Source organism: Lates calcarifer, linkage group LG17 (assembly GCF_001640805.2).
Source record: "Lates calcarifer isolate ASB-BC8 linkage group LG17, TLL_Latcal_v3, whole genome shotgun sequence".
NCBI classification, from domain to species: Eukaryota; Metazoa; Chordata; class Actinopteri; family Centropomidae; genus Lates; species Lates calcarifer.
The window spans coordinates 26,124,555-26,196,643 of record NC_066849.1 but is presented as its reverse complement, the minus strand read 5'-3'; the positions used below and the strand labels follow the sequence as shown (position 1 = coordinate 26,196,643).

The following is a 72,089-nucleotide window of genomic DNA, read 5'->3' as shown; positions in this document are numbered from 1 at the left end:
GGAAATACATCAAGGCCGCCCCCTCCTCCTCTGCTCCAGCCCTCTCTCAGACCAGCTACTGGGCTTTCACACTGATAACAACACACCAGCAAAGCAATGCAAGACGCTGTGTCTGTGTGTCTGTGTGGCTGTGTTGTGTGCAGGACATGTAGAGAGAATTAAATATAAAGTCTTATGAAAAACCTCATGACACTACATGGCTGTTTTTGTTTGTAGTGGGAATAGTTCATCAGAGAAGCAGTAATCATTCATTTCTATGGTCATAAGGTTAGCAGCTAATTAGCAGAATGCTACATGATACATTATCACAAGCCTTGGAGTCTCAAGACACTGAAAAATGTTTAGTTAAATGTTGCCATATTATTATATTATGTACTTGATGGTCCCATACCATTAGCTGGCATTGCTAAGCCCAACCTCTATGAACATAAAGGCTCTCTCTGTTCTCAGTTATGATGCTGAACACCAGACTACTGCTGAACCAGACCAGATTTTAGCACCTTCCCCTACTGACACCCAGGGTGATTGCCACTCGAGCCCAAAGCTCTGTGAGGAGCCAGGAGTGTGCTGCGATTTTATTACTGTAGTATCGTTAAAACACATCATTTTGATGGTGATGGGATTAGATCCCAGAAAAGCCACTGAAACGTTCCTTTGGTGAAACGTGACACTTTATGTGGTCTGTTATATGATGTTAGTGTGGGGTGCACGGTACATTATTTTTCATCACTTTTTTCAAGTCTGTCTTAGTACAGTACTCACATGTATATAAATAAAGCATTAAATCAAAAGGCTTTGTCTTTAGCAGTGTGGGATGATGTCGTGCTCGGACTGCTGAAGCCTAAGGAGCTTTGTAATGAAACACTAGGATTGTAGGTTTTGACCTTCATCTTTTACAGTGTAGTCTCTATTAAGAAATCAATTCATGGCCAGTATGAAGAGGAGCAATGATGACAGTAATCAATAACTGTTTAAATGCATATGTCTGGCATTGTATTCACATAGACTTGAATGCATTCTTTAAGTACATCTGTAAGTGCAAAGCAAAGGTAGCTGGACTTGCTTGAGGTTCTTAGAGATGAAAGGTTTCTTCAGAACTGAAGAATTAATTATGATTTTTTCAAGTCTATGTGAATGCCATACTGGACGCACAGTATATACATTTAAACCATTATTGATTACTGCAATCATTCCTCCTCTTCATACTGGCCATGAAATGATTCTTTATGGAAACAACACTTCTCTTTACATCTGAAGAAGCCTTTGGGTTGAGAGGTAAAACGTCTTAAAGAACTTCAACCAAGCCCAGCTGCCTTCGTTTAGCACTTGTATGACTGAGAATCTTCACACATGTGCTTCAGGAGCAGCACTTGACTAAATATTCTCATGCTACTGTATATACTTGTTATTTTCCACCACTATCCACACTCGCACACAACCTGGCCTCCATCATCACTTCAAACCTTTAGCTTCATCTCTTTATCCTCCACCTCCATCCTCTTCTTTTCATATTATTCACACATTGTTTTCTCTGCAGAGTACAGTTAAAGTGAGAGGGATTGGGGGAGTGGGGGGGGTGGAGTTGATTCTAGACTTCCTCTTCATGCATTTGGGATCCCTTCCAGGCATTTGTATGACGGGGGGGGGTTGAAAGTAAATTAGGCTCTTTTTAGGCTCCATCGGGCACAAGCCTGTGTACTCCAAGGTCACATCTAATTTGATATGGAAGTGGCTTTAAATATTCATCCATGACCCCAGGTGCTCCCCTATGTACAGGCAGCAAATGCGCGGAGCTGCAGCTTGTTAGCTGCTGTCACTGAAAACACAGTGTTCCCAACACTCGCTCCAGGCAGAGAAGTGGAGGAGTAAACGTAACGTTTGACTTGAATTGCGTTGGGGGAAAATCCCTGCTGCATCCGCACAGGTGACATTACTCATCCCAGTGAACATTTTTTTTTCTCCCAACAAAGCAGTCATTTGCATGTAAATTTGGGGAGTTGCTTCACAGCCAATTAAAAACTCGCCCAAGGAGTGTGTTCTTTTATTAATAGTTTCACTGTAGGCAGGAGGGTTTTACAAGTTCTAGCAGGCACTTGGCACATGGATAAGAACCACAAAGGGTTTAAAGCAGCCAACAATGATCTTAAAACTGAAAAGATCTCACTATAAATCCTAATACATTATTCAAATTGATACTTCATTATTGTGAGTGCTCTCTTCCTGGCTGTCTTTGTTGGTAAAGAAGCAGCCTCTCTGTTAATGGCTTCAGTTCTTGTCCAGATTTTTAGGATGAAAGAAGTCATTTTATCTTTTGCCTGTGTTTGATTTTTGTCCCATTAGTGATCATCATTACACCACGAGACAAGAGGTTAGATATGTCCTCTGGGCAGTACTACTTCATCCTCTCATGTTTGACTGAGAGCAGACAGGATGTTACAGTGACTCACTATCGCAAAGTGGTTTCAGCACATACAGCTCTCCAAAATGTCAAAGCAGTCTTTCAGTTCGTTCAGTTTTCATCTACTGCAAATTGAGATGTTTTCAGTGTGATTGAGGCAGAGTCTCTAACATCTTAATTACTTCGGTCAATAATGACACTGAGCCTGAAGTGCTAAAAGCTGTACTTGGTAAATGTACTGTCAGAGGCACTGCAGTCACAGAGAGTTCTCAAGAGATGGTGCAGTGGGACAGGGACTCAAGTGAGGAAACAATCACATGAGCTCAGTGAACACATGCATCAACGTACACATTTGCACATGCACACATGTACACACACATACAGCACTCAGCGTAGCAGTGTGACAGCCCCAGGAGGAAGTTCTGACAGATCTCTTTGATATGTGTTGGTGAGATCACACAAATATTTAACAGCCACAGCTAAATCACCAGCAACCAATGTTGCTTTATATTAAATGTATTATTCAAAATGAAGAGTATAAATATGCACACATACATACATACAGAAACATGCAGCTCACACATGTGAGCATACATTTACAGTATAAATGCATTTCAAAGAGTTTGCTCTGATGCATATCTTCATCATGTGCTGTGTAATCTTCTTATGCATCTGACAACAGAACTATGGTTGATTTGTTGGCTTCATAAAGGTATCACACACTCACACACACACACATCTCACACAAAGTGGTTTAACGTACATGTAAGTGGCGATTTCTCCGTCAAAGCAGGATTTATTCACCTATCAGCAACAGAATGCAAATAGCAGAATGCACTGCATTCCTTTTACATAAAGGAAACATGAGGAGGGAAGACAGGACTGACTGATACAAGCTTTTAACTTTGTATTTTCAGATAACCAATGAAATGGTGATGGTGGAAATGAAAGAGAGAATATTCAAAATACTGAACTACCTATATCTATAGTTCAGTTCTAATAGAGTCAGCTCCAACTCAACAGTAAAATGCTGCTTACACAATCTAATCGTGTTATATACAGTAATATGTCAGTCTCCAGGGACATGTCACTGCAGAAAGAGTACTTTTACACTGATACTTAATGTACATTTTGCTGAAAATACTTTGGATTTGGAATACAGGACTTTCACTTGAGTATTTTATATTAATATACTGGTACTTTTATTCAGTAAAGGACCTGAATACTTCCTCCAGGACTGGTTTAATCATGTCAGATTTTCCAGGAGAAGGTGAAATAAAACACACGATGAAAAGCTCACATACAGTTTAGCAGGTTAATATAAATTAATATGCTGATATACTGACATCACAATCATGATACTTTCTAACTGGTCTAACTCAGTCTATAAATGTGGGCTTCGCAGGGTAAACAGAGGGTTTTCACTCACTGAGACGTGGTGTTGTTTCATAACACTGCAGCTCTCTTTAACAATGAACCAAGCTGAAAATGCTGCAGTTAGTCCTGCTGCCACACACAAACAAACACACACCCACACAAACACACACACACACACACACACACACACACAGTTACATAGCAGCAGCACAAAGCACAGCACAACACCTGGAGACCCTGACAACATCCTTCCAGCTTTAAGTTTACATTTTCCATCAAAGCAGAAGCATGTTGAAGCCCCTTATTCATCCTTACATTCTCCACATTAGTTTGTTCATGATGTAGAACATGTATCTGTATGTTTGTCTTATATATAAAGCACCATGTATTTACCTTTTTAATTACTTCTCATTTTCAAGGTAAACTGTGCTCTAGAGTGGTTCGAGCAGATCTCTCCACATTCTTCTTTTCCAACATATCCCTATAGTTGGTGTCTTTTAGCTCAAACAGCACATAAAGAAAAGCAGAATTCTTTTCAGACAGGACGTATGCACTTATTACCAAATATAAAGGTGAATGTCTTGACAGCCTGTGCACTGAGAGAGAAAACGATGAAAAAAGAATTAATTATTTTTGTAGTTATTGTACTATTACCATACATCCAGCTCAGGGACAAGGTTGGCCTTTTATCTGACAATCCTTGCAAACTGAGGGATGACAAACTTTGAAGTTTGTCTCGACTCTTGAGAGGATGTTTTTCAACAAAGAGATGTAATGTGCTGTGAATGTAGAGAGTTTGAACGCCTCTGCTTTTCTTTTGTTCTCGTTCTGCATCCTATAGGCTCTATACTATACTTTCCTGAGCCTCTCATCCTTTGTGCGCCTCAGAAAAATGTCCTACAGTGTCCCCTAGCGATGCTTTGGAGAATTGCACCCCTATTCAAGTCTGCTGGTGTGAACCAGTTTCTTTGTTCCAGCTGTTGCGTTGAAATGAAGCTTTCTTTTAAGCACAGGATAACAAATCCAAAGAGTTTCCAACAAAACAAAGACAAGAGAAGCAACAGAGGGAAAGACTTCTGAGGCGGGAAGGGATTTAAATCATTTCCTTTTCTCCTACAGGTACTTGCATAATCCCAAATGTCTCTGCATGCAACACAAACACCATCAACAAAGACATACACGTCCACACAAAACCTCCATCTGTCACCTATTCAGTGTTTTCTCTCTGCACATCTCTGGTTTTAATTTAGTTTCTATAATAAAAACACATACACACTCCTCCCTGAAGCCCCACATCCCCAAACAAAACTAAAAAAAAAACGAACAATCAGATTCTAATGTGAAATCATTAGACGTGTTTGGTTAAGAGTTGATTCAGTGGGATTTGGCAATTTTACAGTCAGTGAGCATGCAAATAGGCAGGTTGTGTTTCTGTGATGGGACAGGGAAGCAGGAGGGGGGTCTCTGTTGGTATGTATTAACACTGACAAACACACACACATATATGCATGAACACACACAGCAGCATGACTGGTACATCCTCTTGATAGGTCAACCATCCAGAACCAAATCACACACACACACACACACACACACACACCCTGGGGCTCCTCATGTCTCACAATCACATTCAAATTGTTTATTCTCACAATCTATCCATGTTAATGACTCTGCTGTGTAACATACTGATTACTTCACCAGCACTGAGACGAGAAGAGGCAGCATGTGTGAGTGTCTGTGTGAGTCTTTGTCAGGACTGAATTGAGATTCAGAGTGAGGACAGTTTTGAAACTGAGGACATTGTTTAGAAAGGAGAATGTTTTGTAAAACCAGGATGCTTTTGAAAGGCTGCACAGCTTTGTAAAGTAACATTTTAGTGAGTGTAGATTTGGGAAACTGAGGACTTTTCGGAAAGTCATTACATCTCTGAAAAATAGGAGAACATTTTGAGAAAGTGAAAGGACAGTGTTTTGTAAAGTGAGGACATTTTGTGAAGGTGGAGACTTTTGGAAACTTCATTTTTTGTGAAGTGAGGATATTTTTGCGAGTTGAGTGATCGATTGAGAGAATTATTTGAAAAATGAGGATTGGCTGACATTATTGCAAAGTGAGGATGACAATGTACAGTAGATATTTTTGGAAAATGGAGTCATGGTGACTGTTGAGTCCTCTCTGTCCTGCTGTTATGCTGAAGCAGTCATAGCCACTCGACTCTTCTGTCCAGCTGGTGACGTTTAACCTGCGCTGATCTGCACTGCTTAACACTGAAATATTAATTAGACGATGACATTAGATAATAACAGAAAATGTCCTTATCCACACATATGGAGTGAACCACAAGGCAGGATCTTTAATGTGTGCAAACACACATGAAAATCCCTGGGTCTCACAAGTGCTCTTACCAGGACAAAGAATCATATTTTGGCAAGAATACCCGGCTATAAAGAGATAATTCAAATTCCTGTGGGAGTCAGCCATCTCTAGTATCATTAACATCCTGTGGAGGTGTAGATACAGGGTCATATGATGTATGTACTGCATCGGTATGGTCCATTTAGTCTCCTTAACATGGGAATATCTGGTGAAATAAAGAAGAATGTGAAGGTTGACACTCATTATCCATGCCATTCACACACATACACTCACACAAAGGCAGGATCAACACTGTCAGGGAATCTCTCTCTGGAGACAAACCAGGATCCACCTGCCTAACAGATGCTGTCTTTCTTCCTCCCTCTGCTCTTTTCATCTCTCTCCTCCCAGGTTCTCTCCTCCACCGTTTTAGTGGCCTTTTCCATCCCCTCCGAGGTTTCCTCATTGAATCAAACCCCATCTAATCCAGCTCCACCGAATCCGCAGGGGATACACACACCAACACCAAGCAGTAAAACTTGGTTCCCTTCATGAGACAACGACAGAAAACTCACCTAACAGCCCCCCAGGGCCATGTCTCTGTGGAGGGAGGGGACCGCCGCTGCTGCAGCCTCATGACCAAAACAAACAAAGATAATTTGTGGGTCAACATTTTAAACTTTGCGTCTGTGCATCTGTGAACACAGGAGGCTTGAGGCAACGCTGAGAAAGCTGTGAATCCTCGTGCAGAGCAGTCAGCTGGGAGAAGACCCAGGTGGAGGAGTTTAATATCTGCCTGTGTGTCTGTGTTCATGGAGGGCAGGCAACACATATTTCTATCTCATATTATTCCAAGGTTTGATATAATACAGAGTACTCTTCCTCTAGTGCCTCCATGAGATTGACATTAGTGTTTCAGAGTGAAACATCATGGTAACTATTGGATGGATTACCATGAAATTTCCTACATATATTCATGGTCCCTAGAGGATGAATTCTAATAACTTTGGTGATCCTCTGATGCCACAAGAAGGTCAAGGTTTTCACTAATTCAGTAATATATCTCAACATCAACAGGATGGGTCTGCACAGAATTTGTTAGAGGTTCATGGTTCCAATGGTTCATTGGATGTCCACAATTATTGGATGGATTGTCATGAAATCTGATGCATATCATTCATGGCCTCCAGAGGATTTACTGTCATTAGTGAAACAGCAAAACAGCTATATTTTGATTTCTGACTAAATAAATAGCATGTCAGCATTGTGCTCAAAGCTTGGTTAATTATTTGTTTAGTTTTCAAAACGTAGTACATTTTTGAGAAAGGTCCATAACAAGTTCACAAAGTGATAAATAGCTTCTTTTGTCAAACCAACGGTCCAAAGCAGAGAGATATTCACCTACTTATTAAACAGAAAAACTAGTACCCTTATTATGAATTATTAAGACCATTAATCATCTCACTGTTTAACTTAATTTGCTTAATTTTATGTGTTTCAGTTTTAAATAAACGTATGTTCCTGGAGGTTGTCAAATAATAAAATTAAAGTTCTAATAATATTTTAGTTGGTTTTGAATGACCGGATTCTCATTACAGTTCATTCTACTGTTTAGTTTTTGTCTCAAAGAAAGATTTAGTTTGATTCTTTACTAATAATTTATTGAATTCCTTTTTAAAATTTTGTTTCAACATGAAACAGGATTTTCATATCTTTAATGTGTGTGTGTGTGTGTGTGTGTGTGTGTGTGTAGTCCTTGTGTCTCTGCAGGCCTTTGTTTCTGTTGCAGTGATTCATCCCTCTCAGCTGACTGAGCTCAGTGCTCATTGTTCCAGCGACTTATGTAATGTGAGCTCTTTAAAGCATCTGTATTGTCTTTTTATTCCCCAAGTGGATGTCTTTATCCATACAACACACACACACAGTGCACACACTGTAGTGCTTGTCTGCCCAAGGCCTGATAAAGCAACATGCTATATGCAATACAAGACAGACAAACATTAATAGACGTTGGTCATGGAGCTTTTAATTTGATCAGAAGCAGAATGAAATGTGAGTCTCCTCTTAGAGCCAATGATTCTCTCAGTGTTGTGGTATAATAATAAAGACATCATGTGCTGTTTGCAGGCTCTCTGGAATACCTTATTTGGGTGTCCATATACTTTTGGCCACATCATGTTTTGAATAGTAGTTCTTCAAGTAGTAGCTTCAAGTATCGCAGTCCTGGATGACGTGATAAAAACCTGCTGCTGTGGTCCAGCCAATAAAAAGGACTGCAGAGACTCTTTCTTAATCCTCATTAATCTTGATTTCACTCTGAAAATCTCAGACATGTAGATAAAAACATAAGCAGCCAGCGCTGACTAATCACAGCTCTTGTGCATGGTTGTCATTGTAGCCATGACGTTTACTTCTTATACTATGTTTCTGAGGTGGTGCACATCTGCCATGGTGTAAGCTACATGTAGTCTTCACATATAGCCAGCATATTTACAGTATAACCCCTTAATGCATCAGAGTAATTCAGGTTCAACCCCACCTATAAAGCTCTTGTTGGCCTCAGTTGTTTTTCAGCTCTCCATAGGATCCATATAAGTTTCCTGAACAAAGAAAGCAACCCCTGCCACCTTGATCCCATTTCCCCTTGTTTAATAAAATCAGGGATGACCCCAGCTAGTCCCTTGTTAATGGTTATCATCTCCACCCCTCCCTCTCCACACACACACACACACAACCCCCCCACCATCCTCATACACAGCAGCCCAGAGGGACCAGCCCTGATATTTACACAAAGACAAGAAGACGCTGCTCGCCTGCTGCGCCAGCTGCACTGTCCAGAAAAAAGAACAAAAACAGGTAGGTTCATCAGTGGCAAGACTTTAAAGATAGATGAAAGGTTACTGCGCTCCCATATTTAGAGCAGGTTATGAGACACAGAGGAAGGCTTAGGGAAAATCACTGTCCCTACACACCATCGTCTGACTCAGACTTGAGCAAATCACCCCCAAGTGTGCAATATTCAGCTTTTACTGAAAACAGGATGGGTCTTTGATCAAAGGATAACAGTCCAAAAGATAAAAGCTTAAGTGTGTAATGGTTCAACCCAAATCAGGTATTTCAGCACAGATTCAATGCCTCATAAACCTTTAGATTTTGTCTACAGGTTGGTTCTGATTCATCTGAGCAAATGATGAAAACACATTACAGATATAAAAAGTACCTATAATGATTAAATCAGTGTTCGCCAAAATAATATTCATTAACTCAGAGCTCAGAGACCCATAATGCACTGCTGGGTGTTTTGTTAAGTGTTTTTAAAAGATCAATGGAGCCATATTGCCTCTGGCTTTGGTTCAGGAATATGTATGTATATATACATAAATTAATAACGCTCACACCCACTAATAACAAAACACAGTCAGTTGCTCGATAAACAACTGACAGCGAACCACACAGGCCAGCTATGAAAAGAAAAATACACTTTCAGAGATATCTCAGAAATGCTTCTTGAGCCTCTATGCGCCTCCTAGTGGGCAGGACCGGTGAACGCACTTAAATGACAACTGACTGCGACCGTCACAACAAGCTACCATGTAAAGAACAAGCAAAACTTTGCAAGAAATTTCAGGGTTCCCTGTCTTGACGTTCTGTCTGTGTAGGCAAAGAAACGACAGCATCCAAAAGTTCTCATTTCACCCTTTTGGCTACTGAATTTTTTCTCAAAAGAAAGCACAGCGAATGTAATTTCCAAAGCAGAAAACAGATGCTTTACAATTTGAGACTTAAATCATCCCATAATGCTGAAACTGAGACAGTCTGTCTCTCTAATGAAGCCTACAATATTGGATCCAGTTATTTTTTTCTCTTCTCAGAGCAGGTAAAGACGTGTGAGACTCTCGGGCTCTTTCTCCCACTGCAGCAGCTCAGCAGATGTGCTATGTTCAGCAGACAGAACAATTCTGTGGACATGAAGAGACGATTCAGTTTGTTCACTTCAGACTGAAACCTGCAGAGCCAGGGGCAGCTCCATCCACACAAAACAATCTGTTCAGATTAAAGACGGGAGCACAGTCTCTTTCTTTGAGACAAGTTATGCTCCGCACTGAAGCATTCATAATGAGGCATGTGTTGTGTATGCGTTCAGACAAACACACTATTTTTCTACATTTACAGCCTGGACAGGCAGGTTGGCAGGTGCATCTGCTTCTCGAGGAAGACACACAGCACTGATTGGCTGAGTCAGCACAACCCTCTGACAGATACACAGATAACTGTCCACCACCTAATATATACACACACACACAAAGACGTGCACAGCAAAAAAGCACGCTACATGCACCTGCACAGAACAAAGTCACGCTTTTGTTTACACAGAGATGATGCACATATACAGTGTGTAGTAGCAACATACACACATACATGCACACAAAGGCAATGAAGGATTACTCATCTCTCAAAGCTACATCAAAGGTCAGGAAGGAGTAATGAAGTAAAAAGTTCAAGGAGAAACAGCGAGAGGCAGAAAATAGGCAGAGAGATGTATTGTTATGTGAAGAGCTGAGAGAGAAGCTTATTACCAGAGATGGACAGATATGTTGGAAAAAAAAGTGGGAAAGAGTCAGAGAGATGCAGGGAAGGATTTCAAGAGTAAATGACAGGAGAAGGTGGGAAAGAGAAGAACAAAGAGGAGGACAAAGATATCTGCACAGATGGAGAGTATGAGCCCATCAAGGTCAGCTGATGTGATATAAGACATCAGAAAGGAATTGTCTCCTCTGTCCTTCAATCATCTGTCCATCCCTCCATCCTTCCTGGCACTGCCATGCTTTAATGCCATGCTTTTGGCACTCACTCACAATATATTTCGGGCGTGATGAGAGCCATTCATTAAGGGGCGAGAGCTTTCGTATGCAGCTCCGCTACCTTGCAATCACCTCCGCGGCATCCCAATTACCTCCGGTCTAATTGATGTTAGATTTATTAAAGTTAATGAGCCAACTGGCCATCTGTTGAGCAGCCGAAACAGCACAGGGGACGAACGGCAGCTGAGGGCAGAAGACGCACGACAAAAAGCTGCAAGGGCAGTTCCGGCTCGCAAGGGAGGGAAAAAAAGCTGAGAGGAGAGACAAAGAGATTCACTGCCAACTCCTCTCCTCTCCTCCCTCCCTCTTTTCCTCCCTCCCTGCAATCAAAGACAAGCTCTCACATCACTCCGTGTTTTTCCCACTCTCCCATACGTCTTGCATCCTTTTTATGGTGTTCATATTTCAACTATATGGCTCTATATATGGCGGGTATATATATGGCATATGATTAACAGCCCTCAACCTGGCTCTGTATGTCCAGTAAATCATAAATATATATATTTTACAGACTTATATACTTCTTGGAGCCGGAGATGAAATTTTAATTTGAGATAGCGGTTCTGCTGCCGGCCAGTGTATATTTTATTTTTTCTCCGAGGCCCAGAGGCAGACTGCTGGGGCTCCTCTTAACTCCCTTTGTTGTGGCTTCATCCTCTAGTGGCTTTTCAAAGGCTTCAGAGACTCTGGAGGGCACAAATCAAACTGTATGTGTGTGTATATATATTTCTTTGTAAGTGCATATTTGTCACATGCATGTGTTTCAATAAACTGAGCCCTCGCTCTCAGAGTAAGAAGTTTTGTGAATGTATTTCTGTGAGCCTGCAGAACCGATTACACAATCTGGATGCCGTTATTAATCCCTGTCAGGTGCAAGGATATGAAAATCTGTATGACAGGTGTGTGTTGCTACCGATTATCCATTTTGTCACATTTATCTTCCAGCCAAATATTGCTACCTCCTCACCATCCTCTCTATCCAAGACCATCCCGCCTCCAAAAAAAGGAAACAACATCTGGGCTGAGAGCCGGCAGTAGTTACAAATTATCGCCCACAGCAGTTTTTTTTCTAAGCACATGGATCCAATCTTCTCCAACTCTCAAGGTCAAAAATGTGAAGGATCTGGAGCAGCAATGTGAAATTTGGTGTGACAGTTCCAGCTATTTTGTCATGTCATTTCAAGCTCCCTGCTGTGTAATTATAACTACAGCAGGCTGTATTCGGCTCCACAGCGAGTTTGAGCTCCATGAATTTACTAAACAAATCCCCGAAGGGAAAATGTGAAGAGCTAATGACCTTGGTAAGTAAATATCCTTTCAAGAGTCCATGATTAATTCCCAGTAGGTACTCACAAAAACATGTCAACACTTGCAACAGAATATAGCACGTGCCATGTTATAGGGTCATCTCTCTGTTGTTGTTGTGCCTATTTTGTCTTGAAAGTTTTGCTTAAAGAAACAGATTGAGATTATGTACTTATGTCATCCATAATAGGAGGTGTGGACTGTGCCAGGTGAGCTAATAGTGAGATGTCAGGGTATAATGTATCACCATGCTACGCTACATACAACTAGCTAATGAATGAATGATGAATGAAACAGCAGATACAATCAGCTACTTCACATGTAACTTCACTGCTTTATTTAAGCAAAAAACACACTCCTTTAGTTAAATGTCTTGGTACGAATTCGTCTCTTACACTGTGTTAACTTACTGTCCAGTTACTAACTGTCCAGCTTACAGGCTGGTAGCAAGTGCAAGAATCACTATGTCACCAAATCACCATCCTTGCACTGGTTGTGTAGCTTATTTCATTGATTAGAAAATCTTACTACTTCTAACACAAAACACCTGAAACCTGCTTCCTTTTGCAAGTAATGATGGCAAAGTGACATATATTGTGTATCTTCATAAGACACAGGATGAATGTATCTAATAATATGTGTTGTGTCTAATTTAACGCAGACTTTATTTAAAGCTGCTTGAGTCTTATTTTTATTTAGATAAATACAGATCACTGTTCTTCTCCTCTATTGTCAGAGGCGCTGTTGCTGGATTGTGGTTCCTTTGTGTTCACATGCTGCTGTGTGTAGACGTGTGTTCAGAGGAGCTGTGGTGTGTTGCAGTGTCCTACACCCCTGAACTGATACTGTAGTGAGCAGCAGTACTGTAGGTGGGTGATTATCTGCCCTGAGGCCGTTTATACGATGAGGTTCCCATGTGACAGCCAGCCGCCATTTGCTCCAAATGAAAAACATGGGCACATGCTGTAACTGTAATATCCATCTTTACCAGTTTATTACTGAGTCCTGGTTCTTTCAGCCAGTGAAGCAGCTTTCTAATAAAGCCACTTCTCTTATTTATCTTATTAGATTTCTCTAGAAACTCGGGGGATTCTGTGTCTTTCTGTTTGCATGTGAGTAAAATATGAACTGACGTAATAAAAGTCTTAAACTAGATTTTGACACAGGACTGAATAAAAGACAGGACCAAAATATTAGGTAATAATTTACTCGTCTAGTTAATATTGTGCTTTAGTGGTGTAAATTGCCAAACAAATTTGCCATTATTCAAATAATCAAACCAACTGACATGCAGTGAACCACAAACTTTTGGAGCCCCTGGGGGTCCGGGGCCCTGGGGTCCGGGGCCCTGGGGCAGTTGCCCGTTTTGGTCATTATGCTCATTTGGTGATTCAGCCTTGGGAGGGGCTGTGCTTGTTAGTATCCATTTATTGTTTGTTTTAGTTCTTTCATGGGATTTGTTAAAAACAATAAAAAGATAATATAACGTCTGTCTTTAATGCTGGAGCCATGATGCAATTAAATATTCATGAGTATTTAATTCTGTAGTAGTTGCTTCAAGGAATTCTGCAACAAAACATATGTTGTGAGTCTCACACACAGAAGTGTGACCCTGAAGGCTCAGAATATTTAATTGTTCCATCGTGGAGGACAGTAGCTTCAATGAGCTTAGATTCACATCAGTTAAAACGAATCCAGTCGATCGGAGAAGACCCAGTTATATGGTGTAAAATAAAAACTCAGGAAACTTCTGAAAACACTGTTGCAGGACAGTCCACTGTGTTCATTTCCACATCCTTACTTCTTTGCTGAGTTACATAAAAGGCACTTCAAAGTGGCATTGGATGCAAAGCCTGAACTTTAGCCAAGTAGTTTTAGTTACCTAAGTTAAATCAAACTCTAACCACGAAGGTGGCAGATCAGAAAATGTCCATATGAAACATTCCTGTGTAAAGACACCGGCAAACTAGAGAGATGATAAATGACCTGTTTGGTTGGGTTGGAGAACTTATAATATAATTATTATATAATAATCATGTTAGAAAACAAACCCAGTACAACTTCACTCTGGTTCACCCATACAGTCAAGGGAAACAGAAACATGCCTCCACCCACTGAGCCACAGAGACGCCAGCCTTTATTGTTCAAAGAGTTGGGGGGTCAGTGCTTTATGGAGGGCGACACGGGGACGCTGTCTGTTCCAGCTGGGCCTAATGATAACCATGTGAGCACATGCAAGTCATTCTGCTCTTCTTAGACAAGCCAAAGTGATTCCCCACTGTAGGCCCACGCTGAGAGAGAGGGGGCAATTCCTCTGAAATCCTCCCTTATAATGTGGGACAAAGCCGTAGAGGACGCCACAGGGATGAGATTTCAGTCTCATCACCTTTGAACTGGTTTGGGTAACAGAAGGGAAAATAGAGAAATGAAGATAAAGTGAACTGCAAAGGTGAAGGTGGAGAGAGAAAATGGAGTCCAAAGATAAAGGAGGAAAATTAGAATGATTGAGAGAAGTGACAGGGGATGCTGCAGATGAGAGAGGTGGAGGAGGAAGAGAAGGGAGGCAGACGATCAAATTTTATGGTTGAGTTATCCCTTTCACAGCCCCTTGAAATAGCCAAACAATTTACAATCATCCAAAGCATTAACCTTTCACAAGCCAGAGGGACTCATTGTCCATGATACTGCGTTGAGACACTTTGCATGCCTGATGAAACAACGCAGGGAAATAACTCATTCAGCAGGCAACACAACAATGGAGAGGAGAAGGAGAGGGAGAGGGAGACAAAAGAAGGGAGAGGTAGATTAACAGAGGAGGAGAGGGAGCAAAAGATGTGTTTGAAGGAGGACAAGGAGTGATGTGTTGGAAAACCTTTTGTTAGGGAAGGCAGATTGGCTCGTGCATCAGGGTGAGGGATGGCAGGGAGGCTTCGCTGCCCTCCACAGTCCCTACTTAACGTTTTTGCAGGTGAGGAGGGAGAGGTGGGAGGAAAGGGAGAGTTACAGTGAAAGAGGGGAGAAGCCGAGAGGAGAGTGGAAGCATTAAGAGCACAAGAAGCAGGCTTGATTCCCATCTCGTGGCAGGGAGCCAATGTCCATGCTATTTACTGCATGACAGCCTCCCATATCTCCATCAATCCCCTACACAAGGTGGAAAACAGAAAGAGGGGGGCTGGAGGGCCGAGAGGGACACAGTGTGTTTGTTGGTGTATGTAAGTGAGGAAAAAGGAAAGGAGGAAGGAAATGAGGGAGGAAAGGAGGGAGAGCAAACAAAGAAGTAGGAGAAAGTGGAAAAGAAAAGAGGTCTAAATAGATCAACATGTTGGACATTTTGGATTTAGTCCTAAAACATACTCACAAGGGACGTGCAGTAATTACATTTCTAAAAGAAAAATGGCCCAAAAAGGAGCTGAGGGGACAGGGAGACCCAGTCCAAAACTGACCCAAGGATAATTAGATCTGATCCAGAACAGCAACATTGGCAACAGCACGATGCTCCACCTACTAATGAGTTACCTATGGTCAGCTGGTTCACTTAGCATTCAGGTATGTTTTCTGTGGCTTTTATTTCCAACATGAAGGTCTACATTCTGTTTCAAAGACTTTTCAAGACTTGTTTGAGCATGTTAGCCAATGATATTATAGTGGGAAAATACTAATTTCCCCTCTAATAATATATATACTGTATTCTGTATAGTTGGATATATAAATATATATATATTGGCATAAACATTTTGTAACTTGGTCATGCTATATTTTCAAGTTCATTATTTGCATACATAATCCAGTGGCATTAATGTTTGTTTTTGCTGTTGCACTTTAGTTGCATAGAAATGTTATTTCCTACATTTTAAGAAATTATGAAGAAATGATTGGGAAATAAAGGATCAATAAAATGAGATAAGCCTGTAAAACACGACCATGTGAAACTGTGGCCTCAATGGTGACTGTGATGTCCTCCGTGGTAGATCACACATCCACTTGGATCCACTTAAACACACTGACACAGACCCAGAACTAATAGCATAGAAAATGACTCTGCAAGGATCAGATTGGACTGAATATTATTTGGTCTGGGCCTGAAAGACCTGTATCTCTGTGCACACTAATCGGTATAAAAAGAAAAAGAAAAGAATGAACCACGTTATGTTAATCCCTCCAATATAGAAAGCAGAGAGAAATCTAATAGATTAGGAGGAGTTAATGTACTTGCAGAGGCAGTGAGGAGGAGGAAATGAAAGTTTCTGAACTCCAATCTATTAGATCTAACAGCCAACTTATTAGACTTGAGTTACGCTAATTATTAGACCAGATACAATTACAGTCGCAGAGACAAATTGAGATAAGGACGAGGGGGAAATGGATTGATAACTGAGAGAGAAAGAGACAGAGACCAAGTGAGAGGCAAAGAAAGAGCATGAGAGCAGGAGATAAAGAGACAGAGAAGCTGCATACAAATGACCCCTTTTAGCTAATTAGCCGCACCACTAAGAGCCCTGTGAGAATTGGCCCTATATGCTGCTGCTGCTGCACAGTGGCCCTATAGGTGGTGAGATCGAGCCCGTGGCCACAGGGGCTCATAAGCAATGTGTGTCATCGCCGAATACCATCAGTCATAGAACAAAGGAGGCACATGGGTCAAAGGCAGCGATACACTGCTGCTCTTCTTCTCTTCCTCCTCTTTTTCCTGTCCTTCACTTCCTTTCCCATTAACCCCTTCCTCCTCATCCCCTCTTCTTCATCTCTTCTTCCCCTCCTCCTATCTCCTCCCATGTTCTTCACAGCCATCCTGTTCCTTTGTGTGTGAGTCAATTAGCCGGCCCTTTAGTTTTGATTTATAGACCGCGGACCTCCTATGGCCTAATGGATTGCTGTGAATTAATATGCAATGCTTATGTGTGTGTGTGATAAATTAAAGAGCAGGAGACACAATAGAGGTCACAGAGGTACCACTTTCTATACTGACGGTCTTTAAATCGGTGCTGCTCCAGCTCCAGATTTTCATCCCTTACTTGAAAGAAATGATCAATTTGTAATGTCGACATAATGGATTATGAACAATAATAGAGTGACTGCTGTGCTCATTTAGATGAGGTCTCCCAATATCGTCCGCCATGTGGAAATAATTAGGAGGTTCATAAAGATTGGGACCAGTGATTGTTATTGTGTGAACAAAAGGTGTTATTGGATGTCAGAGCGACGCAGTCGGAGGTGATTCATCAGTTGGTATATTTCTTCCTTTTGTTGACTGAACAACATGGAGATTAGAGACACATGCTGCCCCAGGGGGTGCAGAGGGGAGAGGTCAGGATAGGTGCAAGTATATATCACCATCATCACCCTCGTCACCCTCATCATCATCATCATCATCATCAGACTTTTGTAACACACACACTCAGACCAGAGGCTATTTACGCCAATCCAAAATCGAGAGGCCCAGTGCTGCTGGTGGTTTATAGTTCTCAGGGTCATGAACTCTGTGGTCTACATCAGGAAATGTCTGACAGAAGGCCTGTCGGCGCCATGCTGCACACACACACACACACACACACACACACATCAGCAATGTATCATCGCTGTCAGATTAAAATCTTTCATCTCCACAGTGTCAACTTTTCAGGAACCAACCAAGAAAAACAACCATGTTTTTTTTTTACTTTCAGCACAAAGCACATAGCGGGGATGTGAGAGGGTTTCACAGCTCAGGGGAAACCTCTGACAAATCACAGCATCAGGTCGGACTAAACGTTGTCATTTTTACAACTTCGCTCCCATGAATTCTGAAGCAGCTACATTTAAGTGATTAACTGACATTTTTCTTATGGTTTTCCTTAATAATTACTAGTGACAAATAAAAAGTATGAGCAACATTTTTATGGTTATGCTGATGCAATAAAACTGGTTAACGGCTATGTTTTCTCTGCAGCCAAACATGGTTCCTTGCTGGGAGTGTGTGGTGGTGATGGTCACTTCAGCCATCATTGCATTTACAACACAAGAGGTAAGAGTAGCCTGGACACTACAGTGAGTCACCATTGGAAAGTGTGGAGACAGGCAGGCTGAGCCAGGGCTAGCTGTCAGCTGGGACAGTGATATATTAGTAGTTGACAAATATCATGTGGATGTTTGGCCTTACATGGATGAAAATGAGCAAGGGTGTTTTGAAGCACATTGTACACCACTAATGTGATGGCCTTTAAAAGTTTAAAGGTAAGGCTCACCCTGGGAGCTAAGGGATGTAAAGCACAAGCCATGAACTGCACTGTCCCCAGTTTCAGTCCACTGGGAGACCTTTGTTGCATTGTCATTCCCCATCTCTCTTCCTGTCTGCTCTACTTGTCAAAAGGAAATTCAAAGGCTCTAATTCTGAAAGATGAAATCAAAGGATTTGTACTGATTGCTCTGTTATCATTTGTACTTTGAGGGTATAAATTATAAATTCAAACACTTTTCTTATCAAAAATGTTCCTCATTTTCCAAACCTCTAATGTCAGGGAAAGTTTCAAATGGAGTGTAGAGAAAAGTTAGAAGGTCTTTTCATGTGACAGCAACAAATTATTAGCCACCGTGTGACAAGCCTAAATGATTCCTCATTTCCAGACTGATTACCATGAGTCACAGAAACTCTTCCACAGATTCAAAGAGCTTTTAATGAGCATTAAGACCATTAAACCTGCTGAGCACACACTGGATGATATTACATCAAACTTAAAATCAAGTTAAAGGATGAATCAGTGCTCACATGGGATTTACAAGGTATACATGTAATGGCAACAGCCCAGCAGCAGTAGATGTATAACTGCCCTGGAGGGCCGCTGATAATACTCAATCTAACCGACCTCATTAAGGGACCGTGTTTTTTACCTTCTCCATCTCACCCGAGATCTCTGCAGCCCGTCGCTGCTTTCATCAGAGGTGATGAAAAAGCACCCGTCTAATCATTTCTTTTTCCACGTGCTGTGGCTGCAGAGTGTGTGCGTGCGTGGACGCGGGCAGAGATTATTAACGGTTTAATGGCTAACGAAGCCTGACAGGTGCTCCTCTCGCTGAGATTAAGGACCAGTAGGTTAATGACGGTGTGGGTGAGATTGTCATAACTCACAATAAGGCCATTAAAGTAATATTACTGAGAAAGACTTAAGCTGATATGGGCTCAACTCTCCAACAAGGTGGCATTGGGCAGAGGGCTGCTACCATTTCTCAAAGAGTTTTTTTTCTCTTGCCTGCAGCTCAGAGAAAATGGGCTTTGACTGCAAGAAAAATCTCAGGAAGACACAAGTGATGAAACAAAGGAGGTGCCATGAAACACTGAAACAAGGACACAGTAAAACAACCAATTATTCACTGGCAGAAATTTAGACAATCTGCTGATGAATGCCTTTGAAATATAGCTTAAATTTACCACTGACTTAAGAACATCATGATGTAGTGATAACAAATACACATAAAGAACAGAGCAGCTTTTCTTTTCAATTCTACTTCTTTTCTTTTCCTTCTTCCAGGACAAAGAAGAGCACATTCCTCCACTCAGAAAAACATTAATCACCAGATGAAGTTATAGGACAACAATGAAGGGAAGAGGCTCTGACAGCCTTCATTGAAGTTCACTTCTTCCCTCTAGTGGTCAGTAATGGTCATTGCAACGCTCAGAAGCCACAAGAACAAAGGAAGGAGAGATGAACAATAGAGTCAACAGCAGAAAGCAGCAACAAGCTGAGACCTAAAGCAAACAGGCTGAATGTTCCAGGGAAAGTGGGATCTGCTCCATGATTTTTACGTCTACTGTCTATATGAGCATATCTTAGATCTATAGTAACACAGGGAGGATTTTATATTTCATTCTTCCACCCTGAGCTCATTGTTGTTATAATGTCATTATGTGGTGCCTTTTAGACTTCTAAAATTCTCAGACATTTCAGTCTACATTTATCTTTCCTCAAGGTGCATAACAATTGTGGTCAAACCTCAATTGCTAAGTGAACTCTGGGCTGTCACTCTCAATCTGAATAATTGAAATGAATGTTTAAATTTTGAATAAAAAGTGACAGCAGCCATATTAATTATGACAGAAACAAAGGAGTCAGGTGATGTAGTATAAAGACTGGGAAAGTCCACATCAGGAGGAGTTCAGGTAGGATGGATGGGTTGACAAAACAAATCATTAGTCAACGCTGTGTCTGTTATCCATCCCCATTTATTGTCGTAACCATGACGATGAAGGCCATCTAGCCTTAAGGAAGCACTTATTTTCCTAAACCTAAATCGTGACGTCCTGTTTATCCTTGTAACCATGACAATGAAGGTTCTGTCTGCCTTCTGTACCAATCGTACACTCCCATGGGCTGCATCAAAGGAAAGGACCTGAAACCTGTACAGGTAAAGACTACACATCAGAGGCAAAAAGTTACCTGACATACTAACTGACGTATCTGGCAAACATATTCCTACCTCATTTAATACTCGGGAAAATAAAGTCAGGACACATGTAAGGGAACATTGACTTTGACTTCCTTAGTGAAATAAAAGCCAGTGTGACAAAATGTGAGCTAGCTTGTAAGAGACCAAGTCTCAAAGCTAGATAACCATTTGTGTACCCACAAAATGACCTCTGTATGAAGCCATGAATTAACTGTTGATCTCTGCAGTGACCCAAAAAACCCTCTCTCTAAATAACATTTAAAGTGAAGCCAAATTACCATAAAGAAACTCAAAACAACTACAAACATTCAAAAGTTCCTGAACCTGAACCTGCCTAAGATGTCGTCGCTTTAACAATACTATTCAACATATTTCTTCACCTCTGACTCTTCATATGACTCTCCCATCTCAGGTTTTCAGGATTATTTTTGTCTTCTCACAGTCTGACAGTTATATTGCAGAGACAATGTGGACCTCCATCTTTTCGAACTCAAATTCCCAAAAAGGTATACCTGTACTGTGAATCTGTGTCACTGCGTACCTGCAGGGGTCAGAGCTGCCACTCTAGCCACTCTGTACCTGTACCTGAACAACATAAACCTGCTGTCACCTGTATCCTCCAGGACCACACCCAGTCCTCCGCTTTCTCCACCAGCCAGCCTGAGGAAAAGCACTCATCAGATTTCTGATCCCCGCCAAAGGCTTTTACTTGCATGAACATCATCACGGAACGGATATATTTAGACAGAGTTATCACTGCTCACTTGGAAACACCTGAGTCAGAGCCAAGGAAAACTTCTGCATCTGTGTTTTTTGTTATAGAGTGTTTTATTTCCTTTTTCAAATTCAGCTTCGCTCTTTGAAACCCAGGACACGGGCTGTTAAACAGGTTTAAAGCTGCTCTACTTTGGATATAAAGAAATATAAATACAGTAAAAGGTAAGATTTCTATTCTATGAGCCTTAATGTCTCTGCTACATGTAAACACTTTACTTTTTCCACTATAATTTAGCTTCCTCCTCTCCATAGATCTCCCATTAACAGATATCTTTATTGTTTCTCCCAGCTGTGTGTTATCATTAAGACTCATTGTCAGTAATGTAATTTTCACAGTAATTTCGCAGGGATGTGGGCTGGATGTAATAGCACAGCATGTATATGAAGATTGGCCACGTAGACTTTGTATCCCTGTGCGTGTGCGTGTGTGTGTGTGTGTTTGTGTGTGAGAATGAGAGATAGAAGCTCTGGGCTGATGAAAGAAGAAATGCTATAATTTATCTTCTCCTTTTATTACAGATTAAAATGGGCTGCTTCACATTTGTCAAATTGATGATGGTCTTGTTCAACTTGCTTATCTTTGTAAGTATGTTTCTGCTTTGACTGCATGTTCATATATGGTGAGGAGGTGGGGGAGTGTGTGTGTGTGTGTCTGTGTGTTGGGGGGTGTTTATTGTGTGAAATCTTTACATGAAAAGTGGTGTGTGAAGTTAAAAAACAAAGAACACAATACACAGAAAATCACTTCATCCCACCCTTCGATGCAAACAGGGACGTTACATAAACATTTCAGATCAGTGAGCCAGAAGACCTAAATGAAGCTCCTTTCTCATCCACTTTCTCTCCACTGTAGCAATTTTCATCTCATTAACTTCAGAGGCTCTAATTTTGCCACCTACATCTTTGGCTTAATGTTGATAACTAATGTGGTTTGTGAAATGGAGAGAAACTTTGGCAGGGTAAGCTGAATTCGCCTGCCGAGTCGAGTCCACCTGGGCCTCCACTGTCACAGATGAAGCTCTCAGCACAAGTCATCATTTTCCTCACATTTCCCATTTCTGCCTGAGTGCTGCTGCTTGATAAATCTGGTGTGGCAGCTCTAAAAGTCACAGCAGCACACTGATTATGATGTCCCTTTGAAATGTTAGCCAGCAGAGCAGAATGATGAAATGATTCTCTTCAGCTCATAAAGACGATGCTTTAATGCAACCATTCAAACACTGAGGCCACTGCAGCTGCATTTCAAGTTCAGTGCTGCAACTTTATCATCCTGATGAGTAGAGACATCTCCAGTGGAGATCTGCATTCAGAGAATTTATACTTTGATGAAATGACCCCTGTTGTCTAAGGCAGGAGAAAAGAATCAGTTTATGAAAGTATCAATATTCTTCTGTGAATCTGAGTGAGTTCAGAAATTCCAAAACTTGATTCCCCGTTCTGATATCAAAAAGGTGTTGAGGGTTTCTGAAGCTGACTGACCATCCAACAAGCAATTCTGACAAAGCTTACTGACCTTAACCCTGAACCGAGGCTGACAGCTCCACAGGAAAAAATCCTTAATGTTGAAATTGAATTTAGCAGAAGACCAGAGGAAGAGCTTGACACAACCCACACAATGTGCAGCTTTTTGTGGCTAATTCACTTTTATCAGAAGTTCACTGTGTAACAACCTAGCTCTAGGATAGACCAATGAGACCACGTGGAATGTGTCTTAATTTAAGTAGCTCAAATGAAAACAAACAAACACACAAAAGACTGAGTGGAGAATGTTGCAGTCCAACAGTGTGTTCCAGAAATTCAGTTTCTATTCAACCAACGTGAAACAGCGAATACATTTTGACATTATGCTGACCATATTACTTGTCTATTAATGTAATGAGGAAATATATGTGTTAAATGTTATTGCAAAAATGTTGATACTTGTACTGATCTTACAGTACAAGTATCAACATTAGTAATATGTATCCACTTGTAGTGACTGCAGCAATATTTATTTTTAGATTAGATTAGATTTACATTATATTTAGATATTTTATGGGCATATTTAGACACTCACATAAGGTTAGGTAAAGATCCTAGTCTGGTTTACTACAGAAAAATTCAACAGTGACTTGAGACACAACATGTTTTTTTTATATTCAGCAAAAACCACAATCTTTCCCTAAGCTTAAATAAAGTGTGTTTGTTATCTAAACCTAATCAAAGATTGGAATCCTGGTCTCTGGTACCACAGTCATGTGCTCTGTCAAATCAACATGAAACTACCCAGAAGAGATGATACCCTCACGATACTACTGCCAAAAACATAAACTCACTTTGCAAAATTGGTATCTCATTCTACCCTCATTTTGCTGATGGTTATCAAGTCCACCCTCTCTTTCTCACCTTCAATACAAACTTGTAGTGTACACAAAGTCAGTGAAATGGTGAAAAATAAATCAGAAAAAGTGTCTAAGAACTTTGGGAAGTTATTGTCATTTGAAACATACACTGTTATTATTATTGCAGTTTGCAGCTGTGTGTAAAGCAGAGGGGGGTGAGAGTTAAGTCTGAGGCCATGGTTCTCTGCTGGAAAATGGTGGATTGCTCCCTCCATGGTTGGAGATGAGTTGCTGCCCCAAGAGAAGGAGTTGAAGTATCTCTGGGCCTTGTTCACAAGTGAAGGTAGGATGGAGTAAGAGATTCACAGGCGGACTGGTGCAGCTTCAGCAGTAATGTGGATGTTGTGGTGAAGAGGCTAATGAGCTGTAAGGCAAAGCTCACGATTTACCAGCCAATCTACTTTCCAACCCTCAGCTATGGCCATAAGCTCTGGATAGTGGCTGAAAAGAATGAGATTGTGGATTCAAGCAGCTGAATTTCTTCCATAGGGTGTCTGGACTCAGCCTTATAGAGACAGGGTGAGGAGCTATAGTAGTGACAGCTGTTCCACTACTGAAAGGAGCCTGTTGAGATGGTTCAGGTATCTGACTAGGATGCCTCCTGGGTGCCCTCTAGCAAAGAATATTTTTAAATATCTAAAAACAAAACCGAACTGAACAAACCTATAGCCTGTGATTTTAGTTTCAGGAATACGCTCAACCATGAGACTTGACGTTGCCTTGGAACCAGTATAAATGCATTGGAAATTAGAAGTGTCTCTGTACAGATCCACGGTCTAGTGTTGGGGACTTAATCAGATTGTCTGCTCACAGTAATATGACCCATGAAGATGGGTTTTATACTCAACTGACGTCTCTCTCATTCCAGGCCTTTCAAAGAGAACCAATTCCATTTCAATTGGGGATGGGATGGGACCCATTCTCTTTTCTACCCCTCAGTATCTTTCTATCTCTTCTCTCTATTCACCTCCCCCTCTCTGGAGGCCGTGGCCTCCCATTCTACAGCCTGTTATTCATTCCCTCTCCTCTGACCCTAATAGCCTATATTTCCCATCTCCAAAGATAGGACGCTGCTTTTTCTTTTCTACCCTTCTTTCAAAAACCTGATTTACTTCCAGTCCTTTTGCCATGTGGGTGTTCAACTGACAGGGCATCCACCTGCATATGGCACACCATCAAAGGGATTAGCCATCTTCAAAAAAAAAAAAAAAAGACAGCATGCCAGCTATAATTATACCTGGTGAGGGATGATGGTGGCAGACATGGAGTTAGAGGGGGAATATGCTTGTCGTATCACATTTAGCTAACGGTGCAATGATGACACTGAACAGGTTCAAGAGACGAGAAGGGAAACACCAGAGTGAAAGGAGAGGAGAAGCAGAATGAAGAAGTGGGTAAAAAAAGATAGGAAGAGCAGGAAAGAGACAAAGAAAAGAAGGGGGAGATGATTCCCACATGGGAGACGTCAGTGTCTGACAGGAGGTGTGGAGTGTCAGGGCCTGATGGAGAGTAGAGGGGGCCAATGACTGCAGTGACTCTGATGGAGCCTGACAGACAATATCGGCTTTCAAACATGGCTTTTTTCTGCAGAGGAGGAGGAAAGAAGAAGAAATCACTCAGTATGAGGAGCACAGGGTGAGATACACAGAGGGGAGGAAGGAGGATAAAAAGACTGGAAATAAAGTGGAAGAGAAGGCCAGAGGTGGAGACATGAGGACGGAGAGGCAGAGAGAGAAACAGATAATGACAGTCTGTAATGTGAAACATTTGACATAGTTCTGAATTTGTTTGTTATGAGCAGGTTTTACCAGTTTTATGCCAATGGATTTCAGTAAATGCTCCTCAGCGTCCCTCAATGAAATGACTGAGACTTAGACTTAGAGACTTAGACTTAGACTTAGACTTAGAGACTTAGACTTAGACTTAGACTTAGACTTAGAGACTTAGACTTAGACTGCCTGCTCACCTTTTTGTTGTTAATGTTTCCTTTTGCATCCTGACTACAAGGAGGAACACACCTTTCAGTTGGTTGGCTGGGTTTAGTTATGATTTGGGTGTCACGACTGATCAGAGAAACTTGGACCAAGTCTATTTTAGAATGGGTCAGTTGGTGTAGACGAGCTGGGTAGATGCTGCATGAATTAAGGCCTGTTTTAAATTGGTCCTCTCAGAGTGATTTTAGATTAAGGCCCAGTAGCCATCTGATGTTCGATACAAAGGGGGATCATGACACCTGATTGTGTACTTAAACTTCCTAAGTTTAGTTGCAGGGCTGAAAAAGCTAAGAGTCCTATCTGGTGGAGAGTAACGTTCTCTCTTCTTCTCTGTCCATGCTATAATCAAATAGTAGAGTGTCCTTTTCCACCATCACAAGATGATCGCTAACTGTATTTCTGTCCATTATTCCTGCATGACATGAGTAGGGAGATAAAGGTGGCTGTGGAAAAGGGCAGTCATTTTGTTCAGAGAGGTAAAAAGAGGCCAAGCTTGCTTGGCTTCGATACATAATGGGAAGCCTGAGGCAGCAAAGTCTCACAAAAGAAATCCTTCTCTCTGAATGGAGGGAAGGATATAAGTGTCATGGTGTCACTAAGAGGTAACAGTAAGAGAGCGTTAGTGATGTAAGATGTCCCCTCTTTTCCAAAACCCATTACCCCCTCAAGAGCTGTTGACTTGACCCTGTCTGAATGACTGCCAGGCAAACAAATAATTGACATGTTATTCACCATTGTTAAGTGTGATTACATCCTCTGGAAAGCCAACTGGTCAGGCTCCCTCTTCCATTAATGACAGGGATTTTCCTGCTGCATACATGGACATGCATAGTTTTTTGCACTAATGTATGCTAATCATGTTTTCCTGGGTCCTGCTGCAGCTGGGGGGCCTGACCCTGCTGGCCATGGGGATCTGGGTGAGTGTGGATGGGGGCTCCTTCCTGAAGCTGCTGGGGCCGTTCTCTGGCCAAGGCATGCAATTCGTCAATGTGGGCTTTTTCTGCATTGCCATCGGGATCGTGCTGGTGCTGCTGGGGCTACTGGGCTGCTGTGGGGCCCACAAGGAGAGCAAGTGTCTGCTGCTCACGGTAGGTGTACCAGACCTACGTTACATCATCCTATGGTGTAGATATAAGTTGGGGTGTGTAGTGTAGGGTCTGCTTCACCAATCTACCCAAGGTAGCATGAAAGCACTGTTCTTTATGTCCGCCCTATTCACAAACCTGGTGGCCACATCTGGATGCTAACATTTTACCACGTGTGCTACAGCTGTCTGACAGCTGTGGTACGACTTTAAGGCTGTGTTGTATAGTTCTGGGAACTATGACAGAGAGAATAAGCTTTACATCCATTGCTTTCAGGTAATGTCACAGACAAATATCACCTCCAACTACCGCTGTCCACAAAACATGGATGATTTAGCATCATTGTATGTCAAAAAATGACTAGGCTTGACTAAAAAATATTTGATTTCATGAACATACAGAGATGAATAAAGGGGGGAAGTAGAGTTAAACAACAGGTGCAACTGTAAAGAAAATAATGTAACTGTGTGGTCAGTTTTCATTTGTCATATTGAACTGTTACGCAGACAAATGGTGCAAAAATAGTATTTTAGCCAGCTATTAGAACAACAGACATATAAACAGCTGCAGCATAAGGTTGAAATAAATGACTAATTGCAACTGATATCAGCTGGAGATGCACTTTAAGGCTTTACTGGTCCATTTTTAAACCATGAATCAAATGACTCTGTGTGATCTTCACACACAAATGGACACAAATGGGATGATAACATTACTCTGTCTGTTGGATGTGTAAGTAGACACTTGTGCTCTGTGCATTTTAATGCAAATGATTTCTCAGGGTGTCTCCCAGTAAGACTCAAAACCATAAAAATGGTACGTACAGCACATGTAAAAACTGAATAGGAAAATCATCCAAGAGGGAAAGTCAATAGTGAGGTGGTTCAGTCATCTATTCATGTAGTCTCTCGTTGCCCTTAAACCACTGACATTATGATGTAAAACACCACAAATGATCATTCATGAGTTCATAAGGTGCTTTTACACCCAGTTGCTCCACATTCAGTATCCTCGCATTTACATCCAGCTCATCAACAGCCCAGCTAATATCCACATCCACCCCTCCTGCCTCATCCATATCAGCAACACCACCAACCCCAGAATAGCACAATGTACATTATTATGCTCATTAACGGCAGGTCTAACTACCTCTTAGTCCACTGCAGTGAGTCTAATGAGGAGCACAGGCTGTACATTTCCCCCTGCAGAGGCCCCATCATGTCCACATCTCCCATTGAGATGAATGATGACGATGCAGCAGATCCTGCAACTGACAGCGCAGGATGCAGCACATATCAGGGAAACAGCTGTAATGGACTGAATAAAAAGAATGGATGAGCTGATGAAATGGATCATTCAGGCTCTGTGTCTCCTTATTGTCCCTCTCCATAATCACTGTGACACTGTGATTGTTCAGTACAACAATAACTGTGTAAAGGGCCCAGGATATTCAGACATGTTGCTGATTACAAACATCAGACTCTTTCATGGAGCTTTACGCCAGAAAAAAAAAAAAAAAAACACTTATTAATCATTTCAGTTTAACAGATTACCAGTCTGTTGTGTTTTCTTCTAGGGCTACTTAAATTCTTAGGTTGAAACTACTGATTTATTTTGTTTGATTCATGATTATTTTCCTTATTATTTTATTGATAATTTTAAAGAGTTTTATTGCAAAAAAAGTCTAAGTGACAGAATAATGCTCCAAAACTGTAGAATGTAATTGTAGTATTTGCACTATTTTTCTATTAATGATAATTAAATGGGAAAAAATTATGACATTGCTAAAAATTGGGAGTTCATTCTTTGATTTAATTTTCATTCTAAACCTTTCCTGGCTCCAGCTTCTTCAATGTGAGGATCTGTTCTCTGTCTTTGTATTGTTATTGTTATTGTTATTGTTATATATTGAGTATATTTGGGTATTGGACAGTTGGGATAAAAACAAGGAATTTAAATCTGTAAAATCAGGCTCTGGGATGCACATCTTTCCTCCATCATTTTACAGACAAAACGAATAATCAATCAGCCACTAAAGAGATTAAAACATGAGTTTGTGACTTGAACAACAACAAAAAGATTACTATCAGTGTTATATGAGTAAAACGCTTTGTCTCCTCTTTTTCCCTCCATGCAGTTCTTCTCTATCATCCTCATCATATTCATTGCTGAAGTGGCAGCAGGAGTCGTGGCTCTGGCCTACTCTTCATTTGTAAGTTCCCCACTTCCCCTTACCTATACCTTTTTTTTCCAGTCATGGCTCCATGACATTCCCGCCCTCTTCCTCCTTCTCCACTCCTCCTCTTCACTCCCTGTCCTTTGTCTCTTAATTCTTCTCGTCCCTCTCTGTTGTTCTCTTTCACCCTCTCACCTCCTCGTCCTACTCTCTGGATTTTATCTCCATGTAAATTCTCCATCATAGCTGCGGCCATCATTGAATTACTGGCTTTGTGTCCGCCTCACTACATTCAGCTACTTAATGACTCTAGGATAGCCCGGGGCTGGGTGCGCTGTCTCTCACTTTGAGCAATTTATTACTCTGGAATATTGAAGCTAAAGCATTTTATATGCAAAACAGCCTATTTACATATGTGTCCCCCTCTCTCTCTCTCTCTCTCTCACACACACACATACACACATGTTCCATTTCCATTTAGTGCCTCGTATAATAATTATAAGGATTTCAAATGAGCTACGTAAAAGGAGGTTAGTGAAGACTGGGATCCTAATAAGGAAAATAGAAAGTGGAGTTTTTTATCCAATTGGACGATGTATCTGAGGCCCCAGGACTGAGTGAGGCAATCTAACACACATCCATCTTCAGGGAGGAGCTGATGAATGGAGGAGAATGGACTGCACTGCCTGGGAATTTCATTTGTTTGTGCATCTGTTGTTGGTAAACCACTCTGAGCTGCAAACAGCTGAAGAGACTATTCAACTGCCCAAAACGATCTGTGCTTACAATTTGCTGACAAGTGACATCTTGTGGCCATGTGCAGTATGACTGTTGATTCTCAAAAATCAAAAATGGAAGTGGCATGACATCATTGTAGCTTATAATGGCAACACACAGGTCTTGATGAACGTCATTTCCATGTTCCTCAGACTGTCAACTCGCCAGAAAAGCAGCAATTTTACACATTAACCTCACCAACAGGTTACTGTACCCTGACCACCTCTTCTGTCCGTATGATGCATCTGATGTAATACAGCCATCAGGCAGTTTACAGCTCACTGGTGTCAATTTAAGGATTACCAGGAGAAGCAGCACTTCACTCTTCTGTTGCACTGATATAGAGTATGAGAGTGACTGGACACCACAGTCCCTCATTATTGCCTATAGAGGTACAAAATTGCAGGATGGGGCATCACACAGATTATGTCTTTACATAATTCCCTCATATCCTGTTGATAATTTAATGTTTTAAACTAAAATACCTACAGATGCTTTCAACTCTTCAAGTGTCTGTTTCAGGAGAACCATGTTATTTGTCTGAAGCTGTTAGACAGTTTTATAACCTTCCATGATCTGTTCTGATGACCAGGAGAAAAGACTTCACCAAAACACATGCTACATTGTTAAGTAGCTAGACCACTTAGGGGTGTCAAACAGCATTTCTGTAACCTTGTCATTAAACAAACCCTATAATTTCCTCTTACATGTAACTGCAGAACAAGCAGGCCGTGCTCGTAAAGGTCAGCGCAGATTGATCCAAGTTCAAAAGATGTGAACTTTCAGAGAAGCACATCACATATATCAGTGAGAGGAGGAGGAGGCTCACAAAAAATGTTTTTCATGCACTAATGTGAATGTGGTTTATGGTAAACTTAGAAAGATTTTTCATTCATGTTTTAAGAAAATAAGCTACAGGGACCACAGACAGAAATGACAGGAGAGGTTTTTTTTTTTGCAGTGCACAGGTCTACCTCTAACTTCTCCCACTCTGTCTCTGTGTGCGTCTTGTTTACTTTCTCTCTGTTATCCTGTGAATTCTGGTCGTGTCCAACCTCGAACGTGTGTGCTTTCACACAAAGAAGCTGTGAGAGCGAGTGTGTGTGTTTTTCTGTGCTTGTGTGTGTCCGTCCTTGGAGGCAGAGCTGGGAGCGCTGCTGCTGCTGCTGCTGCTGCTGCTGCTGCTCAGGCGGTTTTGTTGAAATAAATCTGCCCCATCTCTCGCCTGTCATTTACAAAAGCCAGCCCAACCAAGGCGAGCGATGTAAACGGCATCTGGCGAGAGGCGAATCGACAACAGAGAGTGTGCCGGTGTGTGAGGGAGAGAGGGAGGTGTGAGCTATTGTCTAAAGCTCAATGAAATGCAAGACATAACTCATAGATTTGTCTTCCTTAAGGAGATCACAGATATGGTTCAGAGTCAATTTAACGCACTGTTTGTTAGCTTTAGCATCATCTGTTCATTACAAACACAAAGGACATCGTCAGTTCCATCACGGATATGAGTGTGTGAGAGCAGCTGTCCATCTCCTGCCTTTGATAAGACACAGTAAACACAATAGCATCAGAATAATGAATATGGGCAATATACATCTAATATGCATATATATAGCTGCCTGTGTCAATAAGTAAGGGACAGAGGCGTAGACTACGAAAGGAGACAATAAATAAAGTGTTGATCTATTCTGTTCTTCTTATCGGCAGCATAAATCTGCCTTTTGGCCGCCAGGCCTCCACAGCTCATCTAACCGAAGAGCCAATAACCTTCGGGTGGTCGGAATAACTGAGATTTAATAAGCAATTCCAGCAGGCATTATGAGAGGCCGTCAGTGGTCATGGTTGTTCTTTCTCCCCCAAGTGATTCGGAAGTGACCGGGGTGGAGATTTATTACCAGGGCTGATGTGGACTTCACGGTGGATTAATGAAATAGATGTGATATGGCATTTAATGAATCCCATTGACGTCCGTGTACAGTAAAGGAATGCACTCACTACAGATTACTGTTTGCTTTAATTTCTCATTAATAAGAGGAGAGATTAGCTGGAGTTAGTCATATAAGCTGATAAACTCCAATTACTTCTGCTTTAAAGCTCCGCTAATCAATATCTTTATATTAACAATGCATAAAAATACTATGGGCAGCGTTTAAGATTTCACCTGTAGTGACTATGCTCTATGGAGTTTTTTTTAGCATCTTAAAGCTCATGGTTCTGGTTTTACAACAAGCAACTTTACTGTTTTGGTTCAGTCTCAGTGTTTCCAGCAGCAGCAGGCAGATATTTTCATCAAACTACCTCCAATAAACTCACTGTGCACCACCAGCCCAGCACCAAACAGCAGCTGTGAGGCAGAGCAGACAGGATTAGTCATTATCTAGTTGGACATAGTAGAGCCTGTAGCAGTCAAAGAGCCAGATGTTCTAAAATAAGTAGGAATAATAGACTTAAATTCATCAAGTTGATAGAAACATCACTCCAGCTCAAAGCTAGTGTTGCTCTGGATTTGCTCCTCGATGTGAAAACAGGCAAGTTTCTTCAGATCAATGATTTAAAAAACAAAATTCACTTAAGATATTTCCAGAGTCCTCAAAGAACCTTCTGACGATATGAATAAATCACACTCCACCTGCACTTCAATATAAAAGATTTATAACCCAAGTTACCAGTCTAAACATATTTCCTTTGTTGATACAGACCAAATTAAAAACGTAGTTGCTCCACTATGTTCACTAACTGGTCTCTGTGCTGAGCAGGTGTTGTATAAGTCAGCTCAGAGAAACAATGACATGATATTCACAGTAAAGCTCCATGGTAAAGAAGGAAGCTTTAGGATTATTCTGCTTTAACTTTAGTAGCTGTACTTATCAGTGAATGTCACTTTACATTATTTGGCATTTTCATCCACAGTAACACAATAACAACATTTTTTGTTTTGTGCCAACCAGCACTTATTATTTTAGTTATTACTTGAAAAACAGGTTAAAAATCTCTTTTATTGTGCAGAAGATGGAGATGGTTACATTCTGGAAATGCCTTCAGATCATCAGGTATTTTTCAACTGATGCTGTAACTTCAATGCAACAATAAAATAATATGAGGAGCACAATAACAAGTTCAGAAATGGACATGTCAAGGCGCATTTGAAATATTTGTCAACCTTTTTCTTTTTTTTTTTATTTCTGATATTTCCACTCTTACATTTCCTCTGCGAATGGCAAAGGTTTTCACTTAATGCTTTTCTTCTTAAGAACAATAACCAATTAGCAGCCGGTGAGTCACTGCAGTAAGAGATATCGATAATTATTTGAAGAACAGCAACAAGAGATCAATAACACATGAAGCCCAAGGTTTTTATCATCTGTGTAGAATGTGTTCACTTCACTGTAGTGATAGATGTCTTATCGCCTCCTGCCTCACTGTGCTGTGTGTTACTATATGCTTTGTCCTGCCTGTCCACCGTGTGTGTGTGTGTGTGTGTGCAAGGGCCCATATCAGTGTGTAAGCATGTGAGTGTGTGTGTGTTTAACAGGATGTGGCGAGGCGCGGGACCGAGTGACAGTGATGAATTAGCCCGCTGGTAATAACCCTCTCTGATCTCAGCCACTCTCTCAGCTTCTTGGGGGGGCACTTTTAATTGTGGCATGTATCCCAGCATCCCCTCGGGCATCTTGTACGCCTGCCCCCTTCAATGTACACACATCCACATACACACACACAGAACAGGGGGAGAGAAAAAAAAAAAAAAACGCACTTTCGGACACACAAACCTGATAAACACACAGCTGCACGTGGCCACATGCACGTACAGTAAAGCCCACACCCTCCCCCCTCGTCAAGTAGGTCTTTGTGTGACTGTGCGCGACGGGATTATTTATCAAAATGGAAAAAATAGACTGGGGAGGGAGGGAAGGAGGAAGGGGGGAGGATGTGAAAGAAAGCTAACCTGTGTGTTTGTGAAGGAATTCTTCCACAACAAAAGACTCTGCCTGAAACCTAACCCTCCTTTTTTGCACTTTGGATAAACATGAATATGAGACAGAATGTGTCCTGGCCAAAGACATCAAGAGCATCTATATATATGTAAATGCCCCCCCACCCCCATATCCCCCTCCTCTCAGTTTATGACCGTAAAAAGGAGGAGAAGAATAGAGAATAATGGCTCGGCCATTTTTTGATTTATTTTCATTTTTTCCAGGTGCCAGGCCGGGCTGTTTATTTCCCAGGTGCTTTGTGTGAGAAGATTTATTTAATTTCTGATGAATAGGTGACTCCCAGAGAATTACCTTTCCTGCCCATGAGATCAGCTGCAGTGTTTTATTTTCAGGGGCTTCCATACTGTGGCATGTGATTACTTAGGGGTGTTAGTGTGTGTGTGTGTGAGACTGTTGGACTTTGACAGTAGAAGCTCTCTGGTGCAGTGATGAGCTCTTATACTATTTGCATATTCAGGCCTCATCTACAGACTGGACAGAGCGAAGCACTGGGACTACATCACCTCTGATGGAGCTAAGCTGCATATTTTGGAAAGGGAGGGCATTTAAAAAATATGGGATACATATCACATACATATTAGAAAGTGGGATACTTTTGAGAAGTGGGGACATTTTCTGAAGATAAAAATATTTTTGGTTTGGACTTAAGTGGACAAAAATGAATTAGGACATTTGTAAGCGAGGACAAACGTAATGCTTATTGTTTGTTTATTAAGATCCACATTATCTGTTAAAATGTACCAGCTACTCTTTGTTACATCCATAATTAAAGCAAAGACATTTTGGAAAGTGTAGACATTTCTGAAATTGAGGATATATTGGACAATGAAGATAGTTTCAGAAAATTAGGGAATATATGTACAATCAAAACAGTGTGATGGAACAGTTCAGAGAAGAATGGAAAAGTGGGACATTTTTGGATGGTCAGGACAGCATGTAATGTGAATGTTTTTTAAAAAAGTGAGGAAATTTTAGAAAAAAAAAAGTTCACTTCTTCAAAGAAGAATTTGAGGAATTAGACTTGGTTTTAGGGGTTAAGTCAGAATTAGGTTTAGGTCAAGGGGCCTGAGGGGAATGAATGTCAATGAGGATCCTCCTAAGTGTTTGTGTGTGTGTGTGTGTGTGTTTTCCACAGGCTGAGGGGATCCTCAGAGCGTGGGCAACCCCTGCTTTAAAGAACGACTATGGCAGTGATCCTGTGGTCACTAAGATCTGGAACACCACCATGTCAGAGGTACAGTACTTTATCAGACTGAACTTAAAGGAACACGCTGGTTTTGCATTTCTTAGCTCATCATCAGGTTTTAAATAAATATTCACAGTTTTCAGTTCCTCCATAAACAACAACACACTGAATCTCAAAACCTTTATTTATCTTAAAGTTATTGACACGCTGTGTTAGAGTTACAGGAACTACTTTCATGAGTCCACTGTGGTCAGGTGAAGGATTCTAACATACACACATACATACACTTGAGCTTTGTTTTCAGCAGAGCCACAGTGTATCCAGTTTTTAGACCAGAGAGCATACACTGCTGTATGCCTGTTATATTGACAGCACACAAGAAATATATTTTACTATTTTATAGTAACAGGACGTGATATAATACATGCACCAACATACTTCTATCAAATTTGTGACATTGTTCTGCTGTGAAAAAATGCATTAACACACTGCCTGTGGCTAAAGTTCAAAGCTAAAATTTCTGAATTGAAATCAAAGCCAAACAGAAGCTCAAATTTACACTATTCATCCAATCTGTGTGCTTTTGTCCATAAGTTGACCTGAGCTCCCCTGCTCACAACAGCCTCAGCCAAGGTAACTCAGGGAGCTTCCATCTCTTACTTTACCTATTCAATGATAAAGAAACTTTTATTCTCATAGGTGCAACAGGTTAACAATGGTTTGGTTTACAGAGGAAAAGTAGAATAAAACTGTTGATCAATGTCAGACCTTGTACAAAAACATATTCTGTCTGCCTACACTTTTAGTGTCGAGCCAGGAAACTAATTTCAGTTTTTCTTTCTGTTTTCAGAAAGTTTCTAGTGCTGAAGACATCTAAAAATGACATTTGTAAAAAAGCAACATGGTGCCCTGGAAACAGTGTCATGTTTACTCGAGATAACACACTCTTCATTGTTAACTATTTTCAATGGTTGAAAAATGTCTGTGCACAAAGCCTGAACTCTGAACACCATGCAGCTCTTGTTAAACTTTAAGTAGAGTTTACTTGCTGCTACACCATTATGAACAAACTCTCTCCTCCAGTGTTTTCCTATTGTGTCCTGACGTTGTAAATATTTCATCCCTGTCTTAGCTGAAATGCTGCGGTTTCACCAACTACACAGACTTTGTGGGCTCTAAGTTTGAAAAGGAGAATGGAGGCAGTCTGCCGCCCAGCTGCTGCTGGACCAACAGCACCCCCTGCAGTGCAGACGAGGCTGAACGCAGCTCTGTGCAGGTTGCCCCCAAAAACACCACTGCATGTTCAGTAACCTCATTTACTAAGTCTCTATAAGGCTGTGGCAGTTCTTTGAGATAAATGCTAATGTGAGCATGCTAATGGTAAAGCTAATTTTGACTTGATGATGGCGCTAGAGGAAGTCGACATTATTAGCATTCATCCTGAGGGAAACATAAATGTCGGAACCAAATTTTATGGGACTCTATCAAACTGTTGAACTTCAGAGCTGGAATGACCAAACACTGTTGTCTGGGGAAAACAGGATTTTCCTTATTTAAATAGTGAGCAATAGCAATTAATCAATCAAAAAACAGAAAGAATACTGATTCATTGATAATTAATCAGCCTTCGTTTCGTTACACTGACAACATGGATTACATTGCAACACAGTGAAAGTGTTGAATCTGGCATTTGGTGTTTTCATTCGCCGCCTGTCAATGTGTGCTTTGTGTCAATTGGAGAATTGATATTTATATTGTGACTCTTTCCTCCTCAGGGCTGTTTTGAACACATCCTGGAGACCCTCAAGGAGCATGCTAACATCGTGGGAGGAATCGCAGCAGGAATTGGAATCTTAGAGGTAAAATTTACTACTAAAAAATGTAATGTGTTCACTTTGGCTTAAAGATGGTGGTTAGGTGTGAATCAAAGAGCCTAAAAATCTTTTATCAAACAGCTCCACATGTAAAGCCATTATGTCCTTAAAGGACAAGGATAATAATATCTTTAAAATCCAAGATGCGTGCTGTCAAGGAGATTTGAACCCCCGACATCTTGATATGGAGGCAGCTTTAGAGAGTAGCCACACACATCATGTGAACTTGACCAGAGAGTAGAAAATACATCCGATTTGCCAGGTCTCTGTCCATCAATTAAAGGTTAGAGCTCCAAATGTTTGACTCGTTGAATATATTTCTATAAGGACTTATGATATGTGCAATGAGCAATTTCAAAACTGAAGGTGGTCAGCCTTCCTTTTTTCTTTTAGTGACGCAGTACATTGCAACAAGAACATTTAAATTGGCCTTGTCTTGTTTCACCAGATTGCTGCCATGACAGTGTCCATGTACCTGTACTGCCACCTGGACAACAGAGTCAACTGAGAAAAATCAACATTATTTAACAGTGTCATGTTCATGCTCTGTCACTGACATATTCTCTTGTCTTTGTGGTTTTCCTTTTCTTTCAGGGAAACATTTAGTTTTACTATGAAGTTGAGTTTAAGACGAGGAACCTCATAAATAAATAAATATGTTTTATGTGTAGTAGAAATGTACTCAAATTTACTTCCTGCCTTTATATGAACATGAAGTGAATATAAGGTGTAAATATTTCATATCTGTCAATAAAATATCTATCTAATATCTAACAACTTTTACTAACTGCACTTGATGAATGCTCTTTGAATTTCTTGTTTGTTTGTTTCCAGCAACAGCAGCTGTCTAAAAACACATTGTCCACACCCCACTCAGCAGCAAACAGCAGGCAGACACAATTACAGCTACAACCAGTGAAGAAAGTGGAGCAAGCTGTTCTCTCAGAAGTTGCTGGAGACCCAGATTTTTTTGCTTCTCTGGGTCATTTCTGGATTCATTCAGCAGTGATGGCACCTGTTGTCAGTTTGCCACAGCTCTGACCCACACCTCCAAAACGAATCACAAAGGGACGACAAAGAAATGCAAAATGACCATAGAGACAACAAGACAGCAACAAACACACACACAAAAACCCAGGAGACCCACTGTCTCATAATCCACCCATGATTGAAATGTCCTTAAGGCCACCATTTATGTTTTTTTCAGTGATTAAAAAAGACGATACAGCCTGACATCATTTAAAAACAAATATCAAGTTCCCTCTATATGATAGGCTACGCAAGTGAGAGGGAGCGGCACAGCTAAGTGCATCTTTTGTCCTGTATATTATTCATTAACGTTCCATCTCCTGCCTGTGTGGCTTACACGCATTGTGACACAGAGCTTAGTAAATATTGACCAATCAAAGGTCTGACGGCAGACAGGAGGCGGGGCATTGTTCAGCCATGCAGGTTATCAATCGGTTCTGAATTCGTGTTTTCATCACAGATCCTCCACCAGCACCCAGAGGCTTTATTCAACTGGTCCTGTACAACAGGAGACCAAACTGCAGTGAGAGACAGTCATGCAAATGAAGCTTATTTGATTCTGAAAGGTCAACAAGAAGAGAGAGAGAGGGGAAAAAAACAAAAGCATAACAACACAAAAACTACAGCTACTAATACGTCTTGTGATTTGCCATGTTATCTATTAAAAAGCTCAGGAGGGCTGAACTTTCTTTGTTTTACATAATGAGATCATTTCTCATTACCTTCTGTCAGGTTTTCCGTTTTGAATACAGGGACATATTCTGTATGCATAATTTGAGTAAGAACAACAAGGGAATGACCAACATAATGTAGAATTTACAGAGAGGAACTTCCTGTTCTTGAGCAACACTTTAACTATTTCTTAAGATTTTTTTTCCTAGAATGTTAGGAGGTAAATAGATTGTGTTTGTTCACCATGGTAGCTTGGATGATGATCTGATCATATTTTAAGACAAATTCATACAGAAATGCAGATAATTCCAAAAGATTCAGGTATTTTTTTCTTGTCACACAGAGAGAGAGGGAAAGTGAGCAAGAAGACAAACCATGTTCACTTTTCCATCCAATTATAAACCTGTGAAGCATTTAGAGTTAAATCTGTCATCATCTCAGTCCCTCTCTAACACACACACAAAATCAATATTCCATCTACATCACAGTCATCAGCCTCTGAGCTCGGCTCATCAGAATGCTCAATAGGTCAAAAATGACATTTAAAAGACAGCAAACACACACACACACACACACACCGATATGATCCACTGACTTCTGACTGACAGGCACAAATGACCAAGTTTAGAGCTGGTGATGACGGACAAGTGTGTGTGTGTGTGTGTGTGTGTGTGTAGACAGTGGAACAAATGCCCCATGTGAAATAAACAGTAACACACACAAATACCATTACTGCATTCAGCCGGTCATGAGTAAAACAGAGCTGAACATCCATCTTAATTAGACTGGATGCAAATGTTTGGCTAACACATAACACAGACTCCCCAGGCACTATAAAAGATGGATCCTCACCCAGACAGGTGTCCATGCACCCTGAGCTGTTTTCAGTCAGTCTCTTTGATTGAGCTGAGACCGTAATCTCAGTTTAACTTGGCGGGGTGGACAGGTCGCCAGCCAATCACATTGACTGACACATAGCGACAGACCATTTACACAAACATTCACACCTACAGGCAATTTAGAGTCACCTATTAACCTAAGCTGTATGTCTTTGGACTGTGGTGGGAAACCAGAGCTGACACAGGAAGAACATGCAAACAAACCCTGTATTCCTTTGATTTATACAATGTTATTCTGACTGATAGATGACACCACAACTATGAATTTAAGACCTGAGATGCGTTTTGTAAAGCTCTTTGAGTAGTCTAGGCCAGATCACTCGGATGACATGCGGTTTGGGGATGGAGGTTATCATATACTGAACAGACTCAACAAATCAAGTGTCAAGTTTTAACCTGGTAAATAAAAAACCCTGAACAATAAAACATTCGTTAAACTGTGACATACAGGCTGCACGTAGCTTATGAGGCCTCTGTACTGAGAGGACCTGGGCTCAGGTAAAGGCAGTACCACTGTTAACACAAATCAAATTGAATCTATACGTCACTGTAATGGTGAACATGCAGTCATTTGAAAGACCAGCAATTTAAAGCAACATTATCTGCTCCCTGAACACCTGTTGCTCTGTGTAACAGGTACAATCTCTAACTGAGTGATAATCAGCAGCTTAAACTGCTGGAATCAGAGCCAGCAGGTTCCAGAGTAAAGCTGAACTGTAGATCAGTTAAACAGACTTAGAAGTCATTAAAAACCAGAGTTCATCTCTCATATCCAGTCAGGCATAGGCTTTATTTTCTGTGCAAAACCACGTAGGTGCTCATACTCTGAGCCCAACAGAATTAATTAGCACTTGTGGCTGCAGAGATGATATGAGCTGATGATATAATGCCGGCTGTGACAGATTTCTCATCTCAAGCAAGTTTCTAGTAGTGTAAAGTCTCTGCAGAGTGTGGCAAAGGGGAAAAAAGACCTCACTGGTTTAAAAAGATTCCAAATGTAATTTTTTCCCATTAATTGGGCTTTAAAGATGCTCTGGATTAATTTCAAAATTCCATTTCTTACTTATTACATCACAAATTATGAAAGTCAGAACTCAGAGGACAGGAAGCCACATTTGTCCTTGGTCAACCGTAGCGGCTGCAGAAATCCACCCACCCTGAGGATTTGCATACATTTCCCTCGCTGTCTGCATTTCCTCTCACCGTTGCTTTGCCTGATGCTCCCCTGGGAAATCTGCAGGCAGCACAAGGCTACACAAGTACAAAAATCTGAGCTAAGAATAACAATAGCCTCAAGTTTATTCCATGAATAATATGCAGTAATAATAAATCCCTCTGATATGAATTATTTAAACATACAGTACAGCCTCAAAAGAGAATGAAGCAGTATGAAACCTCTGTAAAAAACATCTTTATTCATTTCCATGATAAAAGTTAAAGGAACTCTCACATCAAACTGCATCTTTAACTGTCCACAGATCCTCATTGTCACTCATACAAGGTACCTCCCAGTATTTTCCAAATTATGTCAAAGCTTTCAACAAAATCATCTGTATTGCTGAGGAGACAATGATTCAGTTTGACCCTCTGGATCTGACAGAGAGAAGGACACATACCACTACAGAAATTAGAGAGAAGTCGAAGACGAAAATGAAAAAGAGGACTGATTCTACTTCTTCACTGTCTTAAAACTAAACTGAAATTTTCAGGACACAACTATTCATTAATTCAGTCACGAAACAGGCTGTAATACTGTTGAATAAGTGTCTGATTGGATTATCTGACTGCAGACAGTAAATATGTGGTTGTCAGAACACACAAAATACGCACATTAAAATCAAACAACTGATCGAGCTGCATTAAAACATGATTCACACACTCATTCATTTAGTCGGTACAGTGTTATGTTCAGCTGAGACGGAGCAGGTGACGACCTCAGCATTTCCTCTTCCTCATAAAAAAAATAAAAACCCACTGCTCTTTTAGATGAAACCGTCAGAACACTACAGGGACAGACTGAGTGGATTTTATCAAGTCTGATTCAGGGAAAAACGTATTTAGCCTCTCCTAGTGTCAGGCTGTGTATTAATGAATAGGTGATCACATTATAGTGTAGTTGTAAGCAGATTCATTACTTCGTCAACAAGAATAACTCCTTCTATGAAGCATTCATAACCAGTGTATGAACAGATAATAGATGCTTGAGAACATAACATAATGTATTTACATCATGTGCATAAACAGGCAATACATGCATTATAATACTGTTAGGATTTGTTCATTAATCATATATCATTAGGTTTTATTTATGCTACATTATACTGTGTTCTCAAGCACCAGTTACAGGTGCTTCATGGTCGGAGTTCCAACAGCTAATACATTAACAAACATGGCTGCTTACAAGTACATTGCATTTTTATGAAATAATTATGAGATCGCTCATTCCAGATAACTAGATGACTGTTATCTTAGGTGTCTAAATAACAAAGAAAAAAATGCTTGTTGTATTGCAGTATACTTAAGTTATGATCTTGAGATGATGGACCTAATAAATAGCAGCAATTGTGATCACGCCGACAGATTTGAAATGTTTAGTTCAGCTTGGAGTATGAATTTGGTTGTTGACAACTGGCCCGTGATATACCACCCAACATTTCCACCACAGATGAAGGCCATGACAAAAGAATAAGGCAAATAACAGAACCAATACCTGTTACAAAGATGAGTTAACACTGCTGCTGTTTTCTGGTCAGAGCTGTTTTTAAGTCATAAAATACATGAGGACCCTTTAATATCTGTCTGTCTCTTCTGTGATGTGGTAACTCTGATAGTTATCTGAAGGCTGCACACACCCACATGGGCGTTCTGTATTCTATCTAGATGAGAGTGTATAACCTGGCTTATGTCGCCATGTACTGTTCAAGTGTTGGAGCCTCCAGCTTCTGTGTTGGCTGAGAGAGACCACAATACACACACACACCAAAGAAAGCACCCAATTCAGAAAAACAACTCACAGATTTAACACATGTTGCATCTAGAAAGATGTATCCGTTCACCGTGCAAGACTCCCTGAAAGTTAGTTTTCTACACATAAAGCAAATAACTGAGCAGCAAAAATACAATTATATTTTGGTAAAGCCACAATAATATTCAATCAATTCAAAAATAAAATCTTTTTTTCCTTGTAGTGTAAATGCAGGGTGGTGTAATGTTGGCTTGATAGGAGATTTATACAGATTTTGGTACCAAATACCTTTCAGAACACCCAGCCCTTGTAGATGTCAAACAATAAGTCATTTTTCTACACACAGGGTACACATAATGGATCACAGCATTTCTGTTTTTGCTATGTTTCTAACTGCAATATATGGTGTTAAAGCTGTGAATGTTTTCTAATGTTCCTGTCTCTTAACCACCGTTGAGTTTCCCTCATGAAGCTTGACCCGAGGCAACTGACCTAAGCAGTCAATAATAGTAAAAACCCACAGGGCTGTTATCAACTCTTTCACTCAAACTCAATATCTAATGCTGAAAAATATGCTGACCCTTTAAATTTTTCATCAAAAAATATATAGGCATGTATATACATTATTATTTCATTATCTGTAAACGTTAGGCTCTTAAAAAACGCACTGATCTTGATAAAAGAGGATTTTTTTTAAAAAAAAACACTAAACTCATTTTGACTGAGAGATGCAAAATAAATAGAGATAAGTTAAAACATATGTACAAGATGGACAAAGCACTCAGTAGTGAAAAAAAGAAAAACTGGTCAGAGAGTGTTTGTGTCATTTGTACCATTGTTGTTGAAAAGTTACAGCTTGAATTGAAATTAAACAGACTGCAGCTCTTCCCACAGTTGTCACGGAAACAGAAAATGTAGTCTGTCATATGCTGTTTTGGTTGTACAGTCACGTTTAACCAAAACTGGTTCAGCATCACCGTTCCATCTCAAGCCACTGGACGGCTTTAGTAGTGCAGTGTGTAGTGTTAATCCCTCCTTTGTTTAAAAAAAAGGGGAAAAAAAACAGTAGGACTTCATTTCCCAGGTATCCTATTGGGCACAAGTTCAACATCTAGGAAAAGTCAGTTTTGTAGTTGTGGGTCCCAGGCTGGACTTTTAGTGGTTTGGTGGAGAAAGGTGAAGAAGAGTTAAGGCCCGGGTTGGTTCAAGAGTGTGTGTTTGTGTGTGTGTTTGTGTCAGTGTAACATCAGGTCTACATCTGTTCCACCGGTGCTCCCTCTTCTTTGGGTGGAGGCTCTAAGTGAATGGGCGTGACACTGGCTGGTTTCTTCACACTGGCCGTGAGACAAAGAGGTGGACAGACAGAAGGACAGAGACAGACAGTGGACAGGCAGTGGTAAAAGGTAAGAAAGGGAAAGATCGTGACATATTCGTTGTGTTTGCAGCTGGGGATGTGTTTTGCCACAGGTGTGGTTATTAATATCAATACTTATTGTTTTCCTATTGATTCTCCTCAAACATTTTGTGAATAAAAGATCTCAGATTTCTTTTTAACCTGTGGAAGAATTAACGAAAGCAGATATAAAGAACTGTTGTTGCAAAAGCCACAGGGAAACTCAGGCAAAAGACACAGTGAATAAGTTTTACAGAGTGTCCGTCATAGTCACGTTGGATCGTGTTTGATGTCAGGCCATTGTCTGTCCACGTGTAGGGTAGCAAATTCATAACACGAGAGTTTCCCCTCTGTCCCAGTTTCCACAATGACTGTATGCACAGTTTCTTTTATCCTTCAGCACAGGTGTGCTTTCACAAAAACAGCATTGTCAGAGTTTTTCATCTGTTTGTAAAGTGTGAAGTGAGTGAACAGATGCACTTCAACTATAGTCAATGTGTCTGTTCGTTACATAATATGAGAGGTAGTATTTATCACTCCTATTTCTGGGAAAATTGTGCTGCCAGGTGAGTTATAGCAACATAGTTTATACAAAGATGGCCCTCACTTCATTCATGCCTTACAGGTGTAGATATGAGTTGACCCATGTGCTTGTGCTTTAAGTACATTGGGTTTTAACTTACACACCGAACGGTTTTGATTGTGTTTTGGGCTGCGAACACTGCCAAAACATTTGTTGTGCACAGCAGAGCTGTGGCTGCAGCTACTAATTCTCATGATAAAAGCACAGTGCTGCACCGATAATTAACTACCAACAACAAAGACGGGCAGCGCGTGGACATGGGCAGACAACGCAATAAATGTAACATGGGCCTCCACATCTGTACTAACGCACAAAGTATAATTTAAGCTTTACTCACGAATATGGAGAGATCGGCACGGCCACCACCAGGACATGATTCCTTTTCCTGAACAGCCTCCACAGGCCTTTGTGGTATCCTCGAACATCCAGGTCCCAAACATGCAGGCACTGAACAGAAGACACAGGAAAAACAAGAATGTTCTGAATGATCCCATTCCTTATGGCAGACTAGGATTACTTTCATCAGCCAAAAATAAGTTTGAATATATTTATTATACTTCCATTTTCACCATGACGATGACTGGGCACTGAAGAGACAATATCAATAACAAAGCAGAACAGGATTACCGCTGCTTGCATTCACTTGGAGCTCACACTATTACTGTTTGGCAGCAGATTCTGAGTCAAAGTTTTCAAACAGCTCCTCATTTAAACTGTAGGATCTGGCATCCCAAATGGAAGTGTGTACCTTTGCGAGCTCCGGTCCAGGTGGATGTGTCTGTCTCTGTTTCCATCTTAATAAACATGACGTAGATCTTCCCCTCAGAGTCTGGCAGGAACGAGTCCTCACATGGGTTCTTAGTGTGGTCCAGCACCTCAGCCTCCCTGGAAACAAACGCATACACACAATTACGCCAACCCGGGCCACCATTTTTGTAGTTTTTCCACATATGAATCACAGGAAAGCATCTACAGGCTCAGTGACTTTAAAATCTCACTCACTTCAACAGATTTTGGATTTCCACTTCATAAGCATCTTTCTTCAGGCTGTGAGGAACAAGAACAAGAACACCAGGGCTGTCACTGTTGCCATTTACTTTTCAAACACAATTCAAAAGCTCATAGCGTGAAAAACAGTCCCACTGTTCTGGGTGTACACACCTGTCAACATTCTTCAGCTGCACATTGGGAACAGTGTTGAATTTGTGTTTCTTGAAATACACCTCCTGTGTGATAGAAAAGATGAGGATAGAGCAATAGGATCAGGCAAGCAAATGGTTGTAAAATGAGAAATTAAGAACATCCCCTGTATAATCACTTTACTACAATGAGACACGTCACTGTCATTCCAGCTGAGAAAAGCAAATATCTTCAGGAAGCATTTCAGGTTCAAGATCTGATATCTTTCTTGCATTACTTGAATTTTAAATTAAAATTATCAAGACTTCAAAGTCAAATTTGTTTTCAGATCTTGTAAAAATGTATTACAGGACTAAGTTTAGGGTGAGGTGATTTGATGTTTGATTTGATGTGGGGTGAGGATTGTACTGTCCTGGAATATGGTTTTATGGTTCAACCAACATCTGTTGACTTAGTGACACTTAATAAATTATTATTTTTTTAATTCTCACATGGAAATATCCATTCATGTTGAGGCCGATGATGCCAAAGTGGTAAGAGCGGGACACGTCAGGGATGATGCATTCTCTGCCCTTCCTCTGCTCCGGCATTCGCATCCACATATCCCAGTCCCACAGCTACAAGACACACACACGCACACACACAGAGTTCATCTAGGGTTTACATTTTCAAAACAATCTCACGCACATTTAATAAATCTTGCAGGTGGTTTTTCATATTTTAACCAAAGATCAAACATCATCCATAGCATACAGCTCCCTCTTGACTGTAGTGGTGTTTTTGTATAATTTTCCTAACCAGAGTAGGAAAAGATCCAAAAGTACTGGTTAAGTAACGTAAAAACAAAATGCGTTTCCCGCACCTTCTCAGGTGTCGGCCATTTTGGCTCCAGTTCGTCTTTGTAGAGGCTCTTCTTCAGCACCCAGCCCAGGCCAGGCATACTCTCCACTCTGTAGAGCAGGGCTGGGTCCTCTGCAGTGTGCTCATAGCCCTGTGCAACAACAACATGAGTAGCGGTCAGTGACATAAGCAGCATCAAGTCTTCCTGCAGGTCATTCAGAGGGTAGAAACTGAACGAGGGCACATCACATTTTCAAAACTTCTGTATTTAGGAACATAGAACATGAAAATCATCCCGGGTGTCTCCCTCTGTGGACGATGTTATGTTACATCCTCGGGTTAAGAGAAATCTGATAAGCCACCTCATTTCATGCTCTATTGTTGGAAGCGCCCCAGGCACTCCTACTCAGACATTCAGACGTCAGTTACACAATTCTTAACAGCTATAAGACCCTCACACTGTTACACAATAATAATTTCTCAACCTAATGAGAAATATTACTGTGATGTTCTTACTGCTCAAACAATGACAACCATCATCTGAGCTTTTTGGTAGTCTGGCCTGTTGCTGTGTTAACTAGGTTAAATAAATAAAAAAGAAGATGTGGGATGAACAACATGTAAACCGTGGACAGGGACAGATAAATGCTCATAAAAAAGCTGGTACAGCATGAACAGGTGAAGCAGTCGGGACTCACCTGGTCATTCCAGGCTGAGATACAGTACAGACTGTCGTCCTCATCCAACAGGTGGATGGTCTGACTCAGAAAACTGTAAGAAACACAGCAACATTAGTACAGACAAGAAAGAGTGACACCTCGACTTACAGACATATGGGATGGGTGCAGCCTCTACTGTCCTGGTTTATGTATGCTGTAGCATTTCCTTTCATCAAAACTAAGTTTCCTCTGCACAGGTCAATACAACAGATCAGTATTAAGGCAGTCAGCTTTACCTCAGCCCTGCAGGTACAGGATACAATGAGTCAGTATATTAGCTTTTATAACAGAGAAAAGCATTAGCTTTGTCTTTAATTTGACAAATACAAGATGTTGCTTCTGAGGAAATCTACTTAGTCTGACAAAAGAAAATGAAACAATTTAATTACATTTACAGTTTGATATTCAGGAACTCAGGACTTTATAGGGACTCACACCCTGGAAACATGTAGCTCATAGCAGCAAACACTAAAACAGAACCAGTCTAGTCTGTGTCAACAGGAGGTTGCACTTTGGTTTTCGCTGCTCTCTAACTGAGAGTGTGAAGCTTGTTTCAGAACTGTATTAAGAGAGTGAGATGATGGCTCAGAGAGCCTCTGAACTATTCAAAGACAGTGCTTCAAACAGGCCGGTCAGCCCAGGAGAGGGCCTGGAGGTTTTACAGCAGCAAACACACAGCTCAAAGACAAATCTCACAAACAAAGGAAGTGCGAGCTTTCTAGCAGTTTCTAGCACTGAGGATCTACTGCCACCAAGTGGTGACTTTGGCAGCTGGGAGGGTTTGTGAGTCTTCTCTGCTGATAGTATGGAGTACATTATAATTTCGCAGAGCGGGGGGGTTAAATAGTTCACTGTGTCAAACCAACAGTCCAAATCCTAAATACTGAAGAACACACCTGAAGAAGTCAATGGAGATATCCAGGTCTTCTTCCAGGACGATGGCAAAATTGGCATCCTGATAAAAAGTAAGAATAACACATGCTGGGTCAGTGCTGTCTTCAGGGTTTACTCTCCTCAGTGGAGCTCACAAGACAAGTGATAACTGACAACTATAATCAATTAATAAACTGAAAAATAAGTCAAAAAGTTGTTGTTCTTAAGAGATAAACTTCAAAAACCACCCTTCTCTCACAGCCTCCTTTAAAGCCTGAGAGTGTCACTGAAACCACATACTGCACATCTTACTGCTCAACATGACATTCAGCTACATCAAAGGGGAACTGTTTTTTGTCTTGGAAAAGGAAAACAAAGCACTCACTGGGTGAAGGTTGAAGGTTGCAGTCAGACTCGCTTTATAGTGCTGCAACAGAGAGAAGAGACAAAACAGCTTATTTTCACAATAAAACAAGGACTATTAAAAGCATAAATGAGGTCTTGGTTACTTTAAGTCAAATCAAGTCAAGTCAATTTTATTTATATAGCACCAATTCACAAACAGAAGTTATCTCAAGGCACTGTAATGACTTGAGGCTGAACAACAGAACAGTCTGTTGTTAGCCCTGAGGCGCTAACTGTTGTTTACCTGGGACACTCTGGCATTCTTGATGCTGATGGGTGTGTGTTGAACTCCTTTCAGGCCAAACAGCTCCACAACATCCATAGGCTCCTGGGTCAAAACACACAAGAACAACATGCCTGATGGGTGAAGTGGTTTATCAACATAATACAGCAGGGCGTCTGGATGTTTATCTATGAGTTTTGGGTTTTAATGCAGATATCAAAACAACTTTGATACCTTTACAGGATTTTGGTTAAATTCATCTCATTTATCTGATCTCTTAATTATCAAGCAACATATATAAAATATAGCCTCATGCAGAGTTTTCCAGAGGCGCTAGATGTTGACCAGACATTGAAACATTTTCAGCTGCTACTTTCTTACGGTTTCAAGACACATCACTTATGAACCTTATGAACTATATATAACTATAACCTTTAACCCAATGAAGAATTTCAGTTATCAGACACCTGGATCGAGCTGAGCTAATGTAGCAGGAGCTTGGCTAACATAGTGCTGTATGTACTATATGTTGTGTGAAAAACTTGAAATGAAGCCATACTGAAAAAAAATACTGTGCACTTCTGACAATCTCTCCTGTGTTAGCTGAAATGGTGTGCTGATTGATAGTCAACAAGGGAATAAAACTGGTACCTCATAATATCCATCAATGAAGACAGTGATCATCTGCGGGTTGACACCATGAGCTGAAAGAAGTGACCTCAGCATTCTGAAAACAGATGAGAACTGGTTGTAATTTTGTTTTAGACAAATGAGGAATGACCGTCGTTTATTTTTTGGCTCCATATTGTTGTGATTTGTTCTAATTTAACAAGGACAGACATGTAAATTGTAATTTTCCTTTCCATTAATATTGGAAAATGTATTTCTAAGGAAGAGACCACCATCTTTCTTCATCCTGCCTTGACAACAGCAGCTTATTGCAGCTCTCACTTTGTTCATAAACTGAGGTTATTTTCTCTACAATCAATTTAAAATATGTGGAGCAGCAAATAATTTACTAACAGGAATATTTACTGTCTGTGGGTCTCATTTATCTTCATTTGTTTAAGGGTAAAGCTCAGATGTTGAGAAGCAGTTTATCAATGAAATACCAACAAATAAGTTTAAATATCTTTACAGAGGATAAAATAAAAATCAAAGGAGTAATCACTCTATTTACTATGTGCAGTAGAAAAAAAGATTGCAGTAAGACTGCGTAAAAAAATCATGACAGGAGTTTCTGAATTGTGTTAACACTGATTTGTTTCCCTTCACAGACAGAGACCAGCCTAACAATCCATCACAGGTGTATCATTAGTTTTCTGATCTTACCGGTAGAGATAGTTTGGTCTGTTCCCTGCAATGACAGCCACTGGGACGTTGAGGACGTTATTGTTGGGGAGCTGGAAGGAAAAAGCAAATAAAGTGAGTAAAACTGAATATGTGTACATGCACATAAGCAACCAAATTACTGACAGAAATCAGGTTATGCAGGGAACCAGACATGTATACAGTACATGCAAGGATCCCGGCAAATAATACTTTTTGATGTCAAAGCTTCCTTACAATCACACTTCTCTGTCAGCCCCCACTACATGCAGCTCAATAAAACAATCTGAAAAGAGTCATGCTGTGCATCTTACAGGGTCAGGATTGAACTCTATGGGGGCTGGGTCCTTGCAGCTGCAGATGCTGCCGTATCCTTCCACTTTGCTGCAGAAGAGCTTCCTCCTCCTGTTGAGTTCGGTGTCTGCCCAGTGGCACTCTGCCTCTGCAGGACGCAGGATCACAGTCAGTTTAACATTCATCATTTATAATACATTTTAAACCACTAAGTGGTTTAAAAGCAGATGGGCAGGAGAAGCTCTGATTTAAGACATAAAGGAATATTCCAACATTTTACAACATGGATCTTTTAGTTTGGTTCAGTTTTTCACTTCCAGTCAGACAGATCTTATACCTTTCCATCCATGCTAGAACTGTATCTTACCTTCAGAAGCTGTGAGCTGTACCTCAGTCTTCAGCAGCACTGGGTCTCCCCATGTGGACAGAGCTGGAGACTTTGAGTGCTTCTCTCCATACACCTGACCTGGACACACACACAAATATAATTGCAGGCTTGTCCCCTTTGACTGAGCTTTTACACTGAAGCACAACACCAGAAAGACAAATACATGAATCGCAAATGTTTACAGCTCTTTCTGAGGGACATAAATTAGAAAAACCACTTAGAACAAAACTGAAGCTGTTCTTATATCAACAGAAGGATCTGTAATCACAAATACCTCCACTCAGTCTGCTTTTATATCAGCTGTGGATCTGGAAAAGTGAATAGGACAGGGGTGGGAGATCTCAAAACACTGGAAAATAATACCTCCTTTCTTCACCACCAGAGTCCACATGTCCCTCCAGCTGAGGTTGAGGGACACCTGGCTGCCGAGACTTTTCAGCAGGTTCTTGGCAGCATCCTTAAGGTGGAACGTGCCTTCATCCTGCAGGATGGAAACACATGATTCTCCACTCATTTCTTTTGTCACCATACGTATGTAACATGGTAAAAGTGACACCCAATTCATCAGTGTGACAGTAGCAGTGACTGACCTTTATGGTAAAGATGAGGACTCGACCCCGGGTCACCATGTTGAGGAAGAGGATCATGGCTTCATCCTCATGGGGGGAGTAAGTGTCAAATATCCTCTTGGCCATGACATGACCCTGAGACAAACGCAGCAGCAGACAGTGACTGAGTTGTCTGACCTTTTGGATTTGAGCTCAGATTTTGAGCTTTTTTTGTTGGACATCACATCACAATCAGGAATTTTATCACTGGAAGAAATCTTAGAGAAGCATTAATTATTGTTATTAACAACTTAGTTGTTGTCTCATATAAAACTAATGAAATTCTAACAGGAGAGAAGTCATTTGTTGATAATTAATATGACGAGAAAACAGCAGATGATGCTTACAGTTGCCTGGTTGAGAACTATCACATGGATGCCTCTGCCTTGCTCCCGCATGTCATCCTCCAAAACCTGCAGACAACGAGCAAAATACAGAATAGTTTTACCTGTACTCTCAGTAATAGTATAACTAGGTGATTATAGGAACAGTGTGACATTTTGGTTACATCCTCTCGTTTGCCACCCTCTCCAGAGGCAGATGAAAAGATGAATATCAGATCTCCTGTACAGAGATGGACCTGTGATGTGGTCTTAATTTCAAAAAGATATGAAATTAAGACCCAACTTGTATTAAACCAGAATAGTTCTTCAGGATGTTTCATGTTTCTCAAGAGCATCGAGTCAGTTGAACTCACAGTGGTTCCATCCACTGCCACGTAGACCTTAGAGCGGCTGGAGTACACCTCAATGTCCAGGACCTTGCGTCCATTAGCCGGCCTGCGTGGTGTCTCCATGTTGGGTACTGCATCCTCTGAGGAGCAGAAGACCAAAATTAGGTACTCCTAAGTAAAGCTACGCTAAGGTGGGATGCATTGTCACAACAGTGTGTTGAATAGCTACAAGATACACATTTTAAGTCAATGAACAATTTGCAAAGCAAAAGATATGGTATCAGTTTTATCAGCTTTGCTCTCAACAACAGACTTGTCGAGGCCAGAAAAAGGGAGATAAACTATTTTAGGTGCACCCATAAGTCTGTATTTATATTCTCATATCGAGAGTAATCATTGTCGACAACCATGACCACCTGAAGAAATTCAGAGGAATTTTCCCTACATATCTTATTCACAGTGTTACAATGAAATCTGTGACCAGTCAGATTCTCAGGATAAAAGCCTTACAGACAGACCAAATACTGAGGGATGATATGTTATATATCTTCAGGCCAACAGACTCCTGGTCACCTGTGACTGCTATCAAAGCTCTATGCAACCCATATTTGGCTATTTAAGGAGGTTAAACTTTGGAAACACTTCTCAATGTATGTGACCATAATAAGTCATACTTTAGTCTAATGACTAAACTTCAGCGTACAGTGGGTGTGCTGGTCTGAAAAGTGAACGATGTAATGTAAACAATATGAGTACTGGACAGGTTTCTCACCATATTCTTGGGCTGCTGCATCTTCATTAGCTACTCTTCTTGTGTCCAAGATGAGTTTAATGTTGACTATAACAGTTATCAGCAGAAACAACACAGCACCAGCCTGTGAAAGAAAACACAGCATTCAGTTGGAAATCTTCTTAGTTCTGAGTTATCATGTGATTTTTAAAGCACGAATTTGCTGCTGTTTCACACTGAGGCAGCAGTGTCTGTACAGAGCTCAAATAACTGCCTCTAAAAGAAACTGCACACACACCGCTCTGTGATTAAAATGCTCAATTCTACCAACTGTTGCCATGAATAAGCTGTAGTGAGAAAAGGTAACATTAACCATTGCAATCTGGGGTGACCTGAAAATGCAAATGCCTGCATGTGCACTTCAAATGCAGCATGGGAAGAACAGTGCAGATTAAAAAAAGATGCAAAAAAACAGACAAAGTAAATATGGCTGGCTCAACCTTTCTTATACCTGTTTTCAATCTTGTTTAGCCAAAACCTGATTTGGTTTTTACATTTTTTTAAAGAAGGCAGCAATAATGTTACATGAAACAGATCTTTCTTTTCTTGATGGCAAAGGCACCTTGATGAGGCAATTTATTATAGCAAGGAACTTCAAAAACATTTTAACAAATACCGCACCCCCAGTGAAATGTTGTGTAGGTATTAAGGTATGAAAACACAGATACTGGCCAGGTTGGTTTGTTTGTTTCTCACTGACCTGACAGAACCGACGAATCGTCCTCTTGTTGGTCAGTTTGTATTTCCAGGTGAGGTACAGGCTCCTTTGTTGGCGCGGGATGAAGGGCTTGGCTCGGGGGTTGGGGGTCCAGGTCTCCATCCCGGACACCGACTCAGAGCCTCCGCCTGCCCTCCTCCACGTCCTGCGGCCGGGACATGCACTGCTCCACAACACAGCACCGAGACACGGCTGGCTGTCACATCGTCACCTGAAAACCACAAATAAACCAGCAGCAGCTAATCACCAAGTTTAGCTAACGAGAGCTAGCTTAGCTAGCTGACTGTTTTTACACCAGCGGAGTAACTGACTGTTGTTGGAGTCTGACACACTCCACACGTCTCTTTTCTGTTCTAATATGAAAATTACTACTCACAGAGTCATCGGCGGTCCTTGCATAATCGTTTCAATCCCCCGGCGAAAAAAAAATCCAGTAAAGTAGCTTGAAACTGCTGCTACATGCTACAAGCACGGTGTTTGTGTCGCAGGGCAAACGACATCACCAACCTTGCGTCCTTTCTTCTTCTTCTCTTGCAGCATTTAACGCTGTTAGGCTCGTTACTGCCACCCACAGGACAAACAACGAACTACCTCAGTCACCATTCATTCACCTCAGTTTGTCCCCGTCAGGTATAATTTACCATTTTTAGGTACTTGTAGCCATCTTTACTTGAACATTTCCATTTTCTCCTACTTCTACTTCATCACTTTTCAGGGAGTGTCTTGACTTGTGACTTCTTATAAAAAATAATAAAAAAAAAAAGTTTAATCAAATAGCTGCTCATGGTCAAAAGAGGTAAAATTGTTATTATAATATTTCACAAAAATTGTAAAGATGAGGGGAAATTCACAAAAATGAGCACAATTTTGTGTAGGTGAATTTTGTATCATCTTCTTTCCTCTCCATTAATCACCTCATGACCACTCAGATTTACCTAATGACCCTTGCGTTGAGCCTGCATTTTTACCCAGCAGTCCCAGAGGCCTGGAGACTATTACCTCACTTTTAGAGTTACTATACACATGTTTATATTTATTTATTCATGATAGAGATCGGTATCCTTACTCAGCTGAATTCAGATATTTAATAGTACAAGAGTAGGACAATGATCAGGAGTAATGGGACGTGCATACTTCTGTTATTACTGCTCCTCCTCTGAGTTCTGCTCGGTTCACACCTTTTGTGTTCAGCACTGTTAACAACAACTGTTTGATCCATGCCCTTAACCCCCAGCGTTCCCAGCACTCCCAGCAGTTCTTTATAATTTCATAGCACATCACACCCAACTCTAAACAAAACTCTTAAAATGTTATTAATAAGGCTTGATCAAACTTTTGACACAGCACAAACAAAGGTGTGGACTCAAGTCATGTGACTTGGATTTGAGGAAGACTTATACCATAAATCTGATGACATTAGACTTGACAGCATTTAAACAGCTTTCAACTTTGACTTCAACACGTAGTACGAGTCAGGACTGCACTTGGACTTTAGCCTTTAGATTTGAAATGACTTGACATGACAAAAGTGACCTCAGATTATCACATTCAGATGTGCAAAGACTCCAGTGTCAAGTTGGTGAGAAGTGACATGGTTAAGACTCAAAAAAAAAGTTTAGGGCTTGAAGAAATCCCCACACAGACCTTCTTCAGTATCACAGACATGTGGCTGTATAGGATTGAGTTACAGGAACTAGAAGTCCAAATCCACTGTTTACAACAGCATAAAAGTTGAACTTTAATGATTTTATGGTGCTGCACCCACAGCAGCAGCAGACATAAGGAGCAGAGAACAGAGGCTTATAGTCAGAAAAGGACTGAGTCCAGCTGCATGATGAGGTGAGTCGCTGCTTCTTCTTGTCATATCTGTGATCAGTAACATCCAAAGTCACTGATTTAATTTTGTGTAACTGGCAGAGTCCCGCATCTCCTCTTCTCTTCCTTCTTTTCCCCTTCTCTTTGTACGCTTTCATCATTTCCTTGCTTCTTCTTTCATTATTACTTGTGTTTCTTCCCCCTCTTTCTTCTCTCTTCCCTTCTTCTCCTTGTTTTTTTCTGAAAGTTTCTATAAGGTAAACTTTGATTATCCAGTTTAATGCTTCTGATTTCAATCGTCCATCAGTGCTGCTCAGAGTCAGTCGACATTGGAGGCCAAACTGGAGGCCCTGCAGTGTCACTTCACCTGGGATCTTGACCCCAGCAGGTCCAAACTTTTCCGTCTCAGGGACAAGCTGGAGGACATTGGCACAGTGGAGGGATATAACTGGTTGGGTCACATTTACAACCTGCAGGGGTACATCCACTACCAGCTGGGCTTCACTGATAATGCCAGGAGTTTCTTCAGCAGGGCTGCAGAGGCCTTCCGCCAGATGCGAAACACTGTCTCAGATGAGGGTCCATGGCTGGTGGTGAACTATGGGAACCAGGCTTGGCTGCACTACCATCAGGGAAACAAAGCAGAGAGTCAGGCTTACCTGTCAAAGGTCTACGCCCTGATGACTGAATACCCATCTCCATCACAGGACGAGCTGCATCCTGAGATCTACGCAGAGAAAGCCTGGACTCTGATGAAGTTCAGCAGAGAAAAAAAGCAGCTGGCTGCAGACTACTTCCAGAGAGCCATCAGGATGCAGCCGGACATGGTGGAGTGGCAGAGCAGCCATGTGTTAGCGTTAGTAAATGTTTTTAAACACAGCAACAAAAACCTGAGTGATGACATCTTGGAGAGAATGAAAATCGCCAAGGAACACGACCCAGAGAACTTGTACCTTGCTGCTCTTTACCTCGAAGCATGTGCTATGAAAGGACAGAAAATTGAAGATGAAGCACGTGAGTTGGCCAGAGCTGTTTTGAAAAAGCCTGTTAGTAGCTACAGTGGTATTGAACCATTACTAAGGCTGTACAGAATCTATATATCTATGGATGAGGCTATTGATTTGGCAGAGGAGGCTCTGGAAAGACATCCAGATGAACGTTATCTCAAAAGGTGTGTGGCAACCTGCTACAAAATGAGAATCTTTTTACACAGAGACAGTCCCCTGGAGCACAGCATGGTCGAAAGAGCAATCAGTGTCTACAGGGAAGTGATTTCTCTTTACCCCAATTCTTCACTTAAAAGCAAAATAGCTCTTGCAAACATATATGCACAGTCAAACTACAGCCAAGCTGCAGCTGACCAGATATATGAGGAACTGCTAGAAAGTGATCTAGATCCTAAAGGGGCACAGATGCTTTACAACTACTATGCAAAACATCTACATTTCATTCAAAAGGAGAGCCACAAGTCGATAGAGTACCACATGAAGGCAGCAGCTATACCACAACAGTCTTTCTATCAAAAGAACAGCGTCAGTATTCTGGAGAGGATTAGAGAAAGAAACAGAAACAGAATGTGTGGAGAAATAGAGGAGTTTCTGACTAACCTGCAACACTAAGAGCCTACTGTCCAACTGAGTGTTTGATTTGAGTTTTACAGTTATGAGATGAAGATTTCACAATATAAACACACATTCCCTCTATTTTGGTTTGGTCTTACCACTCTCAGAGCAGGCACAACTGCTCAGCACCCAACAGCACACAGATGTTAGAGACGACCTGGTGAATATACTGGAGTGTTTAGCAGCTTAAGAGCTTTACGTCCACCAGGTGGACACAAACACAACTCTAAATGAATGATAATGTTGCTCTGTTGTTGCTGGATTACCATATCAACTTGAAAGCTGATAACAGTGTGTGTCAGCGCTGCCCCCAAGTGGCCACAAAAAAAATGAAAAGCAGAAAGTGAAGTCTGGCACTTCAGTACGTCTACATCACCACAGCGAACCACTGAGGTTCAACAAAAACATTTTCAGGGACTGAACAACTGATCTGAGCTGCTTGCAAACTGTCATATGAAACACTGTTACTATAGAAAATAATAATTATAGCCACTTTAACAGTGGTGACATTTAGAAACAGGACTTTTTGAGATTTAGACTTAAAGATCATGATTTTAATACTGAAGGTGGAGAACGACGTTAAAAACACCTAACTGGAAGACAACAGGGTGTTGTGGTTTTTAAGGAGGCAGCTTTCAACTGAACATGTGGACATGAGCTGGTTGGTTGGTAACTGAAGTAGGCGCTAATGGATTCATGTGGCCTGAATAGTAACAAGACACACAAAAAATATTACAAGGGTGGATTTCTACCATAAATGTACTCATAAATCGTTAGCAGAAAAAAAATAACAATGACAAATACTCTTTTTTTTTCAACAAAAATCTTGAGTTTATTTATTTATCATGAATGGTTAACTCATATCAATGAATAAAATGATGCTTTAAAACACTGCATATATATTTTGCTTTATTTTTGAACAAAATTATTGACAAAGAAAAAACAAGGGGTCGAGTCCAGAGTGGCATGTTTAAAGTCTCCTCAGTTGAATGCTCTGTGTACATGATCAATAGGATGCATCATTAGACAAATCAAATGAGTAATAAATCAATCAAATCAAAAACAGTATTTCCCTATTCATCTCCCTGTTTCCCTTCCAGTTTGTTTGAAACAAATCCAGAGTGAATTTCTGTATTATATTTTCAGTTTATTTCACCTATAAAGCTTTTGTTGTTCACATATTATGTGAGAATATTGTGCAGATTTTAAGTACTAAAGCCACGTCGCTACAGTCACAAAGTAAGAAATGAGAGAAGATGCCAGATACAGTTGTCTTACACACAATATATAGTAACTTAAGCTAGAGCACACAGATAAGATAAATGTATTAGTCCTGCTCTGATGAGCTGATTGTTTTGACTTTACCTCTCAGCTCTATTACACTCTTCTAACAGTGAGTAACAATAAGAGCAATGAGACCAAGCAGCAGAGGGGAAACAGTCAGTCTGACAGTCCAGGCTGAATTACAGAAGCTGGTTTTACAACATGTTGGTGCACTGGTAAAATCACCAGGGTTAACCAAAACAGATCCATTTTTCAGCTGAGACAGAAGTTTACACACGTTTGCAGACATACAGCCACGATAAGGAAGGATGCGCTTCTCATGTCCCATGACTGTGGATGACAAAACCACTGTTATATTAGGACTGAGTTTTCAACTAATGTTTTAAATAATCTGAGACAGGAAATTACAAGGAGCACTTGAAGGCATCAGTACCATATTTTGTGATCAATATGTATAATAAAGACTCACGAGTTCCATTGAATGCAGCGGTCCTCCACACCCACACACTGCACTGCGTTGTTACAGACACCCAGATTACCTTTAGCATCAGTGCAGCTGACACACTGCAGGCCATTTTTTTTCCTGTCTATCTTGGGGTCTAAAATTGAATAGGAAACATTCCAGAAACTCTATGAGACAGTAACTACTCACTGTGGTCAACAGTGGGTTGATGTGTTTTCATTCCATGAAAATTAACAAAAATGTATTTGTTTACTTACGGGGCAAAGTTTGATTGTTGCAGCCATCTGTTCTGCAGCAACGAACATATGCAGTAAAAGCCCCATAAAAGTTGGAGTGGGACTGTATCTGACCTTGCAAAGCGCAGACAGAAGATGGCTCACAGGATCTGATGGTTCCTTGCCTTTGAGGGTAACTTTGTGTAGTTTCTGTAAAAGCAAAGAAGAATTAAAGACAAAACTCTCTCATAGAACTCTTCTAAAACTGAATAAGGAAATGATAGGAGGAAACATCAGATTTAGTTGTTTACCTTGAATGGTAACTGTTGCACACCACTCATCAGCAGAGTTACAGGTTTGTAGCTTTGTGCTGTACTGACCTGTATAACAACGAAGAGCTTCAGCTGCAATGAAGAAAAAAAGATTGAATGAATGAACAGAAATATAAAGAAGTTATGTACACATCTTAAATTCCTCACAATCTTTCAAGTCTGTTAACAAATCATTTTCTAATGTCATTTTACTATACATGATGGGGACAAAATCCACACTTCATGTTCATGAGGCGTCAGCAGCCTGAGGCAGTCAAATCATCAGATCTGCATACAGTATATGTAGCAATATATGTACACATACAGCTTATGGCCACAATAAATAACATTAAACAGAGAACAAATATCTGCCTCAATGACGTTGAAAGTCTTAATATCGATGTTGTGTCGATGCACTGCATTTTTGGTAAACAGACAAAAATGATTAATATGAATATGTTGTGACTAATCTAAGCCAGTTCAATCAGCTGCTTATTTCCCACAATGATTCACAAGTCAGCAGATTAAATGTAATTACATTGGACCTGACAGTTATACAATATTTAGCCACAGTGTTGCCTCATGTAGGCTTGACCTTAACTAACATAGTTAGAAACAAAAGACCATCAGGTGTCACAGGGCCTTGATCGATTATACAATGGCAAAAGTCAAGTCAAGTCAAGTCAAATTTTATTTATATAGCGCCAATTCACAACAGAAGTTATCAGAACAGGTTAAAAAATGTATATACACATATGACACACGTTGCAAGACCCAAACGGCACCTTAATCTACACTGTCTTTAGTCTCTCCACATTCACCTCTAGTATAATTTATAACTAATAAAACCACTTTGAATCTGTTTTTCTTTGTTAGATGATTGATAAGCTTTAAATAAGACTCCCGCATACCTGCTTGAATCCAGATTTAAAAGTGAGCAGAATTACCTGGAGTGGAGAGCATCCAGCTGAGAGTGAGAGACAGAATCAGCTTCATGATGATGAGTAAATGTGCAGATTGCTGGTTCTTCAGTGGAACTGCTCTTTATATAGTGGATCTGTGTGACAGGAAACGTCTTCTGTGACTTTCAGTGCAGGAAGACTGAGCCAGATGCTGTGTGATATTACTTTATGTCCAACGTGTCAACCTTCAACATTTTCATCTGCATCAATGTTAAATAAAAAATGTGACTTGAAGTCTTCATCTTGAAACAAAATAAGGAAATTTGTAAAATTAGCACATTTTAAAAAATTATTTCTTCGGTGTATAGAATAAGTATTTCTTGGTGAAACCCATTGTCTATTGTGGTTGTAACATTATACTCTCTGCCTGATGATTTAAGACTTGTACAATGAGTAACATCTTGTCATATTTTTCACTTCCAATATGTGTTTTATTCTCTTTGTAGTTGTTGGTGCAGATTTCATTTAATTTTTGTGTTTCCACTGTTACATTTACACATAAAGTTATTAGTAAACTTCAGTTAAATGAAGACCACTATTCTGGGGTGATTTTTGTGTTGCAGCCGACTCAGAAGTTTGAGCAAGGTGCAAGATTGTTGTGCTTTTGCAATGGAACAGGCCTTGTGGTCAGCTGGGACTAATCTGCTTTAGCTAACCACATCCCCCACACACAGATTTTTTTGAGTATGTCAGCACAATGTGTAACACAAAAATATGTTACACACATATTTAAAGACTCACTTAAAGCTTTTTGGACCTTATTTTCTTATGTTTTTGGGTGAAGTTATCTTACTGTGACTGATTTCAAGTTCCTGATAGATTTGCTTAAGTTTTCACATTTGATGTTGACATGACGGTGTCAGTGTGGACTGGACAGACGAGGGAATGGAAACATACTGTAACACCTGTCACTGATTGATGCCAATTTTCATACTGCTGTGAAATGACATGAAACTTACAATATCCTCTAAAGACATCTCTGTAGGATTTTAAGGGTCTACAGTATCCAGTAATGAGAAGTGTATATAATCTGTATTTAATGAGGTAAAACACAGTGTAGCAATGTTTTCTTTTAAAACATAAATAATGACCATCCATTGTCTGTTGTTAGCATTTTTTAATTCAGTGAATGCAAGTACGAAGCAAAGGACATCCTTCTCTCATGCCTCCCTGTATTGTGTATTGTGTGGTTTTGGATTTGATGCTGATGTGTATTGTGTCACATTATAGTCTTAACAGCCACATTTTATTTTAGTTATAAACAATTGGTTTTGCTCCAAACAAAATTTTCAATTGACTTTACTGAATGTTTTTTAATGAATCAAGTGGTAAAATTTTGACAGCCTGACCAAAAAGTCTGAACAAGATGAAGTGGTGTGAGGTCGTGCTTTCTTTAAAGGGAAAATAGCTGCTGCAGGTAGCTGCTGAACCACAAAAAACCCACATCCTGTCTCACTATACACTGCTCACTGCACTGCCCTGACCACTGCATAACCAACCACATCTTGCCACAGAAACATCTATCTAAAACCTTCTATCAAAAGATTTTTTTAAATAAAATGAGTCAAAGTGATCAGTAGTGTGCAGGATTTCTGGTTCATTATCTGTTTGCAAAGATTTTGGTCCTACGTACCTGTCCATAGGGTTTTACTGTATGTAAAAAGCTTGTTTAATTATTGTTATTGTTTTTTTAATTATCATTTAAAAAGCTGACAGATCATAATACTGCAGGCTGCTCCTGAATGCAGCAGTTTAAACTGCAGGTATTTGCAGGAGATTTGTGTCCCACCTTGGTAACACTTAAGTTTTTCTGATCATTAGTCTTCTCATCTTAACGCTTAAAAAAAACATTTTATCGACAAATAGTAACAACCCATCTTAACACTTCTGCTGAGACACATATTTAAAGAAGTTTTTTGTACCTTGGTCTTATTTTTCCGTGTCCTTGGGTTTAAATTAATTGGGCATTTTTGCTCTTGCACTCTTGCTTCTTCCACCCCTGAAAGATTGGTGATCATTCCCTGTGACTTTCTCACGATAAGCAACACTTACCTTGTCATATCATGCATTGTCTGTCACAACATATTGATTTGTGCTGTTTTAATCCAGGGACACAAAACAGAAACCTGTCATCTTCAAATGACAGGTTTTTGGAACACATTGGTTGATTTGGGAGTTTGCCTCTGATGTCCTCTTTGCACACAGGTTTTCACTTGTCATGCGGTTCTATTCTGGGTGTTAAATGAATGCACTGCAATGAGACACAGTGCAGTTTAATCACTCACAGCTGATACCAGTGATTTTTCTACATTTACTTCCTCCTTCCTCATTTATGGAAAATGTCCAAACAAAACAAACAATCTGATGGCAGAGCGTTCACACTACATCACCGCAGGTTTTGGTTGTTTATGTTACTGTGGCTGATGTCAAGTTCCTCATACATTTGCTTAAGTTTTCACATTTGATGTTGACATAATGGTGTCAGTGTGGACTGGACAGACGAGGAAAATAAAAACATACTGTCATACCTGTCACTGATCAAGCTTGTTGATTTTCATACTGCTGTAAAATGAAACTGACATCTTCCTGTAAAGACATTCTCTAGGATTTCAGTAATGAGAAGTGTATATAATCTGCATTTAATTAGGTAAAACACAGATTTACAGTGTTTTTTGGAAACATGAATAATGGCCATTTCTTGTCTGTTGTTAGCATTTTACAATTCAGTGAATACAAATAAGAAACAAAACAAAGGACATCAAGGACTTTTCTCATGCCCCCCATTATTGTGAAACTATGTTGGTAGTGGATTTGATGGTGATGTGTATTGTGTCTTTTCACAATATGTTCTTCACAACCAACTTTTATTTTAGTTCTAAAAAAAAAAAAACAATTGGTTTAGCTTTACTTTATTTAATGATTTTTATTAACCAAGTACTAAAATTTTGACAGCCTGACCAAAAAGTCTGAACAAGATGAAGTGGTGTGAGGTCGTGCTTTCTTTAAAGGGAAAACAGCTGCTGCAGGTAGCTGCTGAACCACAAAAAAACCACATCCTGTCTCACTATACACTGCTCACTGCACTGCCCTGACCACTGCATAACCAACCACATCTTGCCACAGAAACATCTATCTAAAACCTTCTATCAAAAGATTTTTTAAAATAAAATGAGTCAAAGTGATCAGTAGTGTGCAGGATTTCTGGTTCAAGTTTTGAATATGTACCTGTCAGTAAGTTTTTACTGTATGTAAAAAGCTTGTCTAATTATTGTTAAAATCATTGTAAAGTTAAAATTCATCATATCCACAATTTTATAAAACTCTTCTCTGGTCGGAACGACACCAAAGTTTCTCTGTGGCTCACAGAGAGGAGGCAGAATTTAATTCCATTTTTACAGCGTCATTTTTTTCTTTCATACCTTTTCTAATGAGCACAGAGTCACTCACTCACTCACACACACACACACACACACACACACACACACTCACACCCCTGGGACTATTCTACTTTGCAAGATTCAAATAGTACAAAAAGTCTTTTACAGAACTTCCTCACGCAAAATTCAGCCCTGCAAATATGGCGGCGATGTCAGGAGTTCATCGTCATTGCATTTCAACATATGCACTAAAATATACACAGACAATAGTAATGTCTGTTTCCTAAGGGCTGTGGTGCAGAAATGTTAAAGTTTTGAAGACAGTTAAAAACAATAAATGTGCCAACACTGAAAACCACAAGGATAAAAGAATGAGTGACAGCAAGAGTATGTCTCACTGACATGTTTTAACCTCAGGCAATGTCACTCAACTGGCCTCAGTCCAAATGGTTAAGTATTTCACCTGGTACCTCAGATCCAAACAACAGACAGACGGGCCACACCCAGAGCACTGCAGGCGACTTTGGCAGCTTTTTCTTTTGAAGGCATTTGACCAGGAATTTTAGGTAGAAGTGATTAAGTCATAGCGGTAGTTGCTGCATAGCGGTAGTTGTCGCTGACATGTGAAAAGTTGTTATTCACAGGATTGAACTTGTTGAACTAGAATCTGGTTCAAGGGAAAATAAAGTCACCTACAGGGAAATTCAAGTTCAGAATGGTGCAGGACCGCCTGGTCTACTATACATTAGTAGCTGTGCCACGTATTCTGCTTTACTTCGTAATGTGCTAACATTTTGCACACCTTCAGATGTTTGTAAAGGTCTGCCACCAGACACAGCCATCTTCTCTCTCAGCACACCAAAGGGGGAAGTCTAATCTCTGAATCTTTGATCAACATGCAGCATGAGGACTCACAAGTCCCACAAAGTCAGCAGGCCTCCACTACATTGTCACATGCAAACAACATTAACACTGCAGTCGACATGCCATAAATTATACACAAGATGACAACATCCCAGTTCCTCACTGTGCTGTCGGTAGAAACAAAATTTTAAGCACCAAAATTCTTGTGATGGATGGACAGACAGACAACCCAAAAACATTATGTCTCTGCTGTGGCTGGTGTGGAAACACAACACAGTCCTCCATTGTTTTTCCTTTTATAATATACAAAGAAATGTCTGGACACAGATAATAGTGGAGTGAACAAAGTAAAAAGAATGTCACACATGAGGATGTGTGGCTATGTCAAAACCAAACGTCCTGATCAAGCCTGTGCGTCTGATTGAGGTGTAAACAGGTAGCTGCAGTGGCGTCAATTCAACAACAGCAGGTGTGGCAATGTTGTCAGACGGCATAAACAACACAGCCCTGTCTACAGAGCAATCCTATGAATATGAAAGTAAATCATCAAAACTTACATGTTTATATTTAGTTAAAAGAGAAAAGATTAGTTGATCAAACTAAATTCTTGTATGGTGTTTTTTTAGTGCAGCCACTTGACACCACTGGTGAGTTAATCGGGTAAACACCATCATGTGTACAGATGGCGGCCCGTTTTACAACATTCTAGGTGAAAAAAGAAGCACATGCAAAGCAAGCTGCGTGATAATAAAGTAAGGGTGTAACAGCAGTGTCAGGCAGTTTCCTCCCTGTCAAAACAATGTCCAACATAAAACATGATCATCAAGGAAAATCTTAGGCTGTTTTTCTTCTTTGTCTTCACCGTCTGATGCACGACACAGAACAACAAAGAAAGTACAAATGAAGAACTAGCTCCTGTGCAGGCAAACATTTTGTTGTCCATTGTTGTGACTGAGTGTGCTTGTAGCCATGGCTGTGCATTGGATCATGGTTCACACATGACAGTTTTTAAGGGTTTATCATTGACTACATTTACTGTATCTGTGTGTAGTGAACTGACATGGTTGACATGAAGCTACTGTTTTCCTGAGCTCCTACTGATGGAGTTCAGTAAAGCAGTAAATGTGTCATCATCTCAACTATCAGAGTGTCGCCATAAACTGACAGTGAATTCGGACTGAACTGGATAAGTCCAACCAACTGGACCACTAACTTCTCCTGTGGACCAGGAGGAATACAAAAACATTATGAGGAGACAGAGACAGGAATTCAAAGTGCAACATTCCAAAAAATAACAACTAGAGAGGTAGAAAAGTTCTGTTTTCTTTTCCGAAGGCAGAGGAGACAGACAGCAAAGCACAAAAATTAAATAATTCTCATTTAAATGTGGATTTAGTAAAAACCTCAGGGAATAGGTGTGTTAGCATTTTTTCAGCATGACCATTTAAACTGTCAACCTCTCTTTTGTTGTCATCACGTCAACAAACCTTTAACACACCTCGCCTCATTTCATCAGGGTTTATTCACGCACCTGTCCTACATTTATTCCACACCTCTACAGTATATAAAGTGTTGCTGCTGTTGATGAGGTGCAGTATCACCATCTAGGAAAGCTAATCTACAGCACTAACCTGTTCATCATGATGAAGCTGCTTCTTTCACTGACTCATCTGGACCCTCTCCAGTTCATACGCTGCTGTACAGCAGCAACAGCCTGAAAAGTTAGAAGATAGAACAACTTTATAAAATGACTTCAGTTGTATTTATTGGACTGTTGAAATCATTTTAACCATTACAACCATTAAGTCTTAAAATCTGTTTAAAAACAACAACAATCAAGAAAGTTTTCACACCTTTATAAACCTTCTAACACCTGTAAACCTTAAGACCTCACACATCTGATTCAACAATTTAAATGTAACCATCATTTCACTGTTTTTCTCTCCCATTGCAGCTGGAGCACTTCAGTGTCTCACTTGCACAGATTCACAGTGTTCAAGCACAGCATCAGCTCCATGTTCCTCCTCAGACACGATGTGTATAACAGCTTCCATTACAGGTAATCTTTTCTTTATATCATGTATTATTTTACAGTGAATACATGTGCTGCAAAGTTCTGTGTGCTTTACATCAACATTAACAAACTGCACTTTGACTCTGTAGCCACTAAAGGTACATCTACAGGACAGCAAATCTGGGTGTTTTGGGTGCAGTTGCATCTGCTAAGTGCTGCAACACAGATGACTGCAACTCAGAAACTCTACCTTGTAAGTACAGATGGATGACTATCCAGTTTAAGACAAGATGATGAAGAAGTATTCACTAAGCACTAATGCAATACACACACATACATGAACACACAACAGAGGGATGCCAACCTCGCAATGCTGTTGCAAATTGTACAAATGTAATTCTTAAATACTAATGTCTGAAATAAATGAGACACAAAAGAGGAGAGGAAAGTCTGTGTTCATATCTAAGTCTAAGACTTGGTTTTAGAGGCTTGCAGAGGATGTTGGAGGTGCAGGTTCCCAGAATTCTTAAAGGGAAATTTTCCAATAATTATATACCTGGACTGACTACTTTATTTAAATGTATGTATTCAAAACAAACATGACTGAGGCTGCTTTAAATACTGTTACATGACAGTTTATCAATGATCCATGCAAGGCATCTCTTACCACTTTTCTAAAGAACATATAAGGCACTACTGCTTCAGTAGTAACTAGGCAATAAGAAGATGCTGATATTGTATGGCTAATGCACTGTGATGCATGGGGATGCTTTGACTCATGACTTTATTACCTAATTGTGCAATGTGTTATCATCATCATTTATTGTTTTATTAGCCTCCTGTTGTTGTTGACTTTATGCTTCCTGCATTAAGTAACTGAGAATTTCACAGCTGTGCAGCTATGTACCTGCATACAGTCATATACCAAATAAAACTACTACTGGCCTACAACTGGACCAGTTGTCCCTAATTAACTGGTCTTTGGTCTGAAGTTGGTCCTCAAAAGTCACTAAGGACAGAAACACAAACAAACACACACACACACACACACACACACACTGAGAGAGTGAGACAGTGGATGAGATACAAGAACTTGACCCTTTACCTCTGGTTCCACATTACTAGCAAAATGTAGCAACCACATTTTGAGATGCTAAATAGTTCAAACAGGTGCATTTTCAGATCTAGACTATTCCACAATAACAGTTAGCAAGTTGCATGTACTGCATCGATTTAACTGCAAGACCTAACCACACAACATTAAAGTCTGCAACAGTACAGTTGATGTATCTATCCTGCATTTTATGAAAATCTAGATCATACTCTCCACCGCCTGGCAGCCACAGATCCAGATCACTCCACTAATAACTTGCCCAGAGCTGCATGCAAGTTAAAAGTGTCACTTAAAATAAGGTAGTTAAGCCACAGATCTGTAGAATAGTAGAATATTGAGAAGGCCCAGTTGGTTTGTCAATGACATATCTGGGGAAAATGGGAAATACTGGTTGCCTGTGGCTAGATCAACAGGACATTGCAAACCAGCCAGTAGTTTCTGGTGTTTTGCAGGGATCAGGACCAACAGAGCCGTGGTGGCACACAGGAGCAGGTGCTGCTTCAGCGCTGTTACTGGCATCATTCTTTTTTTTTTAACCAAACTAATTTCGGCTTAGGAGAAAACATCGATCTACAGTAGTCCCACTTTTAGTTTCTATGTGTGTAACTTCTTTTATAACTAACATAACTACCTAGGAAGGGCAAGGGGAAATATTTAAATATAAATTAATTTTAAGACTTTTTAATATCTATTCAGCTTGTGTTTTATTAAACTGATTTACCTGCTTTTTAAAACTTTTCATGATTTGTGGATATCATGCACGGTAAACTGAAAATAAGGGAATGAGGGAGAAATTTGAGAAGGAATTAATTTTCTCAAAAGTTATTTTTTTATGGTGACAACAGGGGAAAACAATAAAGCACATTTACACTAGGTCTGTGCTTATATATAGTCTATTGTTTTTCATTTCCTGTTATGCTATACTATTACTCTATCTAATGCTCTAATGGGCCCATGTGGTACATGCCCTAACCATTCAGCAATTGAGTCTTAAAATAACTGTTGATTCATCTGCTGTCGATCTATGACACATCCTGGTATCTGTAGTAATCATGAAGGTATTTAAGGGGGGTCACCTCCTCCTTTCTAAGGAGTACAGGAAACATGAAAATGTGTCATATGAAATGAATACACTAAACTAATTAAAGGATGAACCCAAACACCCATTGTTTTCCTCTGATAATACACAAAAAGATGCCACAACAAAAAATACTAGAGTTAGCAATGAGCAAGGACGAAAGAATGTCACTCACGTAGATGTGTGTTTCACAACCTGCTTGATGAAAAACATGTTTAATTTTCACTAACCTATTATTGAGGTTATAAGACAGCTGCAGTGACATCAGTTCAACAACAGCAGGTGTGGCAATGTCGCCAGAGAGTATCAATTATCTACTGACAAAAAAATCTATCCTGTGTTTTGAAAATTCTTTTAGACACATGGCACATATAGTAGATTTGAATGTTACATCTATGTATGGCTTTGGTTGTACATGTAGCTTTGGCTAGTTTACTTGAGTTTCCATTTTATACTTAACGCTCATATTTTCACTTTATTCATTCATTCATTCATTATCTATACCATTATCCATTAAGGCTCTCGGGGAGGGCTGGAGCTTATCCCAGCTGACATTGGGAGGGAGGTGGGGTACACCTGGATTGACCGTCCATCACAGGGCCATATTTTCACTTTATTGCATGGTCAAATATTCTACTACACTCTATCTCATTTCCTTAATAGGTATAGCTACCTTTCAGATAAAGATTTTATACATATAAAATGTATACCTATAAAAACAGTACACAATAAATCCACCAGCTACAGTATTGTGCAATAACATAATATATAAGTCAACACAGATCAGTGCATTTCTCTTGATAATGAGTACTTCATTTACTGTTACTTTTTGCCATTGGTGACTCGGCTGTCACACAGGGCGGTAACAAAACAAGAATCACAGAGAGCAAACTCTTTGATAACTGTGACAGCTTAATACAGTATGTCAGATGGTTTCCTCCCTGTCAAAACAATGCAGAGCACATCATCATCACTGGCTTTTGCATCAAGGAAAATTTGATGTTTGTCTTTAAGAAAACTGATGCACGACACACAACAACAAATGAATTCTAAATATGAATGTGAGAATTATTGATAGTTGAACATAATATTCCATAAAGGAAATTAAAGAACAATATCTTAAGTGATTTTTTTACAGAATAGTGAACAGGTCGGTCCCATGACACATTTTCAGATCTGGTGATTTTTTTTATTTTAGTTTGATTTTTGCTGCTAAAACTAATTAACTTTGGTCTATTTCTTTTTGTTCCCAGTCCACAGTCCATCAACTTTAATCAAGACAGACACAAACATTCAACGTCTGATATTAGAATATATAAAAAATGAAATACAAGAGAAGTAGAAAACTAGATTATTTTAAAAAGGTTAAATCTTTTCAGAGAGCAGAGTAAGCTAAAAAGTTCTTTGCCTTTTGTTTTGGTGCATAGTTGTAAAGGAAAGGCTGGTGAAATGAAAAAAGGTGTGTTAAGGTGTGCTGACATGATGACAACAAAAAAGGGACTGACTGTCTGACTGGTCATGCTGTAAAAATGGGAAAACGCCTACTCCCAGAGGTTTTTACATATGCATCTGTCGCACATTTGTCTAATACCTGTATAGTATATAAAGTGTTGCTGCGCTGATGAGGTGCAGTATCACCATCCAGGAAAGCTAATCTACACCAGCCTGTTCATCATGATGAAGCTGCTTCTTTCTCTGACTCTCATCTGGATGCTCTCCAGCACAGGTATGTTTTTTTACTTATTTTTATAATTCTGTTTCAGCAGGTACCATGGAGCCTAGTTTAGAATTTATAGGATTTTTTTTTTTTCATTTCATTGAAACTAATTTGGGGAGCACAGTGGTGCAGTGGTTAGCAGTGTCGCCTCACAGCAAGAAGGTTCCAGGTTCGAGCCTGGTGCTTTTCTGTGTGGAGTTTCCCTGTGCCTGTGTGGGTTCTCTCAAGGGTCCTCCGGCTTCCTTTTAATTAAACAGAATTAATTTCATTTACTTGAAAAAATAAAGATAAGTCTTTATTGATCCTCAGATGGGAAATTTACATGCTACAGTACAGCAGTGCAAGAGACTGAGGAGTTAGGAAAGCATAGAAGAAATCTGCAAAATGATAAGAGAGCATTACTGCGTATCAGATACTTCAAGCCATTTTTAATCATTACAACATTAGGACTTTTGAACCTTGTACATGTAACCCCATAACTGTGAAGACATCAAACTTCTGATTTGATATTTTGAATGTAACCATCATTTCACTGTTTTTCTCTCCATTGCAGCTGGAGCACTTCAGTGTATCACTTGCACAGATTCACAGTGTTCAAGCACAGCATCAGCTCCATGTTCCTCCTCAGACACAATGTGTATAACAGCTTCCATTACAGGTAATCTTTTCTTTATATCATGTATTATTTTCCAGTTAAATACATGTGCTGCAAAGTTCTGTGTGCTTTACATCAACATTAACAAACTGCACTTTGACTCTGTAGCCACTAAAGGTACATCTACAGGACAGCAAATCTACAAAGCATGTGCATCGTCCTCTCAGTGTCCAGTCACAGGCTCTCAGACATTTTCAGCTAACGTGGGTGCTTCCAGTACAGTTGCATCTACTAAGTGCTGCAACACAGATAACTGCAACTCAGAAACTCTACCTTGTGAGTACAGATGGATGACTATGACAAGATGATATAGATAAAGAATACTGGCAACCTTCTTATACTGACATGTTTCCGCTTTGTGACACTTAGGTGTTCTATCTTTCTCAAGTAAATGACATTCTTTCCTGTTTCAGTCCCTTCTTCTCAGTCTCCAAACGGCCTACAGTGTAACATCTGTGACCCCCTCACCTCTCAGTGCACCACTCCATTACCATGTGCAGGAGCAGAGGACCGATGTTTTCAAGCAACTGGTGAGTCTTCATGTTATACTTAAAGATTGTCTCTTGTACTAAAGTACTAATCTTGAGGGCAATTTAATGCTTTTATTCAGATTTTTATTATGTGTTACTTTACACTGATAATCCACAACATTTTAGGAGTAAAGATTTTACCTTTTACTGCTGTATACTTATGACATCTATCATGACCACTTACTTTACAGATTAATATTTTAAAACAGGTCATCTTAAAAAGTGTTTTAAACAATAGATTAAGTAGTTAAAATTAACCACACAGTTGGTGGTTAAAAGTCTGTAACTGTGATACAATCATAGGACTGCAGCTAACGGAAATTGAAACAATTAAATTTTAACATTTTAACTAGAAAATTTACTTAAACGATCACTAATTCTAAAATATTTGATCATTAACTTTCTTTTGATCAGTTAATCAATTAACCCACTAATGACTGCTGGACCAAATAAAATAAAAGGTGTAGAATATATCATAACAGAACAGTCTGAGAGACACTATTCTGTATAAATACTAGATTATGTTTGCTTTGGACACTACAAGAACATTTTTTGATAATATTTGATCAGATC

The 72,089-nt window shown here is 40.2% G+C and overlaps 4 protein-coding genes across 4 annotated transcripts; 2 read left to right on the top strand and 2 right to left on the bottom strand.

The window, feature by feature from the left end:
- The first annotated feature begins 21,378 nt into the window (after nucleotides 1-21,378).
- LOC108891084 (tetraspanin-1) lies at nucleotides 21,379-41,181 on the top strand. The gene is made up of 8 exons (XM_018688211.2): nucleotides 21,379-21,651; nucleotides 22,009-22,071; nucleotides 26,746-26,952; nucleotides 29,087-29,161; nucleotides 35,030-35,128; nucleotides 36,213-36,356; nucleotides 36,856-36,939; nucleotides 37,403-41,181. Exons 2-8 carry the CDS (start codon nucleotides 22,015-22,017, stop codon nucleotides 37,460-37,462), a joined length of 726 nt encoding a protein of 241 aa, XP_018543727.1. The 5' UTR covers nucleotides 21,379-21,651; nucleotides 22,009-22,014; the 3' UTR covers nucleotides 37,463-41,181.
- pomgnt1 (protein O-linked mannose N-acetylglucosaminyltransferase 1 (beta 1,2-)) lies at nucleotides 40,950-54,018 on the bottom strand. The gene is given in 23 exon segments (XM_018688212.2): nucleotides 40,950-43,853; nucleotides 44,833-44,942; nucleotides 45,244-45,255; nucleotides 45,257-45,380; nucleotides 45,498-45,542; nucleotides 45,657-45,721; nucleotides 46,127-46,252; nucleotides 46,498-46,626; nucleotides 47,174-47,246; nucleotides 48,091-48,149; nucleotides 48,453-48,494; nucleotides 48,717-48,800; nucleotides 49,347-49,422; nucleotides 50,028-50,098; nucleotides 50,339-50,466; nucleotides 50,686-50,784; nucleotides 51,070-51,187; nucleotides 51,297-51,410; nucleotides 51,662-51,727; nucleotides 52,012-52,127; nucleotides 52,760-52,862; nucleotides 53,478-53,706; nucleotides 53,872-54,018. Coding segments are annotated over 22 exon segments (1,962 nt in total). The 5' UTR covers nucleotides 53,598-53,706; nucleotides 53,872-54,018; the 3' UTR covers nucleotides 40,950-43,771.
- A 1,283-nt stretch (nucleotides 54,019-55,301) lies between these two features.
- Nucleotides 55,302-57,693, top strand: LOC108891087 (interferon-induced protein with tetratricopeptide repeats 2). The gene is made up of 2 exons (XM_018688213.2): nucleotides 55,302-55,334; nucleotides 55,618-57,693. Exons 1-2 carry the CDS (start codon nucleotides 55,327-55,329, stop codon nucleotides 56,927-56,929), a joined length of 1,320 nt encoding a protein of 439 aa, XP_018543729.2. The 5' UTR covers nucleotides 55,302-55,326; the 3' UTR covers nucleotides 56,930-57,693.
- A 739-nt stretch (nucleotides 57,694-58,432) lies between these two features.
- LOC108891088 (phospholipase A2 inhibitor and Ly6/PLAUR domain-containing protein) lies at nucleotides 58,433-60,691 on the bottom strand. Its single transcript, XM_051077115.1, has 4 exons — nucleotides 60,153-60,691; nucleotides 59,206-59,298; nucleotides 58,937-59,104; nucleotides 58,433-58,815 (listed from the first exon to the last, which is right to left on the bottom strand). Exons 1-4 carry the CDS (start codon nucleotides 60,199-60,201, stop codon nucleotides 58,682-58,684), a joined length of 444 nt encoding a protein of 147 aa, XP_050933072.1. The 5' UTR covers nucleotides 60,202-60,691; the 3' UTR covers nucleotides 58,433-58,681.
- Between the last annotated feature and the right edge of the window lie 11,398 nt (nucleotides 60,692-72,089).

Bases quoted from the DNA above. Each gene is read 5' to 3' on its own strand.
- LOC108891084 (XM_018688211.2), top strand. From the start codon at position 22,015: ATGGGCTGCTTCACATTTGTCAAATTGATGATGGTCTTGTTCAACTTG. The intron at 22,072-26,745 runs GTAAGTATGTTT...GTCCTGCTGCAG, and splicing joins TGTTCAACTTGCTTATCTTT to CTGGGGGGCCTGACCCTGCT. The intron at 29,162-35,029 runs GTAAGTTCCCCA...TGTTTTCCACAG, and splicing joins CTCTGGCCTACTCTTCATTT to GCTGAGGGGATCCTCAGAGC.
- LOC108891088 (XM_051077115.1), bottom strand. From the start codon at position 60,201: ATGAAGCTGATTCTGTCTCTCACTCTCAGCTGGATGCTCTCCACTCCA. The intron at 59,105-59,205 runs GTAAACAACTAA...TTGCTTTTACAG, and splicing joins TGCAACAGTTACCATTCAAG to AAACTACACAAAGTTACCCT. The intron at 58,816-58,936 runs GTAAGTAAACAA...ATTCAATTTTAG, and splicing joins CAACAATCAAACTTTGCCCC to ACCCCAAGATAGACAGGAAA.